Source organism: Argiope bruennichi, chromosome X1, assembly GCF_947563725.1.
Source record: "Argiope bruennichi chromosome X1, qqArgBrue1.1, whole genome shotgun sequence".
Lineage (NCBI taxonomy): Eukaryota > Metazoa > Arthropoda > Arachnida > Araneae > Araneidae > Argiope > Argiope bruennichi.
The window spans coordinates 21,230,575-21,302,663 of NC_079162.1; the positions used below are offsets into that span (position 1 = coordinate 21,230,575).

Genomic DNA, 72,089 nt, shown 5'->3' on the forward strand with positions numbered 1-72,089 from the left:
TAAATGCATTTCATTCAAACGAAAAAATGAATGCTTAACACTACATTAATAAAAATATTTTTACTTGATATATATATTTTTTATTTGTAGTACAATGTGACAAATTCAAATATCCCTCCAAAACTTTTTTGAGTTTTGTACAATATATGTAAAGCATTGGTCTGCGAGAAATTAAGCAGTCGTATTCTTTATGCCCAATATTTGCTTCATTCTACAAACACATTTAATCAAATAAAATAAGTTTTATCCAAGCGAAATCCCTCCATTAGCCCAAGAAAAATAACAAATGAGAATGAAAATAAAGTCACCTCCCAAAGCGTCGGTTTCTGCTTCCTCATTTGTTTTTCGGTTTGAAAGAACATCGGAACAAATTTCGGAAATACTAAAACACCGAAAGGAATCTCTTGCAGCCATAAATCTAAATGCAAAATAATCTCACAAGGCAGCGCTGCAGAATAAAATGGTAGAATGATTAGGTGGTTTAATTAACAAACAATTCAAGTGGAAGAAGATGCTTATATTAAAGAGTTTGCCAAGAGACAAGAAATCGTTTGGAATGAAAAGAAATGTTTTGAGATTCGAGAATTCTGAAGAAAAAAAGGGAAAAATAATTACCTGAAGTCAGATAAATTGCTTCAACTTATTCTTTATATTATTCATGCATGGTTCTTCAGTTCCATGGCAACTTCCATAACGCATAAATTGTTTCTAATAATTCCGTCAGGATTTTAATTTAATACATTAGCTTTTTATTTTAAAGGAAAATTAGGAAAAACACATCGCAATTTTAAGCCTTTCCGATATCATGAACAACTTGAATCCGAAATTTCATTCACCGAACTAAGCCACATCGACTCGATATTATGGCATTACATATAGTACGTCATTTTCACAAGATCGGGGATGAGATGGCAGAATATAGATATTCTGTTTTTGGAGTTGCACGGGAAACGTGTTTGGAATATTTTTATTTAATACTACAATAACTGATCCTACCACTTTAGTGAAAGTTTTGTTGTATTGGACAAACTTCTAATGGAACCAATTTAAAAAGCGCTATGCTTCCATTTGTGATGCGACTTGTGTTTCAAATTTAGATTTCTAGTTTTGAGCAGGGTCGTGGTTTCATTTCACTTACCATCTCGCCGTATTTAAATTTCCTCAAGTTCTATAAACATTGAGAATCTTCAGCGAAACCAGATCTTACAGTATGATTATCAGCAGTGGATATTACGTAGTAGGTTCACCACAATCCAAAAGTTACGAAGCTGAATTATTCACTGGAAAAAAAATACAGAAAGGAAGTCTCTGGTTAGTTTATAAGTTGAGGAATGAATTTGTTATGAAAGGTAAATTAGGGATGAGTACTTCCTCTGAGTATATTTATGAGGAAAGATCTATGAACAATTAAGTTACGCGAGAAAAATACCAGTAAGCAGACAATTAAATACCACACATTTATTAAAAAGCAAAGATTGGTTACTGGTTTGGTTTCAGTCTTATCTAAGTTCATTTAACAGTCTTGAACGCAGGAAACGTCCTTCGAATTCTCTTGAATGGGATTTTCTTGCAGATTTTAAATTAGTGATTTACGTTTCTGCATGATATGGATGATAATTCTAAATTTATATACATTTAATCCGCTTAAGGTACATTTACTTCTTAAGAATATTCATAGCATTGCTTTAAAAGGTATGTACATGAAAGCCGTGTAGCTACTCGCTTCTCTTTTAGATACCAATAAAACGAAATTCAGTAAAAAGATAAAATCAATTTTATTATAGTCATACTGCTATTTTCTATGGAATATTTGGAACATGAGAGATTGAATAAAAACATTACGTTATAAAAAAATCTCATTTTCTTAGTTTCTTCAAATTTTCTCTTTAAATATAATTTCCAAGACAATGTGCATGAAAAAATACATTAAAAGCACATGCTGGTGTTATTATTGCATTTTATTTAACAGGAAATATAACAAGTACCATGTTATTAAAATTTGTAATGCTTACTTAATAACACAAAACGGCTCAGCGTTTCTTTTTCACTGTCTCTTAAGAGTTACCTAGTAGCAATCACTGATCCTTTGAGGTCACTAGATCATTATCTAAACTTAAAAATAGGACAAAGTTCGTGTCGCTTATCTTTCAAGATCATAAATTATGAGCAAACAGTCTGCGCGATGAGACATGAAGGCTTCCTTTATTGGATGTCAAGAGAATCTCTTACAAGTCATTAACATTCACTAATTTTTTTTTATTTTCAAAATTCATTTCTTAATCAGTTTAAGAGTTGAATACAATCTCATCATTACATTGAGCTGCAATAAGTAGACATTTTGTATGAAATCCATGTAAGCTATGTAAAAATATTTTTAATAGGCATTTCTCTTTGTCTACCTTCCGATTTGATTCTATTTCAGTCTAAGTAAAACTCAAAAATATGAAGATATATCCAATTATTTTTAAACTGAAACGATATCATTCTGGTAATATCTTGCGCTTTTTTTTTCTTTACTAAATATTTCGAGTTCTTGTTGGATTATGAAGGGTAATTGGAGTTAGGAATAATTAGGAATGGTGACTACAGTACTCACTGGTTGAAACCGTTGCTAGCTGGGAATTATGTATCGTTTTTTAAAGTCAATAGAGGGAGATGAGCAACACTTTCCTGTTTTTTTCAGTGTAATTTTAAGGGAAATAAAAGCTGTCAAGTTTTTATTTCAAGTTTTTGTTGTAACCGTGTTCAAAGAAGTGAATCTCAAACTTCTCTAAATATCATTATTCATTTCGATTATTTGCAAGGTAATTTGCCAAATTATATATTTCTTGGATCTTTGGGATATAACATTTATGATTACGACTCAATTTTTATGTTTAGACTTTCTCTTGAGAAATAGGATACTGTTCTTAATTATCCCTGCCAATTTTCATGATGGTAATTAAGAAGTTTTTATAATAAACAAACTGTATTTTTCATTAATTAGAAATAATTTATTATATGATGATAAGCGAGATTAAATCTAAAAACGCTGTGTCTCATTCTAATAATGCTCATTATTTTATGTCCGATTAACAACTTGAATTTATTTTTTAAATTTGTTATGCGATCTGCATATATATTGCCTTTCACGTATAAAAATGTTATTGATAACTGTTGATGGTGCTAAAAGAATTGAGTTTATTCGAAAGAAAAGGCGAAAATTAGCATCGAAATAAAGAAAAAAAATTTGATGTTAAGATAAGAATCTGAAGATGATGGTTTTGATTTTTTTCAATAAGAAATTGAAGTTGTGTTAATGGAGAAAGTAAATTATATCGAAACACCCCTATGTGATGTTTCAACCAATATGTGTATTTTGATCGATTATGCTTGAAAGTACCAAAATGAAGACCCATTTTTCATAAGTCTGAAGGATTTATGGAGAAAATTTGAAAATGACGGGTTCGAAGAACATCCATTTGACTAAATATAAGTTTGCTTTGGTATTTCATGATAGTTTACAATTCCTGAGAGTCAGATTAAAGTTGTTTTACCAGATTCTATCTCATAATTATACTTTCCGTGGTATCGCAAATGTCAGACAAGAATGAGTTAAACAGGAGACTGAAAGTTTTGCTTGGTCTGAGGATGCATTCTACTATTTCTAAACTGAGTTACTAGTCCTTACTCATTTTAAAGTGAGTCTCTATCTATGTCTCAAATAGTTCTTTTTCGTGTACCTTATAAATTATAGACTTATTTTCTGTCTCATGCGGCCATTTCAAATTGAAAAAAAAAATGATGAAATCTCCAAAATTTGTTCTCAATTATTCTAACGGACCCTACATATTGCAAATATATTAATTGTTTTCTCTGTTAGAAAATTTTAAATCCCTTTATAGTTAAAATATTATATCATAATATATGTCCAATAAAATTTTAATCTCCGCATATTTTTATGAATATTTAAAGAAGAGTACAATATGATTAATACGAGAGAAAATTACCATTTATAATCGGCTTCCTGGAGATTTTCCCTTCTGGTATCTGGTAAGCTGAACGAATGCTTGGGGTAATCAATAAAACTCCACAGGTAGAACTAATATAAGCTTTCTTGTAGCTTCTGATGGATAAATTTCAGGAATTCCTTATATAATGCCTCCTATTTTTATTACTAGATTTTTATCTTTTGAGCATTCTGTCAAATTTTTCATTCCACAAATACTGCCATTATAGTTGATCATGGATTTTATTAAAAAATCGCATATGAAAGAAATTTTTTATATTCAAGTATATCCAGTATATAGAATTCACCTTCATGACTGAGATATAAAAGACATTTCTAACCTATTGTACCTGAATATAGTTTCAAAAAAACCGGTAAAAGCTTAAGAAAATGAAACTTTTTTTACATATCTGTACAATTTTCAACAACAGTTCAAATAGGAAAGTTCTAAATTTGGATGTCATTTGGAAAACCTTAAATGTCATCAGAAAACTCACTGTTCTTCAGTCTCTTTGTTCTGCTGATTTCTGAAATCCGGTTTCCATGACGATCAAGAATGGAATCTATTCCTTATATTTTAAACTTTATATCTCAAAAAGGTATATAACACGTGTCTTATTGGCTTTCTGAAAAAAATCATTGCCACTTGTTTTGTTATTTTTAGAGAAAGATGGGTGTATCTATCCCTTGTGTTCTTTCTCATTTATGATGTGGTTTTCAAGAACGATGAGGCTCAAATGTCACATCTTCAAATAAAATTCTGTTGAAAGTTCACATTTGATAGGAAATAAAATCTCACTTCCTGAATGATAATGGTTTGTCATAACTTCACTTATTTTTATTTCCCTGTGAAATTTTAATCAGCGATGTTGACTTTGTTGCTTCTTATAGCGAGATCCTTCTCTGAAATCTCATAACATAGCATCAGAAATTATATTGCTTATATCAAAGCATTATTATTGAGATATTTAACCCTTTAAAGGGCCATTTTTTTCTAGTCATATTATCTTAAAATATTTTTAGGCTTGAAATTAGAATAAGAAAAGGGATTCATTTAGCTTATTAGATAAATTTAATTTGATTAATCAATTAATTTGGTTAATTAATAATTAAGTAACAAATCAAGACACATCATTTTGTGTAAGATAAAAAACTGAAACATCCAAGTTTCAGTCTTTCTAAAAAAAATTGTCAGAACGTATGCCAACCTACATAATTTCATGCAAAGATTGATAAATTTGGTGGGAAGCATACTTCCCACGGCCCTAGAAAGGGTTAAAAGAATTGAGTTGACTTTTAGAGTTAGATTATTTTTTAGCTATAGTAAGTTTTTAATTCCACTTATTAATCTGATCTTTAGATTTCGAATTAATTAACCTTAATATCAGTTTTGACGAATTCTGATAAATTTATGAATATTATCTTTGCAGGTGGGGCACTACTTTAAGCTGAATAATGTGTTAGAATATTATATTTTTCATTACATTTTATATATATTTTTGTGTTTTTCTAAGTTTAATAGATTGATACTTCATTTTTTAAATTTTACTAAGTGACTTTTTAGTGTTTACTTTGATGCTAAGTAATTTGTTTTCGATATGAGTTTTGAGATTTATAATCACGTATCTTCTATGACTTAAAAATAGTGTGATATTTACTATTGCATTTATAAAAATCATGGAAATTGAAAAAGATTAAAATTAATTAAACTTAAAAAATATTACTCAGAACCAGGCAGATTTAGAAGTGGAACTCAATAAGCTTTAAAAATTAAAGTTTGGAATTCATGGCTTTAAAAATTCATAAAACGGGGAACTGAATAATCTATTTATAAACATAATTTTTGAGATAATTGAGATCTTCACATGGGGATCCAAATTGTCCTAGCAAATTATTTTTAAAAAGTAATGAAAGTCAATGATTAAAAAAAAAACTCCTTAAATAAATTTTAGTAAATTAATTATGAAGGATACATTAACATTCATTTAATAAGAATGCCTATTATCACGAAAATTTATCAATAATTAAAATAAAAATATTTTTGTTTACTTTTTGTATTCTATAAAATGGATAGCTTTTTTTTGTCGCAGTATTAATAAGAATTGAAATTTTGAAGAATATATATTGTAATTTTCCTTTTAAGAGAAAAAATAAGGCACCACATAATTTAATGTATTCTAAAATTCATTATTTACAGTTTCGGAAAACAAAGAATTGTCATTAAGATTTGAGGTTCAACTAAGTAATTACAGTTAATTTTCTTCAAATTAAATTTGATTTTACTCTTGATTTTTACCTAATGTAATGTACTAAGTGTAATTTAGTATTTAAATCTTTTAAAAATTAATTCCTTTTTCTATAAATTAATGCGCATTCTTGCCATGTTTCATTTGATATGAAAATTATATCGTTATTTTTTGTATCAGAAGTATTAAACATTCATTATATTAATAATTGATATAATTTGAAAGACGGATGTAAACGGCATTTAATTTGAAAATATATTTATGTAATAATAATTTATGAGCTGAGATTACTGTTGTCAGAAAGCAGATTGATAAAAGGCATACAATTGCAATTCTTTTTTTATATAGTAAATCAGTTACGTTAAATTAATTTTTCTCATTTTATTGAAAAGTTTAAGCGAATAACTGATTCGGTACTTTTTAAAATGTTCCATGCATGATCAATAAATACTTTTCTCAAACATTTTACAGCCGAACGTATTTGTATATACCTCACTCAGATGAAATGTCTCAGATTTTCCTTTTGAAATTTTAAGAAATGCTTGGACGTAAAATAGAAAATTTAATAGTTTATGGAATTTTGTTGCATGATATGGCCATTCGTGAACAGAATTTAGAATATTTGACGAAATTTTACTTTCGGTGACTTGTAATACTATTAAAATTTTATTATAGTTTGAAAAGTTTCATTGCATAAAAATTATTCGTAGCTTTAGATGAAATTCTGAATCTCATTTTATAAAAAAAAAGTTTTTACCTTGATTTTAAAGTCGAGCCAAATTTTGTAGACATTTAATATTCTTCCCTTCCACCGCATATAAAATATATTCACTAGAAACTTGATTACAGAATATTTTATATGTATCTTAATGCCCTTCTGCGGCACTTTTTATCTCTATAAAAGAAACAAAACAATAATAAAATTAAAAATTTCTTCTAAAGTGCATGCGCTTGCTGTAAAATAAATATATCTTTTAAATATATTTTAAAGGAACCTTACAAAAATTGCGCAGAAAATCAAAATTGGAAAACTTAAATTGCTCCGATAATAATCAGTATTCTACATTATCTGAGTAATCTCATATAATGAGAATTAAAGAAACGTCTCGATGATAAATTGGAGTTTTTTAATAAACCGAGTCTTCTCGGTTATTGACCTAGTGAATACGTTACCACTCCAGTAGCTTTAGTGAGATATGCACATGCAGAATTGGTGGTGCCTTGAGCATGGAATACTGACGGTATTATAAACAGATCTCTGCACTTTAGAGAATTCACTTTAAATTCACTCTGATATTCCAGTATCCTTTTAGATAAAAACAATCATTTCCTTCTTAAACGAATTCTGATGTAATTTTTCACTTTTATTCGTTGGTGGCACAAGTGATAAACAATAGATTTGTTTGCCTCTGATTTACATATAAGTACATATGCTGTATATTTCAGCTATTAGAGTATTACTACATCCAAAAACTAATTTGTTGGGTAATTTTATAATCACCTTGTAGACTCAAGAATATTTAACTTCATTAGTAGTGTGATTGGATAATAGATCATATCTTTCATTAATTCAAAAAAAGGGAAGAAAACATTTTTCTCATTCCTCCATTAGCATTTTCTATATTGAGCGGATATACTGGATTTCGTTTTATCATAAAATAAGCATTAAAAGTATTTAGGCCGATACAGGTTAAATTGCTTTCGACAGCTTGCATCAACCGGAATTTTTATTAAAGTGTGACTCGAATAAGTGGATTTCTCGTTCAAGAACATGTCTGGTTCTGGCATGTTCTTGAGCTTTTTCAACTTTTCTCTATTCGTACATTACCTATCGTTTACTGTAATACAAATGCAATTATAGTAAATAGAAAGCAGTATCAACAATTCTTTCGAATACATAAAGTAAGTACTCAAAGTACTTGATGTCTGAAGCAATACATGCTTCGCCTGTTATTCATCCAGTGAAATCATTTTATTGTAATTTTTATATTCCATTAAATCTGCGTGTATATTTTATCTAGGGCATCATTTTCTTTCTTTAATTTATTAGAACAACAGCTCTCCTTTACATTTCCGACAACATGTGCTATTGCACCTATGATTTGTTTTTTGATCCTTGAGCTATCTGAAAATAAAATCTTTCGGGACACTTTGTATACGGGACATTAAAGGAGATGCTTATATTTTTAAAAGAGGCATTAATCTGACATATGGTCCTCCAACCAATTTATATTATCTCTTTCTTCGAATGTAACTAAATTTTAAATTGGTCGTTTTGACTGAGATCTTCATATTTTGTTATAAGGAATCATTCATTTGAACTTTTTTGCAGTCTACAATTATAAGTTTCTCATTTGCCCTTTCAATTATTCTTTGATCATTTTTCTCATTTTCTGCATGTCAAAAACTTTTGCTGATTGGAAATATTTTATTATCAATAGATTCAAATATTTTTTTTTCTTTTTTAATATTCCTGTTTAGCTCACGAATACGAGGTTTTTTCTAAAACCTTGATCTATTTATCAAAGAAAAGTTGTTCCATTTTTACTCTAAGAAATATAATGAATATACCTTTTTAAGTTAAAGCAAATAGTTATTTTTTTGCTGATTGATTCATAAGAACTATATTTTAATTCTTTTTGACATTCTTTGTCCGTAATTAAAATAGTTATTTTTATTAAGTACATCATATTGATTGTACCTTTTTTATTGATGTGTACATAAACAATGCATCTTACAACTTTCTTCAAATTTATATTACTGAATTGTTACAATTTTTGCAGAAAAATTTACTTATTTTCCATGAATTACAAGTCTAATGACTACAACAATTTTTGGACAAAAAACTGAATTTAAAGATGCTTCGCCATATATATAATATACACTCTAATTTACAGAAGAGTGTTTGGTTCTAAAGAGTTGGTACTTCCTTTTCAAAAAAAAAGTGAAAGAAGAAATGCATTTTCCCCACAGCATTTACAATTTATTTTTAGCTAGTTTGCTCATATTTCAACCAAAGTTTTGATAAACGACAAAATTCTTTCTTTCCGGTACTTACATATAATTTATGAATAAAAAATTTAAAAATTAAATATTTTAAACTTAATTGCTTGTATGAGACTGCACTTAAGAAAACAAATCTTAAAAGTATACTAGAAAAAAAAACGTCTAAAAGAAAAGAAGTATTTAAGCCGAGGACGGAAACTTTTCAAAGGTGGCACTGATTTAAGATTTCTGATCATGAAAAGAATTTTTTTTTAATGTAATGTACTTAGAGAAAATCTTGCTATGTGTTCCCCTTTGAATTTTTTGATACTTTGAATATTTATCAACCACGGGAATGAATTAGGTGTAATAAAATCTCACTTCATTTAGCTAAAATTGGGGTGTAAAAAATTTATAAATCGTCAAAGAGAATGAATCTTTTAATTCGTATATTTTGCTAATTTTCTGTCTTTTTCATCTGCAAGAGAAACCGGCGAAAGTAAAATAATTTTTATGGAAACCATATTATGCCTGAATGATAAATATTGGCATTCAACGAAATACGGAAAATGATAAATACGCTTATTTTCCGTTCACATTTATTTAATAGTAACCAATGGAGTAAATATTTAACATTTTTTATTATAAATCAGATTTTCAATTATCTTTTTCGGAATTTTTAATGACCCAGCAGTATTATTCCCTTTTTGTATTCAAAAATCCAATCCCAAGGAGGGATTCACGCAGTAAGTGATGTGTCATGTAACCATGTATATATTTTATAAATTATACATATAAAAATACGCTTTCAAAATTATTAAGAATAGAGGAGAAAAACTTTTACTTAACTTAGCATTTGGGATGTTGCTATGAAATATAGATATCCAATTTTCTCTAAGAACATTTAGTAATACAATTCCGAGATACTCTAGGTCTAACGTCAATTAGTCTTGATTATTTTAAGCTAGCGGGTAGATTCGTTGAAATGCATTAGCTAACCGCTAACATTTGTTGAGAGAAACAAATGTGAAGACTCGTCAATTAGTAATTGTAATTAGCTTTTCTTTGTTCATGCCATTTTTAATACAAAAGCAATCTCTCCAAAGCAGAGACAAATAAAATTTTAAAAAAAAATTAGCTTACTACAGTTTGGCGAAATAGGTACATAAATACACATATATACGAGCGAAAATGAAAGTGGTCTAATAGCATAAGTTCAAACTAATTTATTTTGAACCAGAAGTTAGTCGACTCAAACCTGTCAAACCTTCACATTAAGCTCCTTCTATTAAAACAAAATATACTATTCCGAGCTTTGAGGTGGTTGAATGGAAATCCGCCTTGTGTTACTGTCTCGTATAACAATGGTATTATCTTGGCGCAAAGGGACATTTACTTTATTCCAATACCCAAATCTTTTAAAAACTAAATTAAAAAAAAAGACCCAAACACAGTTTCGGAGGATTACTCCACTGTTTACGTTCTCTTTGAGAAACACTTGTCTAGGGCGCTTACGGAAATGGTCATTAGCTTTTAATCGGGACATTGTTTCCTGAGCGATCGAATTCTCGTTGAAATCGAGATTTTTAAAGGAAACCTCGAGAGAAATTTTGTTTCTTTACGTATTGGAACCATTTGAACTTGCATGAAAGGCGTCCAATAAAGCCATGACTGTTTCCGTTAGGAATTCTTAATGGAAGCCGAAAAGTTGGTAGATTGTTAATGACTTGGCTCCCGAGTAATGTCTTTATGCAATCTGGATATTTTGTTAAGATCAAAAAGTGATTTAGAATAATATCTAGTATTTCGGAAAATATTTTACCTGCACTATGGAAGAATTCTGATATTAGAAAGCTTTTGTACTGATGGGGTCATTTTAAGTTTCGTAGAACATTTCTGTTTCGGTCATCACAGTTAGAACTTTTTGATCATTATGTGCCAACAATTGTTAGTCCTGTTATAGTATTAAAAAAAAACTTAATTTTTGTGCATTATGAATGTATAGATGGGCATTACTGGAAGCAAAATCATTCCTAAAAGTCACTTAAACTATTAAGATGGGAAGTCAACGATTCAGTGCTAACTCACTAAACCACATTTGAAAATACATTCTTATATAATTGGCTCTTTCCTTATTACATGTTATTACACCATACAATTCTCTTCGAACAAATAGTAAAAGATGCGACTTAACTTGTTTACGAGTGGTAAAGGTCCAGATTTTACGAATCTCTATGGCTAGTCAATGGGAATCTGGAAATCTTAAAAAAGGGAAGGTATACAAATTTGCATCTAGATAACCAACTGAACGTAGAACGATTGTATATCAAATATTTATTTCCAGTTATCTTTAATGGTCAGTGATTTAAAAAACCGCTTGCAGACTAAATGAAATTGAGTTGTGTTCGAAATGCAACTCAAATACGATAAGATCCCTCTTCGGCCTTTCTGTTTCAAAAAGCTGTTATTTATTTTTAAAAGATTGTATCTCTTTCTTTGCATTTAGGATAGTTTTTAATCGGATGTTTTGAAAGATACATTTAACATACAAATGAAATTTTATTGAATCCAGTTACTTTACAAAACTTAGATTTTTATTCTTTATAATTCCATTAAAAATCCTTTTCATTGATAGAAGAGTTAAATTCGTTGAAAACTATAATTTAAACACGAGAGTATATTACATGCTTTATAATTTTAAATTCATAATCTTCTTTTTTGACGCTTATATCGATTTTGAAATCATTTCAAAAGATTTATGCTTTTAAATAAACAAAATATTTCACTGGAATGAAAATTTAAAGCTATTTTAAAGAATAATACCGAATTTTAGTTTTTTTCCAATCTAACGTTATATTTTCTTCCTATTATTATTGTGCATATGAAATCTCTCATTTTATAATCATTTTATGCTTCAATTATAGTACTCTCCCTTTCATCTATAAGCATGTTTATAAATGCACTCAAAGACTAAACGTGGAGCCAAAAAAAATTTTTTTGGTAACTTATTTTCATTCAGTATAACAAAAACTTTGTCTTACATTCTCAAAAGCACGAAAAAAAAATTCTTTAAATTTTACCATCATAAAAATGAAAAAAAAAAAAAAAATCAGTTTTTCAATAGCTACATGGGGAAAAAATTTTCTGATTCAGAAGTTTTTACAAAAACATCATTATGTCGCCTTTTAAATATTTGAAACGACGAACTCTGTCTGGGTTCTTGTTATAATTTAAATAAAAAGATAAAGGCTCATTGTAAATTCCTCGCCACAGGGATTAAGTGTCTGTTAACTATGGTGTATATTTGAGCTGTTTGGCAAGCTTTCATTAATATCGCAATGCCGCTACTAAAATTATTGATTTTTTTCATACTCTTTTTCCATCGTTTTAGTAGCGAATTTCTTCCAAGAAGTTCAGTCCCACTATTTGACGTTCAGTAGTTATCGAAGTTTTCCCTTTAATTTGCATTTTTTTAGCCTCCAAGTAAAATACTGCACTCATAAAGAAGAAATGGTTTTCTGGAAAGTAAGATAGGATTATTTTTTTATCAAAAAGTATTTCTTTTTGTACTATGTGGTATTTTATGAGAAAAGTGATAAAACGAAAAAATGAAGCTTATAAATGATTTTGGAGTTTCTGTGGTCGTTACATTTAGTTAACTAATATATAAATTTTAATATCCACATAGTCGTTGGATGTAAAAAAAGCCAGCATCTGTAGATATAATGAATGAAATAAAAAAATAAAAATTCTATACTTTGCCAGTTTTATTAATGTGATTGTTTGACAGAGTTTCTGCTACGAAACAAAGGGTCATGAGTTCGTAATCCTACTTTACAGGCAATCCGCTTTTCATCCTTTAAAAATTTATGGTTTCAAGCAAAAGTATTTTCATTGGTGTGGAGATAATTGTTTGAGTAGATATATCTTCATTTAACCACGGCTCAGGATTATCTGTTGCGTCCGAAATAATCCTTCATGTAGTTCTAAAATGGAAAATCAATCAAAACTAAACTGAAATAATTTATTCTTTGATATCATTTCTTAACATTTTATACTTTCTCTACATGTACATGTTTAATTAAATTAATATTCTTTTCAATGAAATATGATTAATTTTATATGGTTACTCTTCTTAACCATATATATTTTCATACAAAAATCTTACTTTTCAATTATGGAATAAAACATTTTGCACTTTATTAAAAATACCTCATTTGACTGAGTTAATTCATTTGAAAATATTAAATCGCTTCATTTTTATAAAGAATAAAAACATATTGACAAAATAAAAATTTATAATTATAAATTATTTTGATGGAATTTTGATTATCAATAACATTGTTAAAAGAAAATAATCGTGGAAAGAATTATTAGACTATTAGTATCAGTTTTTCATTTATCCATATAAGTTAAATTATGCTATTTAATATTTGAGATTTTGAAATTATTGGAAAATATTATAGTATAATATTAAAAATGTTTCACAAATTTCAAAATAATTACAATATTCGAATAATAGTTATATCTTGTTGAAAATCAAAAGAAAATTTCAGAACTTAGCCAGTTATGGAGATAAGTTTACTTATTTGCGGAAGCTAGAGTTCGATCTAAAGCATATCGTAATAAGATTATTTAAACCAAGATGAAATTAAATATTTAATGTTTCATATTTATTTCTTTTAAAAATCTGGAAAACTTCAAATTATTAAACTCGGTAGGAGTTAGGTTCTAAATTTTCAATTAAATGCTTTCTATCATTAAATTAAGCAATGTATTTAATGAAGCAGTGATGATCCTTATAGATTTTCAAATAAACTTTTTAATACAATTCAGTAAATTGAAGCTCGTTTATTTCTTGTCTGCGGTCACTTTCTTCATGAAATAAATGCTGTTAATATTGTTACAAACCTTAATTTTTGCTTCCCATCACGAATAGTGTTATCGTAAAAAAAAAGACCGTTTTCTGATGCCACGTCAATAATCTCAGAGCTTGACGACAAAATAGATAATGCTGGAAACTTCGAGAATTTTAACGATCCATCCAATAAGAACTGAGATACGGCCGAGACATCTTTGTGGGGGAAGCTCAAGTGCTGAACTGAGCAGTGTGCCGAGTCCTTGTGTTTATTGTGAAAGCAGCATAGTCCTCTGAGGAGTAGCCAAGTCGTATAGTAGTGTGTCGGCAACTGGATACAGCTAAAGCGAGGAGACAGTGGAGAATTTCAGCCGTTTGGAGAGACCTACGTGAGCGTAGAGTGAATCTACGAAGATTTCCTCTCCTGCTGAATTCTGTCTGGCCACTTTATGTGCTGTGGCAGTTATTACTATCGTTTACGACTTGTAGGCTACTGTTTTCTGTAGTGTCCTGCTGTATGTTGTCCTGTGTTTGTCTCAGCTGTATATATTTGTCATCTGTGTATTCGCCGTCTCTGTGTTAGTGTCTTCATGTTTAATAAACGTCGTCGTCGTTTTCTACTAAAGGACTGTTTATTTCAGCATCGACCATCAAATCTTAAAAGAACCCCAACGGAAGTAGTAGTAAGTCCGTAATAATATACACCGATAGATTCTAATTTGTAGAAGTTCAAATTGCATACTTTTGAACTGTAGAGTTTGAATATGCTTTAGTGAGAAAACTGTGATTTTCTGTAGCAATGAATTAACAGAAAAATGTTTTACTTACAGTAACATGAATTATTTCAGTCCTTAATATTTACATACTAATTTTCTGTTTAATAATTAAAAATTGAATGAAGATGTTAAATTAAAATTTTCTTAACAGAAATTAAATAGTGAAGATTCCTGAAAATTTACTTACATTTAAAATTTACTTACATTTACAAATTTACTTTCATTTTACATTTACAAAAAATAATGAAATATCGTTATAATATACCTTTACTGTAAATTAATTATACTGATTGCTAAATTAGTTTACATTTAAACATGAATAAAAATTTTATTTGAAATACAAAAATCATTGCATTTCTGAGAGTCAAAATTGCATACGGGTAATTCTGAAATTCCATTTTAGTTTAAAGCAAAGCAATCGTCTTAAAACATCTCACAAAATGTTACAGAAAATAAAAATATGCGTTTTCCGGTGTGATATTTTTATTCTATCCGCTTATATGAAATGCCAGGAATTCCCACGAGAAGTTTATTTCACTGTTTCTTTTGTTTTCTCTTTGAAATATACTCAAATACTCTTTTTACATACTGAAATGGATATTTTTTCACCCTTTGACAAAAATAGAAGAGCATTTTCTGAAACGATGGCTTATGCATTATTTTGGAGGGAGTGCATGTATGTATATCTTAGTATATAAATGAATTAATTCATTTAATATAATTCTATTAAATAACATTTCTATCCCATAATTCCGTACTTTTATAAATCGATGACGTTTTCATTATTAATTATTAAGTATTTTATTCCGGAATTAGAGAAACTTTTCTGCTATTCTGTAGCATATGTAAAACTGTAAATTCCTTTAATTTTCAAAGACAATATGAACAAAATATGAACCTCAAAAGTAATTTAACGTAACCTTACGCATAAATTAACTTTAAAAAAAAACATCCATTTCTTTTCATATTCGGTTCGGCATGGGTGATAAAAAAGTGGAAAATTAATAGATTATAATTTTGTCATTATATCGCCTTCATAATATAAAAATTATTTTGAATTCATTGTAATCTATAAATAATTAGTGATTTTTATTATTTATGCAATTTTCGTGTGTTATATGAGGATGTTCCAAAAATCAAATGTTTAGTATTGTAATTATTGCACCTAGACCTATATTCCCAATTACAAAGTTTTGTTAATTAAATTTTTTTATATGGCCCCCATTATTTAACACTGTCAGTAAAATGTTTTTTAATTCATCCGTACACACACAAAGATGCTCATTAACAAAGATACTCATCAACAGTATCTGTGAATTAACACTTATATACTGCTTTTACATACTGTCTTCATGCTTGTATTGACAGAATTTGCAGGGGTGTATTTACTTCGAAATTTGGAGGGTCTTATCACAGATTTAGAAATAAACTTTTAATTCAGATATGTTAATTTATTCAACTTTCAAAAGCAAGTATTTCTCTAGTGCTAAATAATTTAATCATCAGGATTTAAAAGAAACTTTACACTCAAGCATACTGTTATTGAGTGATCGATTGTTACAACTTAGATTTAATAGAGAAGACTAGAGAATCATGCGGAATTTAGCAGAAGTATTGCATTTCAGAACAAGAAAAAACATTATTTACCCGCAATTGGGTGCATGGTATTAAGCTTTTCTAAGGATTATGTAATTCAGTAACTAGGAAAATTTTTCAGTAATATGGAATTTTGATGATCTATGCCGCATGTAATCGTAATGCAACTGCATGAATGAAATTCATCTTAGAACAATGCTTTGTATTTATATCGAAAATGCTAATTTTGAACAAGATTTGAAACATTTCAATATATTATTCGATACTCTTTGAAATGTAATAAAAATTAATAAATACTTTATTCTTTGACTCTGCCCCCTTAATAATCTATTACCATATATGTATTGTCTCTCAAATTAAAAAGAAATACTGTTTCAAACGTCATGCAGAAGTATGAAAAAGTGGTTTAAGTCAATAAATTTACCTTTTAGTATCTTTGTAAGTTTTATAGATCGAGGCATGTGGATAGATAGAAGCATAACATTCTTATACTACGGGACCTGAATATAAAAATTGATTTTTTAAAAACTTTTATTATGAATCTCTTCATAATTTAAAGTGTATCTATACAAAAGTCTACCATGTTGAACGAAAGTTTATTATTAGAAGTATGGTGGAATATTACGGAAATTGAAAGTATTTTTCGGTGTAATATTTTAGGAAATAAATGAGTGTTCTCTTTTTAGGGAAACAGCCTATATAGTAAGTTCCATAACATCTTCAGATTGTAAGTCTTTTGTTATTTTAAGGATAGGTACTAAAACTTTTGTTTTCTAATGCGGAAAGGTTATCCTACCGTTGATATAAAGATTTCATTTATATTGAATCTAATTGGTCTTTTATTTTGTTTCAAGATAGCTTACACATTCTGAGAGAATTTTATTTCTCTAATAAATCGAAAAATATAGAAGATTGAGATTAATTCATATTGATTTTTCCATTTTAAACTTCACTTCAAATTTCTTCAAAGATTGGATTTCCTGTTTCTTAATTATGGATACAAATGCATACAGTTTTAATCCTAGAAATTCATTAAGTTCATAATGATTTTAATTATACTCTTCTTTTATACTACCCTAACACTTCAATATTGTATTAGGCAATAAACCGGCAATTAGGCAAAATAAAATTCAAAAATTCTCTATGCTAGAAGTAAATACTAGCAAGGAATGTATACAGAAAGATAAAAGAATTCATTTATATTTCATTGGGTTCGGAAATTGAATACATAATGTAGTTTTAAATAGTTCAAAGATAGCATTCCTTCAATTTCTTGAACCCGGATAGAAATGCAAGTCTTTTCGGTGCCAGAAATGTTATCAGAATTTAAATCTATCTCGGTTCTCCGTTTCTTCTTTTCCCTATCGTTTCTGGCTTTCTCGCATGCGGGTGAAACTGTCAAATGCATCTTCGGTTTCTTCCCTTTTCCTCTTTTTTAGTTTCGTTCTCCCGTTTCTGTTATCAGTATTCTTGGTTTTCCAAAGCGTTTCCATCTTAAAACGAAAAAAAGATTATGTCTAAAACAAACATTCTGAAGATAAATATGAACCGGAAATCTAACAAATCAGAACAATATTTCTTGAGACAGCGTGACAAATATTTCACGTCACGTCGAGTGACAGTGAAAGACAGATCTGTCAGTGAAAAATGACTCTTTCTACTTTTGTGCAGTAAATCTAGAACTGATTGATAACGCAACAACTGCTTCTCAAGGTGAAATGATATTCTTTGAACGTGATTTATTGCTAAAAATTATGAAACCTCAAAATTTCAAAGAGTTAGACTCAATACACCGTTGAAATGCTCTCGGTTTATCAATATTTCATGTGCATCATCTACTAGGTCTCAATGAAGCTAAAAATTCTCTCTAGTTGTTTATAATAATAAATTCACGAAACAGCAGAAAGAAAAAAGCTATTCCCTAAATTATTTTTTCGTTTATCTGATAAATATGCTGTTATTACCTCCCAAATTCTTTATTTATTCATGCACATGTTATTGGATGCATTCGGATATGTGGATAAACAAACCTAGAATACTTAAAATAGAAAATTGATTTTCATTTTGAATATTCTAAGGAGCTCGAACTGTTACTTCTAATTTAATCAATCTGCAACAGTTTGGGGAAATCTTGTACTATAATAATACTAAACTATGTGTTTAAAGCGGGGAAAATAAATATGGTGGTCTGAATTTACATGGAGCTGAGAAGAAATAGAATATCAATTTTGACAGAAAAGTTTGTTTTAAAAGTCGTTGTATAAAAAATTAGGAACAGTTTTAAAGTAAATGTATTTACTGACACTTGACAGCTTTTGTTGCCGTCTTTCCTACTAAGGGGGAAATCTTTTTGCGGGAATTCTTTTAAAAACATAATACTTATGTTACATTTTGGAAACTGGATCTAAACTACTAACTTTTTGTTAATTTTTATATGTTTATATATGCTTTATACCAATCCATAATTTGATATAAATATGCTCTTAAATTAGTATTTGCCTTGGTTAGCATTTTAGGACCTTATTACCAAAGTACTAAATGAATTACAAGAAATGTTTTACTCAAGTTATTATTTTGAAATGAGCACGTTCCACTGCTAAATTATAAAAAAAGGTCGTGCAAATAATTATAAATTTCCTTTGTCTTTTAAAACATTTAATTTCAGTGTTACGCTAATATTTCGCTTGAACCACTTTTTTCTTCTTTTATTTGAAATCAGATTTGCGTGCATGAGTTAAATTGATACGAATCTGGACATGATATTTTATCTTCTAAATGCTCTAATATCTTATTTTGACACGAGTCATATTTTATTTCGCTGGAAAAGAAGTTCGGGCTCATTAGATAGAACCGTATTTTCCCTTCTTATGAAACGTTTTGAAAATGCTTTTGTATTTCAGCTTTTTTCTACGTTTAATTTATTCTTTAATTGAAAAATTAATCTATGAAAGAATTGGATTCATTAATAACGGAATCCATAAAATGTTTCGCGAAACATTTGTGGGTTTATTTAAAACTAGGAAAAAATATTATTAACATGAGAGCACAAATGTTTCTATATGTTCTTTAAAATTCGCAATTTAAACGATAAATTTCATATTTAATTGGATAAGTGAATAAACTTTTATTTTAAAAATCTTGAATTTCAAATATCTTAATGAACTATAAATTAAGAACTGTTACTATATCTTAAAATTCAAATGGAATTAACATACAATTAAAGATAAATGTAATCTTTTTCTATACCAGATTGGATTTAAAGTGCTTGGAAACTATCACACATCTATAGTTGTATGTACTACTTTATCAGTCTTTTCAATTTAAATAATAAATCTCCCACTTTTAATAATTTTAATCATATTCTTATTGATAAACAATATGAATTATAACTGTTTTTTATTAAAATTGAAACTTTTCCATTATGAATAATACTTGCACGCGTTCATTATTACGTGTCGAATCTAAAAGTTAGCAGATATATAAAAAAAAGCTTTCATAAAAAGCTGTTTATACAAATTAGGAGAATAACTGCCTTATCACATAATCTTTTTATCTTCGAAACATAATGAGTTAAAGGGAGATGACGTTTTCACCTCTCACCAACATTTCTTTCCTCTTTTTGCTAGATGACCCATCTAAGAATCCATTCGAGATTTTCACCCTCCCTGCAACATATCTGAAAGTCTCAAATACAATCAAAATTACTCTTTATCATATTCATTAGACAATACGGGCAAAAAGTGTTATTATCAGCTTGATACTAGTGAAGCATCTAAACCATCTTTTGAAAAAGTTAAAAATTCATTCGAAATAATATCAAACCTCAACAAATCTAAAATCAATGTGCAGACAGCGGAAATTCATTTTGTTCAATTTATCTACACTCATTTGATTTGGCAGGATGGTTCTTCTATTATCATATTTATCTTTCAGCTTAAACTTTCACAACTGAATTCTGAAATTTCTTCCATTTCATGTACGTTGTACAAAAGAATGAAATGGTGTCAACTGCCGAGCTGAAAAGTTTTTGGATCGTCCTATACTTTTCTACCACGCAGCTGATAAGTTAATTTCCCTTTTCTTCAGCGAAAGATTTTATATTGATTCTTCTTTTTTTCCCTCATTGCAAAAGTGGATGATACTCCGGTGCTAAAAACTCTCGCTAAGAATTCTGTAGCAATTCGTCACTTATCGGAAGAATATTTCTCATCTCACCTGAACTTTTCACATTACTCACTGTAGCATTGTTGCTAAGCGAAGGTAATTCTGAATTGGTGCCTTCTTTTCCATCGATTTTATAAAAATTTTTTGAAGCTGGTTGATGGAATGGGGAAAATGGAGCTGTCAATAAAATACTAAAGGCCATAAATTTAATCAGAAATAAATGTTATTATCACTGAAAATATTTTAGAAAGTATCTTAGAAAATGAGAACTATAGGGATACAAAGATTCTTGGGTAATGGCAATTTTGTAGTATGAACATAGATTTGTAATAGTCATGACTCCTAAGTTGTCTCAAATATGTAAATCATTGTAAGATATTGTTTTGATCATCAGTGTAATTTTCAGAAAATAAAATGTAAAATATACCAGTGGAAATTCAAACTCGTAAATAAGTAGATATGGTGGTAAAATTCAATTTGGATAATTAATTATCGGTGTTCGAAACATGCCTATAATATATCAAAAAGGCAATTGAAAAAATACATTAATTATAAAGAAAAATGATAATAAATAAACTTTACACCTAAAAAAAATAAACCAGATTCTATATATGTTTTTATGAAACTCTTTAAACCAGGACTTTTTAAAATCATAGACAATTCAAACTTGACATTATTTGCCAAATATTTCATTTTAATGTGATGGCATTGGCATGTTCAAATTTTACTGCGTTTAAAAATGTATAGATTATAATGAACTTCGAAATTGAATAATTTAAATTGAACAGAACTTTTTATTGCATTTAAATGTATCCATCAGTAGTTAACTAGACTATTTTTAACCATATAATGCGTCTGTCAAGTAGATTGGATCTTCAAGAATATGATTTCGTTACCTTCTGTATTAAATGTTTTTAATACTACATGATAGATGATGTTAAAAATAGTTGATTTATAAAGAATATTTCAGTTTATTTATAATATCCAATTCACTTTATTCTTAATATCCAAAAAAAGGGCAAAAATAATTTTTTAAGTTTTTAGCTTCATTTTCATCTGATTACATGTCTCAGAAGCAGGTGATCCTATTGTGCGCATAAGCTACATAAGTGCTGTTTCTAATCTGGTCTTATAACTGAGATGACAAGGATGATGACTGATCTGGGATTACTTGTGAAATATTCTTTATAGCATCAGCAAAATGACATCCGTTACGAACACTATTTCGCATATATCTAGATCCCACGATCTTTTAATTGCTATACGTAGATTCTGGCTTCAGAAAAATTTTATGATATATTTAAAATATATAAAAATAACTTATTTTATTTCATATGAATGTTTGCAGTTTTTATTGACATTGAATTATTAAAGAATTAATCTTTCATGCTTAAAAACTTCGAAAGAGAGATGATCGAATTCTCGAATTCTTTATTTGCTCGTGTACTTGGAAATTGCATATAAGTCAAAAACTCGAGATGATCCAAACTTTTTCGAATAATCCATGACGCACACTTGAAAATCTGATGAGAAACAAATGTTAAAATTCTCTTATATCTTTAAGAGTGTAGATTTTTTAAACGACTCTAGAATGGCAAAAGACATGAGTACACATCAACCGAAATATTCATTTTTCCACGGTCGATGTGTAATTTTTATTTAATAAAAATGTCATCTTATTCGCTTTATTATACTTTTTTTTTGCAAAATTTACTATGCAGTCAATTGCATTGCTTTCGACGTGTATATGTAACATAGCTTGACTTTGAAAAGGGATTCTCGAGGGACTTTGAAAAATAAATTCCACAGTTAACTGATTAAGTGCCGTTATTTTATATTAAATTAAGAAATTGTGTTTTTAACAAAAAATCAAAGGATTCTAATTTTTCACTTTTATTATTCAGCAATTATAAACAGCATATCTTTCGTCTAGCTAACAAAAGTATTTTTCACAAATATTTTCCTGCTAGTTATTTTACATGTCCGTTCAAAAAGTAATGAAGTTATTTCCATTTTTAAATCGTACATTCTGTAGTTTTCCGAGCTATTTATCAATCTCTTTGGCATTAAATAATTCTTTAGTCACTCTAATTGGTAACTACAAAATACTTTTGTAACAACTCTTATCGTTACGTTAAAATATCAAGTAACTAACTGCTCCTATCGACGATAAGTCAAAACCGCCAGAGAATTCATGAATTTATGAGAAAATTAATTATTAGCATACACTTCTCGGTTGGAATTAATTGCTTTCTGTTGCACTTTCTCATATTCCAAGTGTCAACCTGGAGATTCTCGTTATGCGAATAAGGAACATTAGAGTATTGGTAGACTGTACAATGACTGCTGGAATTGCACTTTAAAACTGAAATATAGAATGCATTTTTAAAGGAAAGTCACGTTCCAATATAATAACAGGCACTCATAAATAAACTTAGCGTCAAACATAAAATATAGATTTCTTAGAAATTTCCATTGCTACAAAAGATAATAGATTTTATTTGATTTAATCTGCAAAAGATCTTTAGACTGCGTATGCTAAAACTACAAAATATATTTTTTAAAACTTAGAGTCTGGTAGAGTAATAGAGAAAGTATCTAGTAATTTGACCATCTATTTGTCCTTTTCGATCTTTAAAACTTTGCCATTTTTGACGGACCAGTGGAATAGAATTCTTGTCTTTGATCATTAACAATGAATTAGTTGTTCTGTATAGGCAGATAAAATAAAACGAAGGAATAGAAATATCAACCAGATGATAAAATGGCAAACCTCAGAGGAACAACAGTCAACTTTCATAGGCCACTAGATTAGTGTCCCATTTCAAAACTTCAGAAATTACATACAGGCAACCCTCTCGATTCAATGAATAGACTAGAAAAATTAAATATATTTGCCTCTGCATGGATTTAAGTGTATGCGATGAATATTAGACACATGCTGCATGCAAAAATCTGCCCGATTTCCAAGTATATGATGTAATAAATGTTTGCTTAAAGGTTTTTTTATTGCTGTACTGGAAAATAATTTTTATTAGAAAAAGTTTAAAATTAAAATAATTTGAAATCATCATTCATCAGTTTCAGTTGTAGCAATAAAAGTGAGAAATATTCATTGAACATAAACTAGCTTCCGCGAAACATTAAAAAAAAATGTCCCAGGTGTACAGCTGTATATTCATGTAATGAATAAATGACATATTCTATTGGAAACTCAATCTTTCTAACAAATATGAAATTATATAGCTGAAGAAAGACCATTTTACTTTTTGATTATTCAGAAACCAAATACAATTTCAGTTATTACACCAACAAATAGCTGTGTAAATGAGAAAAGTAATCACCAATTTATTATTTACAAATGATATCATTTCAACATTCTTTTTTTAACAAATGTGTAACATGAGATCAATAAATCAGAATTCCTCAAAAATGTACTTTTGTTTCTGCTAGTGTTATCTTTAAAATAATTGGGCAAAATCGAGCCAGTTGAATAACCATCAAAAATGGCAATTGATTAAGCGATTATCATCGATTGATTAATCTTTTGAGAGGGCAATTATTTTTGTATTATAGTTTTCTGGTTAGAAAAATTAGTTTTTAAAATGAATGAACCGGGCTTTCTTTTATTTAATCACATCTCTCAAGTTTTAGGAGTGTATTTAAGAAAATATTAAGTACGAATGATCCGATTTTGAACTTAAATGCCAATTCTGTGTTCGTAATAAAAAATATAATTTTTGTTCTCCAAATGTAGTCTCTAACGAATTTTTTTTAAATCATAGAACAAAAATATCTATAATTCTTCGTAATGTTAATAAATTGATCTATAAAGTCTAAGTAACAACCATCTGTGAAAAATCTGGATTATTTTTAATACGGTCCAGAAAAAAAAATATTGTTACTCGTAATTTTAGAAGAATCAATTGTGTTTTGAGATTTTATCTTAAAATATTTCTTTGGTTGCTTTAATTAGAAATCCTGTCCATATTCTTTGAATTGCATTTTCTTATGATAAGCAATATTTATATTTTTCCATAAATTTTCAGTGAACATTTTCTCAGAGAACGCTTAACATGTGAAGTAAGGAAACAATTGAATGTTCCAAATCCTGAAATGACACAAATCAAAGATTTTTTACCAGTCCAAAAACAATTTCAAAAAATTTTTTTTGAGAAATATAGTCCTAAAATATCTTATGAACTGACTGCTTGAAAAATATATAAATGCTATTCATTTTTTTCATATTTTTCTTGTGTATATTAATAAAACATTCGTTTTGCTCCAATTAGCTGCTGATAAATTTCTAAATTACATCAATCGCAAACAACCAATGTCAATTTATCATGCAAGTTCCAATTATCACCAGGTGGTTTCATTTTTTATGTACTTTATAACCACAAATTCAATCATGAGTTTCCGAGCTTTCTTATGTTTCACTGAATTAACATAAATACTAGTCATACATTTGAAAGATATATTTTATTGGTATTAATTTACTTTAAATTGTAGGTTTTAAACTTTTTTTCATTCATGATTTGTTCAGAGGCCAAAAATATTTTAACGATTCGTATTTCAACCAGCCAAATTTATCTGTTACCTCAAGCGTGAAAAATAAACAATAAAATGACTTAAAAATGAAAGAAAAACAATTATTTCGAAAATTTGAAGAAACCGTCGAATTTGACATTTTTCTAAATATTACTGTCAAAGAATCTGGGAGAAGGTGGCTCTATCATGAAAACTTTTATCCCTGGTTGTTGCCACCCACAATTTAAGAAATTATGTTGTAAACGAATTTCTATTCCATGAAAAGTAAAAGCAATGTAATTGTATTTGTTTCATTCTTCAAGAATCTTTAATTTTTTTTAATTTTGTATTTCTATCACGTTTCTTTTATTTACCATTCTAGACTTGAATATTGCATGCGTCTATGTCTGGCTGAAAAAAACTATGCATATTATAAAAAATATGCTTTTTTTTATAAATATTTATATTGTTCTACTATTTCATTTATTTCCAAGATCTATTAAGTAAAAACAATCAAAATCTATTCCATTTGTATCGTTCCAAGAATCAGTTTCTAGCATATAGTTTCATTTCCATTAAACTCTTTTTATTCACAAATTCTGTCCTGGGTTACTGCAAGTTTGTGCTTTCAATAAATCCTTCTTACATTTTATACCAACTTATTTAAGAAAGAAACACCAATGAAAAATATTAATGTTCTTTACTGAACATCATCGACGTCAGAGAAGATTTTCTTCGTGTAATTCCCTTTGAGTCAAAACCATTTCTCTTCTTCAATGTGGATTGGCAGCATTTAGTTTATTTAAGAACACTGTGTATCTTACTTTTAATCTAGGTAAGTCATGCAAAATATTTTTATGGTGAAAACTCAATCTTTTTTAAAATTAATGTATTTCGTGAAAAAATTTGTCATCTTAAATAAGAAATCGTTGCATCTCAAAATTTATTGTCTTATTTTTAGCAAATCTCATCAGAATATAGCGCAATAATGAAAATTTATTCAAACTGTTTTCGAAATTTTAATCTTAAAAGCATCTTCAAAAGATTTCGTCTGTATAAATATGTTTGCAAAAGTAATTGTTGTGTTTAAAATACTGAAATCGCTATCGTTTCGTAGATATCCAATGCAATAATTAAATTTTTATTAGTTGACCGAAAAAACTGATTAATATACATGAGCATTGCAGAGTGAGTAGACCAATTTAAAGGGACATGTGTGCATTGTATCACTCGAATAAATACCCTTGACATTGTTTATAAGTTCTATGTTCAAACACATAAGTGGAGAAAGAATTTAGTCTTAGCTATCAGCTGAACTGTCAACTTTAGATAATATAAGGTTGGAGTGTATGATTACTTCATTAAGGCTGTTGTCTTAGAATTAGGATTAATTTTATCTTCCTGATTGTAAGAAACCATCAGAATGCAATGTTAAAATATTGATTTTGACAAGTAGAATATAAGCATTTTTTAGTGAATTTATGGATGTTGCATTAGCTGTTATAACTTTTCATTCGTTATATTTAGCGAAATTATATCCATTATATGAGCATATTATGTAAAAATTACTGGACATATTGAATTATAAATGTATATGTCGCTCATTCATAATCTTTCAATGCAAATATAGATTCCATAATTTCATTCTTAATATGCTTATTGAAAACGTCATTATGGTTCATTTATTATATATTAGTTTCATTTCCAAGTAAAAGATAACGCGAAAAAAAACCTGGATTCAAATGTTTTCGGAAAACAATTCTAATTTTATGAAAGAAAAAAAAACGATCAAACAATGGGATAAAACTACATTTTATGGAGTTCTATTATCATATGAAATATATCATGTATAGAAACATCTCCAAGAAATATTTGCGATCTTTAAGATACCCTTATGAATCTACAAAATCCTATTATCTTAGTTACTCTGCTTTAAGAGTTATAAAAATAAATATTTGTTTTATTTGAAGAAAAGAAATTACTCATACAGATTAACTTTAGAATTAATGAAAATTTAATTTTTTTTCTTCAGTTCCTTGCATAATAATTATAATTTAAGATTAAATTTATAAAATACTCAATTAAGTCTAAGTAAATAAATGAAATTTTTAATTGTTTTACAGAAATTAATGATCAACATAAAGAGTTACTTAATGTGCAATTTCTATCCTTATTGGTTGACAAAATTATCATAAGCTTATTTATGCAAACATTAAATATACACCAGTTATTTCTCATTTGGTAATATTATTAATAGTCCTGGAGATAATGCTGTACAAGAGAAACATTTAAAATTCCGAGTATAATGAATGGGCTTAACAATACTTTTCAAGAGCCGTATCATCTTTTTATGCTTCTAGAATAATATACTTGAAATAATTTTTAATTTATAAGCATTTAATTTAAAGGCCTATCTAAAATTTCAATGCTATCATGGGAATTATTTAATTTGTTATGAAATATAACTCTCAAAAATTATTAGTGAAAAATAATAGTATTTAACAAATGTTATATTAATGTTTTCTGAAACCTTGACTCTTATCTGGCTCCGAATCTCAAATTCTGATGAAGTATTTCGTATGTAATGTTTAAACTTATTTTTGTTATATAATAATACAACATTTATTTTTGTTTGACTGCATTCTGTAAGTGATAAAACTAATCATAAGAACTCCTGAGAGAGATAGAATGGAAATGCGTGCGTGTGTCTAAAATATCTACACTTTATTTAAAAATAATCCATAATCTCTCTCACTTCCAAATTTTAAATCTCCAATCTGTTTCGCTTTCATACGCGTTAGAATCACTTTCCAGAGAAGAGAAAAATCTCGCATTAAAACTTTAAAGTTCTTGAGAAAAAAAAAAGGCTTTCTCTTATGGCTTTTCTGTTGCCTATTTTTTCAGCCTCGAACTAAAACTACTTCCATTATTCAAAAAAGAAAAGCCCTAAAAGAAAATCCGCGAATAGGAAAAGTCCTTGCATAGGTGAAGAAAAAGCAGAGACTTAAACCGAGAAGCTCAGAGCGATTTTTAAGAGTTTACTTTATGCAATAGGCCGATGTTCCTCTCGTTGAATGTTTCGTTTACAGATCTCATTTATTCAAAGTGACAGTTCGTTTGAAAAGTCATCTCTCTCAATGCCCCTAAGCTTTGATATACGACACTGATACTCCCCGAGAAGAAAACTCCTTTTCTATAGAGGCCTGCTTCCTTCGTTCGGACACATAGAAACCAAGGCGTCAAGGGAAACTGCTTATTCATAAGATTAAAAGCACTCAACCCTATTCCAGTATTCGATGTTATGCGAATGGGTTCTGTCATATTTTGAAACCCAAGACCTTAGAAAATAGAGGATTTGGTATGTTTCCTTTATCCATTCACTGCGCTCAAACTGTTTTGCACTCTTTCAACCAAAAGCTACGTATCATGATTTTGTATTAATTCTCATAATGTATCAATTTTTAGTCATTATTTAAAATTGCTATAAAAAAAGAAACTTCAAAGTGTTATTTAAATACCAGAAATCTTCATAACATTGAGAAATATTTGAAGGGCTACACATTCTGTAGTAGATTTTTTGCATAGTAATTATCCTGTTTGAACTTATGCATCTGGATTCAGCAATCCAAAATTTTAGAAAAAAATTTTGGATTGCTGAAACCAATAGGATGGGTGTTTTCAACCTCTATTCACCGAGCTTAAAACTGTCTTCTGCTCTTTCAACTATATACATCTATCCTGTCTTGATATTAAAGTGCTTATTTTTTTAAAATAAAATGTTAAATATTTGTTAAAAACTGTCAAAAATTAGAACTCAAAGTACACTTTAGATTTCAGAATTCATGCAATAATGAATTAAAAAACTTTTTTTTTATCAAAATTGTAGCATATTGGATGTGCAATGAATTCTTGTGAATAATAAATTCATCTTGAATGTCGAAACAAATTTCTGACTGAATAAGCTGTAGAATTTGAACTTAAATTATTTCATTTCCACATTTTATAAAGTGCTTTAAGGTTACTATTGTCATTATACTTTTGTAAATAAAAGGTAAAACTAAAAACATTTAAGTTAGCATATAGTAATATTGTTTATATTAGAACAAATATTAAAACATTCAATTTTAAATCTTTAAATTTTAGACGAAAGGACTTAATTTTACACCTTGTGCTGAGTAAATTTCTGATTTCCTTTATTTCATTCTTCTTGGTGCCTTTATTATTATTTCCTCGGCCTTTAGGTTGCTTTGTTGTCAGAAACTATGGGTATCACCTCCATTAATCTTATTAAGGCATTTTAGAAAGCAAATCTAGAACTAAGTTTAATAATTCCATAATAAATATATAATTATAAAATTTCAAATGTGCACATTTTTAATTCAAATAGTCTGTTTTATAAACGACAATGATGATAGTATTTTCGTAAGCATTCCAAAATTATTACAGTCTTATAATACTGCTGACTGTTCATGTATATCTAAAGTAATTCATCATTATTATCAGCAGATAACATACAGTTTGATTAGAAATAAGAATTTTTGCAAGTTAAGATTTTAAAATGGATTTAGGCAATAAGAATTATCCGTAATTCAAGAAACAGAAAATTTCCTGTAAAATGCCATTGCAGTGAGATTATAAACGAACTCAATAAAACTTTTGTATCTCAATGCAAACTTCAAAGAGAGAAAACTATGTAATATTCTAAGATTACCCTAAAAACATCACGTATATTAAATTGTGCTTAAAACTCTTTAAAAATCTAATTTACTTTTTTGATTTTGCTGGAGAAGTATCAAAATAATTTTAATTTCTTGGAACGTTAAATTTTAATTGTAGATATCCATAGAAATACTTTAAAGATTATGAAGAGCTGTTTTTTACGGATTCTAATGAGTATATGATACGATTGTCTTTATTAGTAGAAAGAACACAGTTTTTTGTTTAAATATTCAGTAAAACGTTTTAAAAATTTTAAGTAATTGTTTTTCAAAATTTTTTCACCTTTATGCTTTCATCAAGCATTATTGTTTAAAAAAAGTCCAAATGAAAATTTTGAAAACAATATTAAGAATTGACTGAAAATTTGATTAATTTTCAAGATTGAACGATTCTATAAAGTGCAAATACAACTCATTAACCGCACAAATGTTGGTGTGCACAAATCATTAATGATTAATGTCTTTTCAAAAATTTAAAAATGAAATAGTTTTAATGCAAAGAAATATAAATTCGTATACTTATAAATCCAATCCATTTTATTGTAAAAGTATCGGCTGTATTCAAATTTTTCAAAATTTTTGGTTTTATGCACATTTTTATTAATATTTAATAAAAAATCCGATAATTAGATGAGGATTTCTTTTCTACAATGTAGTAACTATAAGTAATAAAGGTAAATAAAGATTTACCTTTAGACTTTTCAAATTAAAATTTTTGTACAATTAATTTTCAGAAACATTGCATTCTTTCATCAAAATGATAGAATGATTTTTTTTTATATCTGTCTCAAGCAATCTGTTTTTGAAGTAATACTCAAAATTTAGTTCTTTTAGTATTTAGTTTTTCATGCCATTTATAGCTTTTTCCGTACAATGATATCATGACTGTATAACTGCATAAAACAATGATATAATAATTTTGAAGTTCTATTTTTGGAATAATTTTGATTAAATAATTCGTATGATTGAAAGCGGAAATACATTTAAGAAATCTTAAAAGGAAATAAACAACAAAAGCACTCATTTAAAAATTAAAAAAAATCAAAGGACAAGCAATAATGAAATTGTCACTGTTAGAATAGATATTAAATTGTTAATGAAATTCAAAATTATGAATTGTTAAAATAGATGATAAACTGTTAATGATTGAAAATAATGAGAACGACGCATTTGACGAATAAATCGATCGCTTTAAAATAGATATTTATTTTGATTTATTATCTTAACTCATTTTTTTTCTCATGAGATAACAGAATAATAATTTGGGTTTTATATTAGCATTTTTAAAATCAGCACTACTTTTCTTAGCATTTACTTATTAGTATTTAATCCCCAGAGCAGTAATTCATGAAAAAGTATTACTATTTTAACTCTATTATTAATAGTTTTAACGAGTCGCTTGATTAGTTATAATATATTTACATAATAATGCGAAAAGGGATTTTTAACAAATACATTCCTTTCATTATGATAAATCTGCACATTTAAATAAATAGAAAAATTCCAGTGGAAAGAAAAGTTATTTAAGACAAAATATGGTAATGAAACTTCATTTGAGCAATGATTTACGTTTGATTTCTGGAAAATGAATTTTTATACAACCTCTCTTGGAGCTTCGCTCAGCGCTTTTTATTTCTTAGCATCCATTCTCTGCATAACATTCATTTGAGAAATGTTTGAAGAATTCTTTAGTTTTTACCTCTAACGCACAATCAATTCCTTGCAGAATATAATTTATCTTATAAGGTAAATAAAGTCAAACAGTCCTTTTTATTTCGAACTCGTCATCTCACTAGGGAATTCAATTAATTAATTATTTGCTCAGAAATTAAGTTTTTAGATTTTGACATAAGTCTATTATCATCAATAAAATCTCAATATAAGACTGGGTCTCCGAAATCAAATAGCTATGATGTTCTTTAATCAAATTTATCGCTCATGAAAATGGTTTCGTGTATTCATAAAGCCAATTATTAATAACTTCATTGGCATGTCTTTTTCCATGCATAATATATAAACAATCTGATGAACTAAGAGTGAAAGATCTCAAATATTTGTAGAACAACGAATGTAAATAATAAAATCTTTTTAATTTTTAGGAGGATACGTCAATAAATAATTGTTCCATTGTTCTAATAATTTATAGACTGGTAATACGGTTTTGTGCATTCACTAGCTACTAGATCATACTGTTTTCTTTTTCATTTATAGTAAGTTTTAGCATTATCTTTTCTCTTTACGTTGGGTTATTTTGGAGCAACACGTCTGTGTCCCTCTTTATTTAGACCAAAGATAATAAAGTATTCTATGGATTTCAGCTCTTGAAGTACAGTTCAGGAGCAATGATTTAACACAACAGAAAAATTACTTGGGGATTTAATGGTTAAAAAGCGGTCGAATGAAAAAGCGGTGAAGAATAAGAAAAGAGCACATACGTCCCAGCACATCCATTATTGATAATAACCTTGGATAAGCCTGTATCCTCATTTTGAATAACCGAAGAGAGACTCTTGACAAAATAGCAAACCATATACATATTAATTGTGGTCTACTTATAAAATGACGTGTAACAACTTAAAATTCTATAGAGTTTTATGAATTGGCTCCTAAAGCATTTCAGTAAAAAAGCAAGAGTCCATTCTTATGAAAATCTGTCAGCAGGTACTGGGCCGTCAAACAAAGAGGAAAATTTTAAAACAAAACAATAATGGTTATGACACAGATTCATAACTTCGAAGCAGAGAGGGGATACTGGGACACAAGTTAGAAATTCCTCGAATCTCCTGTCGAAAAGGAATTCTAGAATCACTACTCTTCTAGAAAAGGCATGCATATAGCAATTGGGACAAACCTATGCCAATTCTGCAGCATTTAACAATGAATGTTGACACTTGTAATTGCGAATGTTGGAAGCCATTCTTTGATTGCATTATATGCGTCTCCACATGTCGCAACACACGCTGTTGAAACTCTTTAGAATCTGCATTTCAAGATGTTTCAGCATCTTACATTCAGTTTATCGTTCTCAGCTGGTGAAATTACCATTTGTTTGGTCCATTTTAAAAAAGTTTTAAAACGTCATCGATTCAACAGATGGAGGAAAGGTTACAAACATGTTTTGCTGCTCAATCAAAAACCATTTTTAGTATATCGGAATGCTTGTGCAACCATAAATCTAATGCAATTGAAAACTGTCATTGTAATTTTTAATGACGGTGTCTTGATACTTATTGATTTACCATTTTAAATATGGTTTGGAGGTAAAATAGATATTAGTAATATAGAAGGACGCTTTCGGTTTAATAATAATGTACAGTTCATTAAAAATGTACATTGAATGAAGTTCAGCTCAATAATTGAAAACAAGGGCTACATTTTTCGAATCAGTCTTAAGATTATTGTTAAATCATATTAATTTCCTTTAAACATTTAAATTTTAGTATAAAAAATTCATTTTTGCTTTTAAAATCTCAATCTTACAAGGGCTTAGAATTTAAAAATTTTTTTAGACATTATCCCATTTATGTAATTTTTTTGTTATCAGCCATATTCGAATTTAAAATTGTTTTTTTTATAATCATATGAAAAATTTCAAAATTATTTAAAGTACTATTTAGAATATGTGAAAGATGGAGATCTTCAAATTTTCAACCTATTCCTTAAACTTTTTTTTCCAAATTTATTTAAGAGATAATTCATACATCAAAAAATCGTAACTAATGAATGTTTTAATACTGGTTTCACACTTATGTATTTCGTTATATTAAAAGAGTGTAACGAAAATCGATTTCAATTTTTACAGTCAAAATTAAAATTTTTATGTGTTTGAAAAAAAGAAAACTGAACAAAAATATTTCCTTTTCCCAATAAGGTTTGCATCTATTGTTTTTTGCCGGAGTCCTTGCATAGGGGTAGCGCATCTTGCCCCCCTGTAAAAAGGGGTTGTGCAAGCGAATGTGTGTGTTTCATCTTCATATAAGCTAGAAGTCAGACTTCTGCCCTCGGGTGCTCAGGGGTCCCTACCCTCAGAAGCTACTGCACCCCCTTTCCGTGGTAACGTGGACACGACATCATCATCATCATCTATTGTTTTTAAATTCGTTGTCAATGCTAATATATATAATTTTCGAATAAAGTATAATAAATCACCATGCCATTTAATTCATTAAAATTCTTTTATCAAAAATTTCGAGCTTCTTTTCTTCCATAATCAGATTTTACAGCAAAAGAACTTCACAAATAGTATTTATTAATAGAATTTGAAAATATTTAATGAGTTACAAATTCGTGCTATAATGCCTAATTCATTTGGAAATATTCTTATTTCTTTAAACAATTAAAGTAAATCATAAATGCATTATCTTTTTTTCTCAAATAAAAAGTACTGAAAATACATGCTATCAACAATAAGAAAATTTCCCTCTCATCTATAGATTAAAAATTATACTAATATTGCATATTGTTCGAAAAGGATTCCATTTAAGCTATCCCTTTTCTTTACACTCCCGGCTTGTATAATCCAACCAAGCCTAATATGCTCAGTAAATGCACTGAGTAAGTAAATTTTAGCAATATAAAATTTTAACTAAGCTTAATTCAGTCAACTGGTTGAAATTATTCAGAATTCTTAAAATAGGACTGCAATTTCTCAATATTGAGAACATAAGGCTGATAGAACAGATCTTAAAGCCCCAGCATATACCACAACCATAATATGACCCATGTTAAATTTGATTCAAGCTTCGTTTCAGTGACATGATGCAGTCATTTGGAAAAGGCAGGAGTGGAACGGGAAAATAGATTCAGGTATCAACTTAGTAGTTTGACCTCGATTTAAAATTTGGTGACTTCAAAATAAGACGTTAATCTTGTGAATTAATTTATGTGAAACAGCAATTGATAAAACTTTTTAAAGAATGGCAGATTGCTACTTCGACTCATTTACAGATATCTAAAATTCTGTCATTCGATGCACAAATCGGATATTTTTGGATGCGAAATGCTGCTATGAAATTCTCAGCTTCAGAGATGAAAGTCAGTGAGAAATGACGTATGTAATATGTAGAAACGTAAGAGCGATTGCATAATAGGATATAGAGTACAGAAAGTAATAAGATCCATAGTTGCCATGGAATCATGTTACTTTCGTTTTATAGTATGTAGAAATTCATTATACAGAATTTTAATAGCGGGGACGGAAAATGATAAGAAAATTATTTATGATTTTCGGAATAGTTTCTACAGTTTGAAAAAAAATAATATTAAGTATAGCAGTTTTTATATAATTGTAAAGATTTACAAGAATTATCATTTCTTTGTTTAAGACCACGAAGAAAATATCATTTAAGCTGACAATGAACTTACACCCCTAATTTGTGCTTCAAACGATATCCGATTTAGTCCAGCAGAAATACATTGTATGTTTTCCTTTGTGAAAATGCAATGATAAATACAAATTTACTTAATTATAAAAAATGAGCACTTGGTGTATATATATTCTGTCCTGAAGGTTCACATAATATACCCGCATATGCAACTGTTTAGATTGTACAATTAAATAAAATGGAACTTTTTGGAATTTTTGATGAAGAATTCCGCTATTCTCAGATTTCAGAATTGTTCTTATTTTTACTGCATAAGCAAAAGGAACTTTTTCTTACGAGCCAATAAAAACGTAACTCGAAGAGAACGCACATGTGGCTTTCATAAACCGCCTTTACAAGAAATGCGCATTATTCACTTGTCCAAAATTCCATCGTTAATAAATTTTAATAAAAAAACATCAATATTTTTTCTATCCCCTTGTTAATTTTAAACTTCAAAGAGCTTCCCTCATCTTATATTAAACCTATACAGATAAAAATATTTATAAAGTTTCTAGCAAAAGACGCAGTAATGAAGTTCTTTCAAAAATGAATCGGCGAACGATAAACACATTAAATTTCTTTTTTGCGATTTGGGAAAACTGTAAGTTATATCTTTGTGGCTTCGTGGTTAAATAAACTAGTCAGTAGGGTAGTTACTTACCAAAATAATCATCAACTTCGGAGATTTTTCTGTTTTGACATCTTTCACGTGCAGACGTTTATTCATCACTTAAATGCATCCATGCAGAATGAAAAGTTGCAAAACATTTCGTTATACAAGCCAAACTCCTTTTATTATATTATTGGTAATTTTCAAGTATATTTGGTGATATATATATTTTTTAATTTAAACTTAGTGTATATATACTAAAAATACCTAATCTTGCTTTGTGGAGTCTATTATTAAATTCACCATCTTCCAATCATTTGCAGATTGGAAGCCACATGATATCGTGAAAGGTCGCGCCATCCGGTTGGTTAGAGGCGGTTTTAGTAGCAATTGTTGAAGTGCTGACAATAGAGAATTTCACGCTCTTGTAATTATCGTCGTTTGTGCACTATGCTTCTATCGAGGCACAAGAGCTTAATCGTGATTATGATTCACATTTCTGTCTCTCATCAAACCAACAAGGATCATCAAAGTCGGTGATGAAACGCTGGGCGAATGTGGTATGAAGTAAATAATTACACTATATGATGGCGACGAATAAATTAGATTTTGATTACATGATAGGTCAGAAATACAAATATTTTAAATGTCTTTGTTTAGAGTAAATGCAGTGTAACAGCTTGTTAAATAGGGGTGAGTGAGTATGTTCCAATAATACGATGGAAGAGAACAACACGAACAGCTTGAATTTAATGACTCAATTCGTAAATTGAGAGAAAGTGAAATAGCACAGTAATTTGAAAAATATAATATTTTGATTTTAATTTGTATTATCTGTTTCTAATGAACGTTTTATATTTCATTAATTATAAATATTGTATTGTTAATACTATAAATATTAAAGTCTTTATAATTAAATGAGTGAGCAACTGATTTGAGAGTTCAAATGTTTATAAACACAGATTAATTTTACTCCTAGAATTATTTAATAATAATTCTAGTAATAAAAATAATTGTTCTACTTCTAGGGAAGTCGGACGGAGAAGTTTAGTCACTCTAAAAGGGCTTATACCATATTATTGTCTACAACTTCAGATCTAGATTTCAAATTTTGTCTAAATTATTTGGCATTTGTAACAGCAGCTTTATAACTTTTGGGTTTTTTTCTAATAATGATGAAGTTTAAAAATTTGGTAATTCTTAATTTATAACATATTTCTTCTAAGTTGTAGATAAAATATGAAAAATTATTTAATCCTTCCACTTATATGTACTTGCAAATCTTATATCTGTGCTTTTTTCAAATAAATTTTTGACTGATTAATAAAAAAAATATTTATTTCTTTTTAGATATTTTATTACAAGACTTAAATTGTATATTTTTCTGTATTTTTTATATCATTTGTACCGATTTTAATTGTTGTGGTTAAAAATAATCGAGTAGTGCAAAACTCAATATTTTTAGTGAGAGTTATCACTCTTTGAATTATAAAAATATATTTTATAATTCAAAGAGAATATAATTCAGAGATATATTTTATAATTTCAGAAACTTTGGAATACAAGTTTGAATAATTGTGAAAAATTTCTTGTTGGAGGTATATCTTTGAGATTTTTAATAATGCTTCCAACAGTTATTATATGCGTTTAAATATGAAGTGAAAAGGTTTGACAAACCGTTTTATATTTTTTATTTTAAAATGCATTATAAACTTTCTTATTCTCCAGAATACTGTGAAATAATCGAAATCTGGTTGTAATATTAAAATAATAAATAAAAAGTTATTAAAATAATAAATAACAATGAAGTGGATACTTCGGCAGAAAGGGAATATATAAAGCTTGTGTATAAATATATAAGCCATGTTATTGTATATAAAAATAAAATTTAAATGAAATTAATAAAAATTGTTGATTTGTACGCGTAACCGAAATAGGATGTATTTTCATTTTCATAATAATAAAATCCTAAAAACAATGAGACAATCTTAAGAATTCTTTGCAAAAATGGGATGACAAATCAAGTCGAAAGTAGGAAGGAAAAAGAGTCAATTGAAATAATAAAACGCCTTAAATGTGATGATTTCGATGAAAAAAAAGGATTAAACAAATTGAGGATTAAATATTTTTGAAATAAATCTAAGAGTTCTATTGGTTCTTTCGTGATTTTTAAAAAATATTATTTAGCTAAAAAATGAGAGTTATCCTTAAATATGAGAGCATATAATCTTTCTTAAAGCATTTACAATATTTTAATTCCTCTGAGTAATAGCGTAATTCATTTCCTAAGAATTTAAATGAAATTTACATTCATTATCGAAGATCAAAGCAATGTGATTTTCATTTTCTTAAATCAATACATACAAAAAACACCGGGCTCTTTTCCTCCAATAAATCATTTTGGCTATTAATTAACTTACATTTTGAGATTCATATGCTAACTAACAACAGATAAGTTTTTCAAAAATAAAACACAATGGATAATATATACGTATAAGGCTGAAAACATAACAATTTTCAAAAGCTGTTACGAATTTTAATCATTATGATTTTTTTCTTCGGGGGTAATCGTCCTTTGTCGAAATATGTCATGCGATGATTTATTATTCTATTTGTCGCGTTACTTGATTAATGCATTTTAGTTTTGCTTTAAGGAGAGCAGTTACTTTCTTGTAACATCACATTCTCTAGCTTAAATGTCACCATTACGAATCGATTGAGAAGGAAAAAAAAGAGATAAATGATGCATCATTTAAAGGAGGAACGATCCATTATTTTACGTTAAGAAATATAATGTAAAACATTCTAATTTTTGCAGCAGTCATTTTTATTCTGCATCACAGATTAATGCTTTAATATACAAAATATATTGCAAAGATACGCGCATAGTTAAAAGCCATAAAGAATTCTTCATTATTTGCTAAAACATTTGCGATATCTCTCAAAATTTGGATATTTTGTGTTATTTATTTCTCACTAAGTTTCCTCCATTGTAAGAATTATATTAAAAAACCGTTGCTGCTTTTTCTATAATGAAAGCTATAAATTTACGAATACAATCTTCCATGCAAAAGAGATAAATTAAACATTTCAGTTGTCAAATATTTTTTGAAATAAATTATTTGTGTAAAAACTACATAATTAGCACTTAAAGTTAAAATTAATTTTAATTTTCAGTTATTTGGGAAAATTTTAAAATTAAATTCGTAATTATTTGAATTTTAAAATTTATTGAGCCTGATTTTTTCTATTGTGAACAGTAATGCCATTCATATTATGATTGTCGTCTATATCTATCATTGATCTTTTTAATCCTACAATGAATTGTTAAAAACAGCTCAGTCCTGAATAATTACAATTTTCATTAAAACGCGTTTTGAAAACAAGTCATAAATCCTTATATTAAATCATATCAAATTCCTTATACCTTTTTTCTATATAAAAAGTTTGAGAGAAAAAGAGAAGAAATCAAACGTAAAGAAATTTTTGGCGATAGTTAAATTGTCTAAAAACCGAAAATTTGGTTAAAAAAACTTTTTTGCTAAAAATAAACAAAGTGTATAAACTGTCATTTGCAAATTTTAAGTTTTCTAGTTCCTCTTTAATGCCATAAAGCCGACTGTGTAGACTGGATCAGGGTGGATCTTGCAATAGAGCTTTAGGTGTTCTTTCTTAAGATCATGATGAACAAACTTTACATTGTAAGTTGTGTCCCAAAACAAAACTGTTTAGTGCTACAAGTAGGTGACTGATATGCAAGAAAAAGAAAATCTGTAGCATTACTAACATGGCTTTATTAACAAAAGCAAACTTAATTACGCATACAAAGGAAAACTCATGGTTGCATCACCGAAGATATCCAACATTACTTAGATATCAAATCGATATAATGAAGGCTTCACAACATTGGCGCATTGATTCTCCCTCCCTTTCAAATTAGAAACATGTGCCGTGAATACATGTAGCCGCTTCTACTAATCTGGGGACAAACTGATGGTACATTGTTAAGGGTGTATCATAATGAGCATGAATTTCATGCAAAATGTCCGTAAATGGGAGGCAGAAGGCTCATAGTACTCAAATAATGAATTAACCACTGTTCTATTGATATAACCCTACGCATTACTACTAAAAAGTACATTTGCCCAGTTTGATGGCATCCGAAAATCCACGAAACTTGCATTATGGAAGTAATTTTTAACATTTTTTCTAATGCAGCCATGAGTTTTTCTTTCATAGGCACAATTGAATTTATTTTTGTTTATAAAGTGATGTTAACACTGCTTTCCATTTCTTTTATGTCAATCACATTGCTGTAGCGCAGCACATTTCAGTTTTCAATTAGTTCTGTTGGTTAAGGCGTAATAGACAGGTAAGCGACTTTTAGAACTTTCTATATTTGAAGTACACTTTAATACTTTATCTTTCATTAAAACTTAGCTACAGTTTATATTAAGATTTAGATAATCCCATTCAATCCAATTTAATTTAATTTAAATGATTCATTGTAATAAAATTAAATGAATGATTAGATTTTACTTATAGCATTGAAACGCTGGTATGTTTTGAATACATTTTAAATTGTTTCGCTTTCATATTTATTTACTTTGACAAATGACTTAATAAATTTTGAGAAACTTGTATTGAAGTAAAGATTATGTAAATATTAAAATACAAACACTTTATTCACTCTTTGAGAGTTTCTTATCTACAGGCGAAACTTTTAATAATGGGAAAAATGTTTATAATAACATTGAATATTTGAAAATTATTATATTTTTGATTTTTAAATCAAAGCTTTTTAAAAAAATTGTCTTCAGAAAATTCAGCTAGATATTTTTATTTTATTTTATGGGGTTAACTTGTAGAAGACACTTTCATAAAAGTTGAAAAGTATCTTTGAAAGTTTCTGAAGCTAGTGTTGAGTTTAAAAAATATTATTCTTTATCTTTGAGCAGTTAGAAAATTTAAAAAGAACTTGCAAATGGAAAATTTTTACATAGAAACTAGGTCATGGGAAAGATATATATAATTCTATATATATTATTTTATATTAAAATTATATATAAATATAATTTTTCTTTTTCTTCAAAGAAATTAACTTCGTTTTTGTACCGAAATTTTAACCAGAAAAATATGTTCTTTACCGCTTTATTAAATGTAAAGTACTCTATTGGCTAACAATAGATATAATCAAAACTTAACAATGATTATTTTATAAATAGAATGAAATCTTCTGCACTTTCGATTCTAATTATAAATCCTTTAATGTTTAGTGACATTCTACATAATAATTGTAAATTTGCCATTTTAGCTTTACGAATTATTTTCATTGCAGTTTTTTATTTTGCCATAATTTCTGTCTTTTCATTAATTCTCTTTCACGAACAGTCAAAATATTAGAGCTAAATAGGCCAACATGAATGAAATATTATAGTTCTATTCATTATTAGACAGATAGTAAATCGACAAAATTCTTTTCAAAAATATATTATTCAAAGATGAATAATGATAAAAATCACGAATAAAACCCTTCTACAAAAGTATTATAACTGATTTCGCTCTTGACATCAATAAAGAGATTATGAAAATGCATATTTGAAACATCAGCTCGTGAAATTGAATTTAGTGATTACCGCAAATGAAAAATGTTTTTTTTATTTTATTCAACATTTAAAAAAATCCTATTCATCTCTTTATATGCAAAGGTCACCTTGCACCCTTGAAGCGATAGCTTAGATTCTTGTATTTCCTTGAATCCTTGCATTTCCTTTTTACTTAATTTATTAATGTTAACTTTTTCAGTATTTATCTTATCCTTCAGGATTATTTTGCATTGTTTCATAATTATTTTGAAATATTTTTCCAAAATTAAAGCTGGACCTCCCTTATAAATCGTTAAAAAAAATCTCCCGGTATATCAGGAAGAAAGTCTGAAGACCTATTATCGAAATGTCGCACTGATTTCAACAAAATTTGCTTTCAATCAGGCTTTCTCTTCTTCCTCATTCATTTACACTAAAAGTTTCAGTGAAGAGGTCGGTTAAGTACAGGTAAACGAGGACAGAAAAGATCAATTGTATTAAATTTTTCGATACTCATTTTCTAAAAATGAAAATGACTGAAATTATATATACAGATTATTACTTTATTTCAACTTAATGCATCTTTTCTTATTTGACCGACAGTTTTAAATTTATGTTTGAAGATAATGTATCTTGCGGCAAATTGGGGTTTCAGACTTTGAACAGCTTTATAGTCATACAAAGTAAAAATTTGCATTTATTAAATTGAAAGCAAATTGTTTTAGTTCTTCATTTATTATAACAGATAGTAAAAATGACTTGACTGTATTGTTGACTGAGTTGTATTATGAAGTTCCTGTTTTCCTATGAAACTCTTTCAACTTTTCCTTATTTCTGCCGTTTCAAGTAACATAACTAACAGGCAAACCATGTTTCTTCCCATTTCGATAAGTAAAAAGTACTTTCATTAGATAAATGGAATCATTAGTATGACAGCCAGTCTTGGGTATGTGGATGAATCCCCCCCCCCATGAATCTTTTTGCAAACGTAATGCAAATATATGCATTTCATTCCCAAAGCAAATGCAAAAAAAAAGCAAATAAGTAAGAAAACCTTTTTCCTTTATTCTTCGTGAAATGCTCTTCGAACAGTAATACTAAAAACCTACTTATCAGGAATACTAAATAGAACTGGAGTGAGGATTCCTGATCTTTAGACCGACCAACATCGCAAAAAAAGTTTCTTCATCTTCGAAGAAATAGAGCGAATTCCTCGAAGCGGGGGATTTCAATATATTCATGATAAGAAGGAAGGATCCCCAAGGAAATGCTTAAATTCAATAATTGAGCATTTTTTTATAAGGAGAAGTCTCGGAAGATATCTTATTTTCTGTTTATCATAGCCTCTAGTTTAAGTAAATAATATTATTATACATATTTTTAAAAAGAAATCGGAAAGTTTTGTCCACTTTTGTTTCTACCATTTTTGTTTGTTTCGGTGAATTTAATCTTTCTCTCCTCATTCCTCTTTTCCTCCCAAATGCGCTGTATTATGTTCATAAGTTAATAAATCAATTTTGGTGTTTAACTAATAAAATTTACGTTGTTTATTAATTTCATAGTTTTCTGACTCCAGTCAGAGTTAATTTTATTTAAATTACATATTATGGCTAGACGAAATCTAAAATATCCTTCTCAGACAGAGATTTTAAACTAGAACTTAGTTTTTTGGCTTTTATAGTAATTGGAAAATAACACATGTTGCCCCTTTCGCCAGCTTTTAAGGTACATTCTCATATTCCGCGGTCAACAATTAGGATAATCTTTTTCCGCGTTATAATATAAAAGGGCAAAGGGGAGAAATTGTCTATAGGGGAAAGGAATAAATACCTTGGCGTTCGAAGTGCAACATTTATACGCAACGAATTGCTTAATCGCGGTCGGGTTGGTGTTCCTGTTTGACAAAAGGTGGTCAATGTCATTTAATGTCAAGATTGGCAAACATTTTCAATATGTAAGGACTCGAACGTTTGCTAGTGATAATTAAAATTTCGAATAACTCGAAGCATTTATTAATTTGTATTGAAGACATGAATGCTCCAGATAACTTAAAAAAAATAACATGTTAAACTCCCAAATTTGTTAAGTATTTCCCCAGAAGGCAATTAAAGGCTTCGCTATTATTCTCAGCTTTAGCAATACCTGGAGACTAAGCTTCGCTCGGTAGTTTTGTAAAATAGTAAATAAAATCCTGTCACATGGCTCGTTTAAAGTTATAAGCGAAATCTAATTGAATTGCATACGCGGAATCACGCATGAGAAAAATGCAAGGGAGTCCGAAGTCCTAACCACTACTCCATCTCTGATACGCTCATGCAAGTCATGTATAATCTCATGTCAATATTTCGTTATAAAAAATATTTTTTAGTGTAAAATCGCGCTTTTTTTTTCAGGAAAGACACCTAAATAGATAAACTTAAAAAGCAAAACCTTATCTAAATATAAAATTTGATCCAAATTGCTAAACCGTTTCGTAGATATACGAAATAAATGTATACCTATATACAAGAATTGCTCGTTTTAAGTCATAAGATTGCATATATCTGTTCATTATCTGTTGATTTGAAAATAACTTTCACTTTAATTAAATTCATTAACTCTCCCAACATTAATTAATTTGCAATGAATTGAAAACGATTCGATTGTGAATTTCTCTTGAACTGAAGTATACGATGAAACATTTATTTATTATTTTTTACTATGAATTCAAAAATAAATAGATATTGAACACTCAGTTAAATTATAGTTCTCATAAATCAAATTGCAAATCTAAGAACAGAATAGCATTACCAGACTATTTCAGGTAATTAATTTTCAAGTAACTAAAAACGTATTTTCATGAAAAATGCGGTTTAAAGAATTGAGAGTTTTGTCTATTTAAAGGATAATTTTTGGTCATCTAAATGTCAATTTCCAGTCTAATAAAACATTGAATGTATCTTTCTAATTCACATAGGGGGAAAGGTTTTATAAAGTGATATATGAATATAAACCGGCAATTCAAATGTAGAAAAATAAGGAATCAAATTTTTGGGTCAAAATTGACATTCAAACGTATTCACATACCTTAAAAAATTTCGGGTTCGAAATACGATTTCACTGAGCATCCATTATGTGGATAAGTCTAAATTTGTTCTGCCGTGAGCCAATCTTTCCAACGGTGGTATAGCTTGGGAGTTCCGAATTCGATACGATACTCCTATCTTAAAACTTGGCTAAATCTACTTGGTCAGCATTTCAAACGACCGTCTATCGTGTATAGCATATGTAGTATAGCATCGCGTTTGTAGATCTGACTGTATTTAGCACCATAGTCCAAATTTTCTAACTGTTGTGTAGCATGAAAGTTCCGCATTAAGTATTATTCTTGTCATTAAATCATATTTGAGTATGACCAATCCACATAATCCGACTCAAATAAGTATAACGAAATTCACTGAAGAATTTATTTTAAAACTTTTAATCTGATAGACGGAACCACAAGTATCTAATCATGATCATTAAGAAATCTACCGTAACTCGCAAATTAATTTTTATAAAAAACATGTAATTATCTTTTTTTTCAGTTTTTTAATAAATATTCTTAACTTTCTCTCGAAACATTTAATTACGCGCTTTTATTTAATTTGCCTTGTTTTATGTTTGTAAAGTTGGTTTTTGGTATAGATTTTTTATTCCATTTTTAATAAGCTGGATTTTTGAAATTTTGTTCTGTTCTTTCGGTTAAAGACATTATTTAATTATTTTCGAGACATTTTCGTCAGATAAACGAATGAATTAATTCATTTTTGCTTGTGTAAAAGAAGCATCACCTGGTAGTTTAGTTAATTTGAGAAATATTTATTTATTAATTCTACAGTACGATAAATACTGATTATAGTACTGTTATAAATAGTAATGATATATTGATAAATTATAAATCAAAGATACTAATGACTTACTCAAATTGACTGACGTCAACTCGCTGTTTTTTGCTTATCAACATTTAATCCAATCCGTAAGCATGCTCAAAAATATTCTACACCAAATTGTTACCCTAAACAAAGAATACATTAAATTAAATGATTTGCTATTAATCGTTTAAACTAGGATGTAGTTGACAATTTGAATATAGTTACATTTAATAAAAGTTCCTAGATCATATCCATTAAATGAAAAAAAGCAAAGCAGTTGCATTTCTAACAGTCTCTATTAACCCGCAGTGATAAAATAAAGAACAGCAAGGCTTCTGCAGCTGCCGGCTTTCATTGCGTTGAAAGTTCGAGTGGGTTTTCTGATCTTCAATCAATTCTTTTGAAAATCATCGGACTTTCACATTAAGAAAAGTGTTATGTTCCCAAGTGTTCTTTATCAGTGCATTACTTGTTTCGTAAATGCTTCGTCAGAAATAAAAACAAGATTTCAAATCATAAAAATGCCTATCTGGGGAATCAGAAGGGATCGAAAAATTTACATTTATGCGTTTCTTCAAGTTCTTTCGCATTCTTGCATACTTAATACTACATATAATGAGAAGAAATAAAAAGTAACAGATATGATTCACTTTTTTTATGTTATTCGATTATATGCATCACAAAGGACTGATGCTTTGTGCAACAAAATTATTTGAAACTAAGCTCATTTCAAATGACATACGAATCGGAGGCTGATAAGCATATCATTAAAAATAGATTATTTACGAGTAAATATAGTTTCTTATTTTATTTCTTCATGATTTTTTTTGTAATACAAAAGAATAGTTTCTATTCTAATTGATAGAAAATCCCAAAAGCTGAAAAATCTAATGTTTCGGCAATATAATTGTTTGTAGAAATTGATAATGAAATTAATACAAGTGATAGATGAAAGAAAACAATAGAAATTTTCTTCTCCTTTTACTAATTACTTAGAATTTAAATAAATAGAAAGTTTTTAAAAGCTGCTAATTTGATTATTATAATGTTTCTGTTTAATAATATATATCTGACGCATTAAATCGACGTTGATTTTCATTTATTTAGATAAATATCTGAATCGTCTTCCACTGCCTTCATTTTAGATTTAATAGGTCTGTCCCAAAATGACCTTCGTGAGGCTTCAAAACCGGATTTAAATGTAACTAAACGAATCCAATTTTTGAATTTTGCCATTGTTATACCACATAAAATTGATTAAATAAATATATTTTTATTTGATTCTAGTAATGTAAAATATATATTGAACGAATTCATAAATTACATATTTGAAATATCCCTTTTCAACGATTTCTAAGGTATTACCAAAAAGTGCGGAAAGCTATGTTTTCGATATACTCGTACATTTGGAATCCATCTATTTGAATTCAACTATAGATATATTTTTTCGTAAATGTCAATAATTAGAATTTCACTTTAAATAACAGAATGGATCATTTGATAATCACTTTTTAGCTTCTTCCTCCTCCTTACATTCTTCCATGTTTCCTAACTCGGATTGATTTGACTAACATTTAATAGAAAATATAGATACAACTATATTGGAAATATTTCTACTAAAAAATATAAATAATAAATTCGTGTAGTCATCATAATATTCGAAGCTAGGTAGATCATCGATTCGTATTAAGGAATCATTATTCTCTTTGAAGTATAGTATTTTGCGAACAGTAACATTTGTTGTGATGATGGTTAATGCCGATCTGACAAATACTAGATTAGAAGTGGACACTAGACTCGAGCTAGTTTAGAGAGCATAACTAGTATCCGCCTAATGCTTTCTCAGCCTTATTACTAATCATAAAAATCGAATGTAATACAAAAAATTCATCTGAACTCTAGTAATCAAGGGGGGGGGGGGGGTTCGTGATATTTTCATAAAATGCTTAAGAAATTCCAAAAATTTTATTTTTCTTATCCGGGTTAATTACAATATTGGAGATGATTACCACTTATTGGAAGGCCATTCATAGGGTATTAGTAATTTTTAGTTTTTTTCCGAAGCCAAGGCTGTTATAACCTACTTACATTTGTTAACTAATGAATATCCAAAATACTGATGGAGAAAAATAGACAAAAAAAAATGTTTGAAACGATGAAAATGTATAACATAAAGCTAATTTCATGCCAGAATTTAGACACCTTATTAATATAGATTCGTCCAAAAAATGCGTTAAAAACTCGTTTTAATCATGCAGAAAAAGGAAATAAAAAAAAAGTAAAAGTGAGCGGAAATTATTTCCATTAGCTTAATTTGTACAGTTAGTTAATAGGCGGAAGTTCAGTGCAAGGAAATGGCAGAGACTGGATATTTTTTTCCCTCTGCTTCGATACAATAATTGATTCGAGTAAAACTTAAGTTATTTGATCATTTTATAAGCAGTCAACTCGTTCCTATTCTAGCAAAAATTCTATATATAAGCTAGAAACTTTGTGATGCTTTTGTTTTAATAAATTGTGAGCGACTCTAAGAATAATTTTCTTTTCAATTTTCAATAAAACTTCATGGAAGGAATATTTAGGGTTATTATATCAGCTTTTCACGAATAAAATAAAAACTCATTATTTCAATCAATGTAATTTTTTTTAAACTTTAAATAGACATTTTATTATTATTCCTTCGTAGTTGAGTAAGTCACTTATACATTGTCCTCAAAGTGATAAATTTAACAGTTTTGGAATCAAAAATGTACATAGAATATTTTTTCATTAAAGATTAAGGAAATTAATATTGTATCATTGCCAAAATGCTTCAATCGTTTTAAATATAACTATTCAAGATACATTCTATTCAGTTCTAGTAAATTTGATTAAAGTCAGACATTCACTTTTATGAAATTTTAATTGATTTCTAGTCAAAGTAGTTAAGTAATCCTATAGTTAAATATTTACGTAGTCTGTCTCTAGAAATGGAAGAAATTGCTATTGATTGGCGACACATTTATAATGCGAACAATGTCTGCACTTGTCAATTGATCAAGTAAAAAGTATGTTCAAGAAACGTCGAAAGGAGTGTTTTTTTTTCGACCTTTGCTTTGATTTCATTTTAATATTCTTCCTTTTCACTAGATTTATAAAATGTGAAATTAATCAGTTACTCCAAGAAATTTCAATATATTAATACATATATAATATAAAGAAATTTGGTTGTCATTGAATATTTGGAAGTATAATTCGGTATATCTTGGTGATGCGAAAGATATGAATTTTTAAACTGCATTTGCAAGCAAGAGTCGGAAAATGTATTAAGTACTTGGGTGATTTTTTAGTTTTTTTAATCAAAATCATCGGCATTTCGATTTTTTTTTTCTGTATTCTCCTAAATTTATTATAAGAATATTATAATGTTGTTTGTCAATCAAATTCATGTTCATTCGTTCTAAGTCAAAGTTTAAAATAAAAAAAAAATTAAAATAAAACATTTTATCACTGAGTTTTTTTATTGATTAAATACGTATTTCCTCAAAGATTGTAAATGAATAATTTTAAATACTTAATTCACTTTATAATTTAACTGTTGTGTAATGCATTCAGTAAAAAATACCATTAAAAATTCTTACTTTTTAAATATTTTTAACAATTAAAAATAAATTGTACTGTTTAGTTCAACATTTAATTTCAAAATAGTGAATAGTGTCTTTCATTGATTAAATACGTATTTCCTCAAAGATCGTAATTTTAATTATTTATTAAAATTATAATTTTTAAGAAGTTTTCAAGAGTTAACATTATTTCTATATATTTAAAAATTACTATTTGTTTTTAATAATGCAATATTTTTCAAAAGATTTAATTGTTAAAAGGGTAGTACAGATAGTTTAATTATTAATTATCGTTGCTACACTTTTTAACTTGAAAATTTCCGATTCCGTTTCCTGTGAACATTTTTAGAGACTTTCTTTAATTCATATTTTGATTCAATTAAATCGAATATTTTTTGTGGTACTGATATCTTTGAATTAGTCTTGATACTTCTTTTATAATTATATAATATCAGATATCCAGGAACACATAATGATTGTTTAGAGAATGTAGTGAATGATTGATTTTCAAATGAACATGGTTTTGTTAGCATTAAGGTTTATTTTTGCTTAAAATAAAACAATATCTTCCCTAAAAAATTACTTAGAATTACTTGTTTGCAATTACTTAGCCAATACTTGTTAATAATATTTTAACTATGATAAATGAAAATATTCATAGATTAACTAAATTTGATGCACTGTTCTATCCATCACTGTTTCTAGCCATTAATAATCAGTTCCACTCAACAAATCAAAACCACCGGTAATATTGAGTTTACTTTATTCTCAACTGAGCCATTGCAAGTATAAACTCAGTTGTACTGGTGTTGCTGTACTCAAAGATGATGGATGAAGGAGAGTCATATAAATAAATCTGAAAATGTTTTTAATTTTTAAAGAATGAGAAGAGCCGCCACCGAGTTACCAATGACCACCCGATCATTGCTCAACAGTAATTCTCAAGAAAATTTTCCCAGCATTCACTTAACAATTTTCATTGTTTTAAAATTCGTTGGCAACAATAACATATTTATTAAAAAGACAATGTTGTTCTGAATTTGAACAAGTAAATATTTGTCAAGTGTTCATTCTGTGGCAGATGTATTTTTGATCCATCTGATAATTCGGTATCACTGAGTATATTTATTCAAGAAAGAAATATATTTTTTTTAATTCTAAAACTATTATTGTTGCTCAATGTTTGGCAGTTCTTCTTTTATACATGTATTACGATTAAAAAGTTAATCATAACATGTATAATAAGAAACAGATTAGCCTTACTATTACACAATAATATAATGCTATGAATGAATGAGTCTTAATTTATGCAAATTAAATTTAGTTTGATTGATGAATGAATGCTGTGCCTTAACTATTTATTGCCGCTTTTCTATAAGACACTATTTTTAATATACCTCAAAGTATTTGGAGAGCGAGTCCAAAAATAGTGAAGCAAGCGTTTATTTCCTTAAATATTCCACTTAATAATGTACTTTTGGATACGGTGTTTCATTAATTAAGATGAGTAATTATGTAAAAAACGATGGTTTTCTTGGCGATTTTTGATCAAAAATTTTTTAAAAAATGAAAATTACCCTTTCATTGTAAAATTGGCAATCAATAAAATTTTTACCTTACACTCATCTATGAACACACAAATTTTCACTGGCTTGTCAGCAAAATTTACTGAAATATGTCTATTTCTAAATTTAAAAGAGATAATTACGAATCTAACCGGAGAGAGTTATTGTAGAAATGCAATTTATTCAATGCATTAATTCAATGAAAAAAAAACCCTGCGGAATGCAAATATTTGTCTGATGATACATCATCCAATCGTCATGACCCTTCAAAAAAACTTGTTAATCACAGAACTGTTGTTCAAGCTGCCAGGTCGATCGCCTTCATAAACAAGAATAGAAATACTTAATGAAGTGAAATTGTAAGACATGTCAAAGAAATAGAAAAGCATGATTAAATAATTTTATATTCTTATTTAATAGTATTACTCTTAAAATTAAACCTTACTTGGAATTTTCATTTTGCACTATCTGTATAAAAAAGCCTATTATCTTTCTGAAAAATTCATTAATTTTTTATTATCTGTTTCTCGGTGCATTCTTTTTTCTTTTTATTCCTCCAGATTTCTGAGAATTTTTTTTTTATTCTGTTCAGTTTAAATAAAAAATATTAGGTCGCGAATCTCTCAAATAACCAAGAACTTAATATCATGGTAAACGATATATTATATATACACCAGTTTATTATGCGTTGTATATATATATAATATAATATACAAATATGTAGAGTTAAGTTTTAAGAAGTTAATATTTTAATGCTTTCTGAAAATTCAAGATATTCAGATTCCAATAAAATTCCAATAATAGCTTCTAATAAGAAAATTATAATTAAGATGGCGCAAGTTGCTTTTCATTTTACTGGAAGTTATTGTTATAGTATAGCTACTAATGCTTAAAGACCCATTATATATTCAGGTATGATCCATTAACTATTTGTATTGAAAGATACCACAAGGCTAGAGTAAATATAGATAAAAGCGTTCAATTTTGTGCATGTTCAAGTGTAAATATTTGAATTCAAAATAAAGGTTGTGTTGCACTGTGGAATTCTTTTGTTTCATTTCCGTGGATATATATTGAATATTTTCACATTTATATTCAATTTAAAAAACTATTTCCCTTATATTCTAAAATCTTATTCAATATTTTTCTGTCACACATTTTACTGAGCATTTAAATCTTTAGGCATCATTTACATCATTATGAAACGAAATAATGAATAGTATTCACGTTTCTAAAACGATATATTCGGTAATAATTTGTACTTTCGTCCTGATTTGACTATTATGGGAAAATATGACAGATGAAATGTTGATTTTTAATTTTTAAATAATCAGGTTTGAAAAATAATTATATTTCCGAATTCAGTATTATAATTATTGGGACACATTTCTGACAAATTACTTTATGTACAGCATCTCCGTCAATAAAATTACTTTAATAGTTTCTGTTCCGAGTTTAGGGATGGAGATATTATGAGATCTTCTAACTTTGGTACATGCTTTGAAAGGAAACATTCAATTTTCTATCATATTTTAGTGTTTGGAAGGGATATATTCCTAAATCTTTTAAATATTATATTTTCTAAGAAACTGAAGCATATGGATGCAAGTTAATGCACAACCAAACATAGCCAATACGTATTCACATTTAATATAACTTCAAAATAATTTCTATTGTATGTAAGGAATTATGTAAACACCATAGAATCGCTTTTTATAACTTTTTAATTAATCATCAGTTAGATATAATTAAATTTTTAATTTTCAAAAATCTTATACCAAAATATCATGATTCTATAACTTAAAAATAAGAATTGCTGGCTTTGCTCACTATATATAAAAATGATATGGGGTCCAACTATTTTGATGCGAGCAAATATGTTAATGTAAAATTAATAAAAAACAAAAAAAACAAAGGATGACTGAAAGTTTTTGATGTTTTTTTATCTATAACTGCCATTAAAGTAAACAAAGGAAATGAATTATATATAAACTATCCAAATCTATGTTTTTGTTTATTTTTAACTGTATTTCAAATTAAATGTTTTTTTATTCCTTCTTTAATTTATTTAATAGCCAATAAGACATCTCTGTTTAGAATGAATGGTTTATAGAATGCACAATTTCAAATTACACTTCCTTAATACATAATACCATAATATCAGTCTGTGATTTCAAGACGTTCTGAAATACAAATAGTGAACATTATCAGGATATGCATCAAACGGTTTTCATTATGTAATTAGATGAAATTTTACTTTTCCAGAATAGATAAGTATATACAATCAAAAAAGTTCTTTTTATATATAAACATTTATAAAATTAGTATGTAGTTAAAACTGCTTAGCTTGAATGAATAAAATGTTTATCAGCAGTGCACGAAACTATGATTTAACTAGCAAAATAATAGTGAAATTCGACTTTCTTAAGTCTGATTTTTGAAATCTTGATGTAAAGAACATAACGCAACAAAATTCTGCAACTCTGCAAAGTTCTATTTTATTTCTAATCGTTTTAGTACCGTCAGAAACTAATTCAAACATCAATTACCTAGAGACGCAAATCCAATCCTAACTTAGATCAGCAATCAATCGATATCAGGAATCCCTGCGTTTGTGAGAAAGAAGAAGGATTACCTTATTTCTCAAAGATGAAGTTCCATTCTAAGCACGTCGTAGTTAAGCCATCGGGAATAGGCACCTGTCGATCAAGTGTGACGCCGCACAGAACGAATCCATCACTTTTCAGTTGGCAACATCTGCTCCATTGACACTCTTGAGAGAATAATTGAACTATTCCATCAATAACAAAGTTTTTCTAAACAATTCTGTTTGACTGAATTATTCTTCTTCGAGGAATAATCCGAATCGTCTCACGATGTCATATTCATTCGCAAGTTTTAATTGGTATCCTCATCCTTTTTTGGAATTATTCCAAACTCCTTGTCAGTTATTTTATAATAATTAAGTGCCAAATTTAATGTTTTCAAACGGGGGTAATAATAAATAAAACGTCGTATGTGAGAAATAATTTCTTTATTTGATACATATTTCTTGGACTTAGACGATCAAAATGCTATATTTAGCAGGGAAATGAGTAGTTGAAACCTCTGTATTGATGCTTTTTTTGTCCTTTCCTTACCCTTTTAAAAATAATGTTTGATAAAAGCATAAATTTTCCGTTTCTGCAATTTTCTTTTTGAGAAGAATCTTCACTTAAATAAGTCTTTCCTCAGAAAATACTCATATTGTTCTTTATCAAACAAAAATGAAAAAAATTATAATGAAAGACTAACTTTATAAAATAGTTCTAATACATAATTTTTCTTCTAAGTACTTCATTAATTTTTTATTTAAATAACAATTTTCTGATCTCAATTAAGGGCTGAAAATGTATCAAAAACTAATTTAAACATACTTATATGAAACATTCTAATAGATAAACGAACTACCAGGAAGATTTTCAATAAAGAATTAATGCTTACAGAAAATGATAAATATAGATAATATACAGGGTGATCAAGAAATAACAGGAGGTATTCGGAGCCCTGTAGCGTGTTATGTACTGTACGAAATATAACAAAATTGGTCACCGTACACATTAAATTATGCGGTTTCGATTTATCAAGAAAAAAATTAGAAACAAAACACGCCTATAAGGGAAATTTTGGAGCTGCGATCGAAAACTTTATTATATAATTTGCTTATACGGGTACTGTGTGGCATGACATAGAAGATAAAAGACAGGGTTGTGGGAATTTAAGTCATTCTGCGTTGTCACTAAGTGGACGCGCCTTATTAATCAAACTGTTTTATCAGCGAGATGAAAATGCCAGTGCTGCTCTTCGTGAATACCGATAGTTAAAACAGTTACGTAGAGGACCGATGACCATAACTAACTTTCGAAGAATAATTGAAAAATTTGAAACAACAGGAATTCTTGGTGTGCGAGAATTCAAGGCCGAGGACGTAAAGGTAGCAAGCAGGGACAAGTTGAAAAAGTTGCAACTGCCGTTATGGATCAGACAATAACAGGGTACCAGCAGTGCACATTCAATGTCCCGACAAACAGATATCCCGTTCTCGACGGTGAAGAAAATATTGCATAAGATCCTGAAATTTTATCCGTGTAAGATAACACCCATTAACTGATGACACTGATCCGAATCTTCGCAATTTCTGGTTCACATGAAATGCGTTGTGTATCAAGGACATGTTCCTGACATTCCTACTTTAAACGATCAAATATCGTTACACGCCAGACTAATAAATGCCGATATGCTGCGACCCACCGTCGAAAACCTCATGTACCGCATGCAATTATTGAATCAGGCTGGTGGTCACCTTGATCCAAATTTGTAAGTTGTTATAATAAACGTTTTTCATTGGCATTTGGTGTGTTGTTATTTACTGTTTCCATTGGCAGTTATGAATTCTTTCTTCACACATTATGCGCTGCAGGTGCATAATGTGTCTGATATACTTTGTTATATTTCGTCCAGTGCATAACATGCTACAGGGCTCCGAACACATCCTGTTATTTCTTGATCACCCTGTATAATACGAGTGGATTTGAAAGATTTTATTATTCTGAATAAAATTCATAAATGAAAGCATTTAATTTAATTGCTCATAAATTATCCTTAAACTCTCTCTAAAACTTAGCATTACATTATTGGGTAATTGAATTACTCTGGATTGTGGTAAATATTATTCTTTCTTTCCTCACTTTTGGTTCGTGAAAATAGTTAAACCTTTCATTTCAGTATAAAGAATTAAATTAACATTTTGATATAATAAAATTTAGCTTAATGAATTAATGTGCTTGAAGTTACTTCGTAACCTGTAGCAGCTGTGCAATATAATTCGGAATAAATGAAGAAAAGGAAGATGCAGTGGTTTCCCGATCCCACTAACCCGAAATTTTTCAGTCTACACCTGTAAGAAATGCATTCATATCTATATTTACGAAGGTAAAATAATAACAAAAGACACATATTTCAGAAAAGAAATTTACCAGATGGATTTATTTCCTTTTTCCACTTCAGTAGATACCTCATAAATAAAGATTCCATATTCCAGTCTAGTGGAATTCAAATATCAACGCCTTTTGAACAAACGCATTTTCTTGATACTCGAGAGAGACACAATTTAACTAAATCCCGCTGCGTACCTACAACTTTCTTTATAAAAAAAAATAAAGCTATGACTATGACTTTTAAACTAGTTTCATAGAAGTAAAGGAAGTTTTCTTGAAACTTCTTTGCAAATAAAGGAAGATGTAGCGACTGTTCAACTTAAAAATGAGTTGTTCACGAAAGGCAAAACTACTTGAAGCTCGACTTAGAACTCCGATTCCATGTTGATATTCAAAACACTCAATTCCCAAAAATATGAGAGTCCAGGGACCCATACCTCGATTCCAGGGAAGACGAAATGTTGTTTGGTCCTTGAGCATGGTATACGCAGGGTGGGAGAGTGTTAGGGGTTGTCATTCAAACGCCGAAAGATGGATATTGGTAGAGAAAATATGCGCCAATAAAGGCGTCAAAAGAGCCGACTGCCGCCGATATTGCTTTTCAGATATGGAGGGAGAGCTGAGAAGAATGCTGCTACCGTTCTGTGAAAATAAGAATAAGGTAGATATCTTGGACAACTATCGTTAATACACATTTTCAGAGAAATGCTCTGTATAACAGGTGGGAAAAGTCATGCGTGCAGATGGGGCGTATCGAATTTCGTCTTTTCTTTTGAGGAGTGCGGATAGGATTAAGGTTCTTTCAAGTGAAGATTCATGAATATTCAAATATTGAATGTTGTGCTCGGAGTTTGAACACCTGTTCATCAATAACATTGACAAATTAATGAGAATAAGAAAACCGTGTATCCTTTTAAAACAGAAAATGAAATACAAATAAGAATATGATTGATCCTTCGGACAGATATGGTTAATGCTTATTTTCAGAGAAATTTTCTGTATTGAAGAGTGAAAGTTCAGGTGTCCAAATGAGATGGATCATTATCTTACGAAGTAGGATTATGATTGAAGAGTTTTTTTGTAAATTCGCTGATATTCTAATTTTAAGTAGGATGCTGATGTTTAAACCCTGTTTGTCACTGACACTTTCAAATTAGTGAGAATAAGAACTTTATTCATTTTTATTTTATGTTTTAACCCTTTGCACTCGGATAGTGACTCTCATCCACCACTCAAGACTGTACATCGTTATGACGTTTTATTTGTTTATTTTTTAATTTTAATTGTTGAAAATACCTACAAAATGTTAAGAAGATGTGAAAAATAATTCGGGGAATATAAATTAAAACAATTATATATATATATATATATATATATATATATATATATATATATATATATATATATATATATATATATATATATATATATATATATATATATATATATATATATTTCGGAGCAATGAACAAGTCCTTGTCTTAAGTGAATAAATATGCATCGAATTACTTTACCGAGTGCAAAGGGTTAAATCAAAATTTGATATACTAATGAATAATTAGAAAATTCTACGCCTATTTCCCAAAACGAAAAAAGTTATATTTTTAATTAATTAAATAATTAATAATTCAATACAAATAATTTAATTTATAATTAATAATTTAACCCTTCGTGGCTGGAAGATATTTCTATATCGTTTTAAAATTAATTTTTGCTTAAAAATTAATTTTTAGTTATTTTATAAGTAATTAAAAATTATTTCTTTTTTTACATTTTAGAAATGAAGTAGATAATATAGAATTTAATTAGATGTTTATAGTACTTTAACCTTTTTACTTTATTTTCTTAATAAACATTCTTATAGAATACAAGCCCGACGGGTCCCAAAATAAAAACCGTGCAAAGCATAGTTAAAACATAGTAATTTATGGTGTCGTAATTTGATTAAAAAAATGCTTCATGATGATGAGGATAATTTTTGGTTTTTAAAAACTGTTACTTTATTTCGGATCTCTCTTGAACAAAGTTAATTTTGTAGCAATAACCTTTCAAGTTATATAAATCAAACTTTATTGCTAAAAGTAATTAACTTTAAAGTAAAGTAAATTAACTCTTCTCATAACCGAGATAATTTCTCAAAATTGAAGAATTTCTCCCTGTTTCTTTAAATATTGCAGCTAGCCGTTAAAAGAGAGAACAGACTGATTTTGAGTAATTTTGAGAAACAAATCAAAGCTTTGATTTTATTGGTTTTGTAGATTTTTTACAAAGATTGTTTGATATGATTTTATTGTCCGATAAATCTCAGTATATGAAAATGAGCAGGTAGACCTAACTGCTAAATCAATTTCGTATTTTCCTAAATACATCAATCCACTCATGTGATGGGGGGGGGATTAAAGAAAATTCCAATGCAATTTTCATTCACATAAATGAAAACAGTGAATCTTCAAATACAAAACAAACAAACAAAAAATCTTTTAAATTTCTCATAAAATCTTACTTTCTTAAAGTAACTGAAGGTATGAAATCGTTCTTTTATTGGTATTCACTGATATTATTGCATGGTCTTTGTCATCATCAATAAGATGTTATAGGGCATGCACACTTAATGTTTATCGTGTAATTATGTACCACTAACTCCATTAAGCTCTATTTATTTATGTAACTCTAATGTTCCTTTATTCCTCTGATGTTCCTCTTTGACATTCCTTTAACTTTGAGGTTTCCCTTATACTAATATGAATTAAAAATTTTCGTTGATTTTTGACAATATCAACTTTATATAATTTTTGATGGAGCTGTTTTTTTATATTTGTTTCCTTTAGATAGTATATTGGCTCTTGTATATAAAATAAAATCACACAAGCTTATTTTTGAAAATGTTCCTGCATCATGCCTTATCACTTTAACGCTTATTCGAAAAAATAATTTTTTATAATAATAAACGTCAAGTACAATAAATGAAAGAAATGAATTGCAGAGATTATAACGAGCAATATTATTTCATTCTGTAAAAAACATATCTAAATTCAATTTTAATCATAAAAACACTTCACTTTTTGTTTACAAATAGTTTCGAAGTTATTTAATAACACACTCTCAATTCCTTTTCTAAAAAATAAATATGTATAAATAAATAAAAAGAGCAATACGCAACTTTCCGCTTCTTTATAAGATAAAAGAATTTACAGTTTTTGATGGCAGTTTTGAGAGTGCGCAACTAGTGAAGAGAAGAAAGCGGAAAGATTTTTCCCTCGTTAGTCAAGATTGCCGTATTTCATGAGTTTCTGAAAGATAAAACTTTATGTTGGTCCTTTAAACTGATAAAAGCTATAAAAGAGGGTTTCGGAAGAGTGGGATAAGTTCGATTCTACCTGTTTTGAAATTCTTGAGTACATGTAAAAGTTTTCGATTATGGAAGGATTTAAAATTTTGGTCATGTGTCATACCAAGGCGGATATCATTGATTAAAGATCCATTTTTTAAAAAAAATCGCGAAAAGAATTGTGTATTGAATTTTGAATTTTCTCCCTTAGTTCTTGAAGTTCTGAGGCAATCTTCTAAATAACATTGCATTGGTAAATGGAACACAGGGTATAATTTTTTCCCACTATGTTTGGATTTGAAAAGTCAGATTTAATAAAAATAATTTTTAAAAACACACTTCTATTAGCGTATTAAAAAGCGATAATTATTTCTATTTTAATTGTTTTTCACTATTTAATTTTTAATTTCTTAGGAATATTAATGAATTCTGAAATCTTTTTTTTTCTAATAGTTGTTGCATGTATATGGAATCAATGTTGGATAAAATTAACCTATTTTCTGATAATAAACTTCTAACAATATTAAAAGTGTGTATTTTCATCGAAAACACGCTAGTGTATAAAACTTCAAAGCAGTAATTCATAAGCAAGTGATTAAAAAATCGATTACAAAATTTCATCTTTAAAAGCATGAAACAAGTTAAATTAAATAAAGGGTTTTAAAAAACAGATTAATAGCTTGTCTTCACTTTTCTTCCTGCGTAAGTCTGATACCCGGGGAGTTCAAACTCCATTTGTTCTTCAATTGAGAAACCAATGATTGATAAGGAAAAATATTTTGCATTATTCGATGGATAATGCGGGATATCTAAGTGAGCTTTAGGACTAGAAGATCTCTGGTTGGAAATTAAAATTTCTGAAACTTAGCTAAACATTATAAAGAAAATAATAATAACGTCGTCACATAGATACGGAGTGCCTGTTTGGGTGTCATCCACGCCGTCTCATGAGGATTGAAAATTAAAAGTGCATTCCATAATAATCCCAACTTAGACTTAACTGGGAACCATACATTTTAAAAAAAAACATTAAGCTGAGGCATCTGGAGTGACTAAATGATGCCATCGCTGCTAATAATATAACGGAAACTATGAATGACACAATATAAATCCCATTACGAATGTTATTCATGCTTCAAATTCTCATAAAGAGGTACATCCCAGCACCTATGATGAAGAGCTTAATTGTTTAACTGTTTTACCCGAGTGCCATACGTGCATCAATTTATCGAATTTTGATAATTGCAAACAAAAAATAAACCAATCATAAGGATTATAATTTAATATCAAAATTACTTCGAATACATAGATAAGCCAAGTATTCAATGGATTTCCATTTGAATCAAAATACGAAAATATTCCCAAAGTAGATGGTGTCATCTTATTAGATAATAAAGAAAATGAAATAGTTAAGTGGTTGAAAAGTCTCACTACCATTTACGCATCTCCAGAGAAACCGAAAAATTATTTACTCAATTCCTATTGGCCTGCGGAAGGGTGTTAAAATGGATATGTAATTCTTGGTATTATTTTTTTTTATTATTATTACACAGAATTAGAAAGGATGGAGATCTAGAGCAAGTAAAATATATGACTGTAATAAAAAAAAACACCTCAAAACATATCAGAAGATTTTTTTTTTTCAATTCATGGATTATCCCAAAAATATAAAGAGAATCCTGACACACGATATTGATAATCTTGAACCTCCTCTGACTTTGAGGGCAGCTAAAATTATTCTAGATAGGTTGCTAAAACCATTAAAGAAAAATAGTATCTCATATAAACAAAACGACAACTCTTGATTCCCTTAGATTAGAAATAGGTTTTTCGGAGTTGTGTAAACAGATCTTCCCATTTCATTCCTCAAAAAACTACCATCAGCAAGATACAGAAGACATCTGGACTGTGAAACTAGCCAACATGCTTCCACTCATCTATTGTTCAATACCGTTTAGCTCATTAAATAGAAAATACCGAAATCAAAAGTTTTTTTTAATTGGTTGCCAGTCATTAAAACCAATTCGTTCCAATATCAGTCTTTTATAAAGCAAATATGATGATTCTTAGTTTTTTTGCACAGATATTTGTTGCATTGTAACAGTAACTTGCAGTTGCACAGTTGCTGTACACAATTCCGGACAGTCATTTGTTTACTCTTAAATTCAAAGACAATTTTCACATACTGTTATACTTTTTACTCGTAGTTTTTTGGCTTAACTGCTATCCTTTCAAGACAGAATTTAATGTTATACTAAAAAAGCCACAAAGTTTAGCAATTCTAAAAGAATTTAATCCACCCTTCTGGCGTTCACAATTATTCCGTGCCTTAAGTCGCTTAAATGTTGTTCTTCTTCAGGAAAAATACAAAGTGTTAGGGCTTCTGTTTAGGAGAAAGAATAATCATCCTTCATTTAATATTTTTATTCAGGCGAATTGCAACATTTATTAATGCTTCTGATTAGGTGAAGGAATTTCGATAGTGAATTCGATTTATAATATCGGCACATGTGCCACACAAACGAGTCGGTTTTGAGCTTTCCAGTATTTTTGTTACCCTGTACTTAGTAAATATATAATATTTTTCCTCATTTGAGTAAATCAGAACTGATTTACAGTACAGTAAATACATAATTTAAACAGGATTCTGCGATTACTACATGTTAAATAATGCTAAACATGCTTTTAGCAAGAAGAAAATAAACAGAATTCCTTACTTCATTTCAAGAGTATTTTAACATTTTATTCATTTCATTAGTTTAATGTATATGAATATAATTTTTTTCAAAGTTTCATGCAATTCATTGATTAAACTTTTGCTGTATAGAATTTAAAAGGACTTTTAATATATAATTATTTGATAATGCTATTTTAGAAGATAAAGGCGAAGCAAGCACTTATAGATTTTCTATTCGGAGTTTTTTTTCTTTCTTGTGAGTAATCCTTATGTTAAATAAAATTATAAAAAAAATCTTATGATTAAATTTTTGTCAATTAATAACCACTGTTACTATGAAACGACTACTCAATGAGTAATTAAAAAGCTCTTTTTTTAAATGTATAAATGCATCACTGACACTAGCACTGATTTTATAATGTATAGCTAAAATATGTAAAAAAAATACTTTATGCAATTTTATCAATTATTCATAATTGTTTGTATATAAGTGATTAATTAGAGCGCCTTTCAAATGAGAATTGTTTCATTTTGTAAATTAAGGCTTTTACTTCATAGTTTAACAAAGCCGAATCATTTTTAAAGACTCCTTTATTTACTTACTCATTGTATTTTAGTCAGTAGATGTCACATAAATACAAAAAAAAACATGGTATAAGTCTTACACTGGGTTTTTATATCCTAATTAAATCCAACCTCAAGATACAAAAACATTAATTATGAGTCTTTTTATGTAAGTTCCAAAACAATGAAAAGTAATTTCAGCTAACGGATCAATAGAAAAGTTTTCATTTAATTAATAAAAATCATTCTCTTGTTCTACTTGCAGGATATTTTTTTTTCAATTTTAATCAGAACATTTCTTAAATTAATTATATTTCTGCTGTGAATTTTTATGAAAAGCTAATATACGCTGAAGTATATTTTATAGTTTAATTTTGAGGTTTTTTCATGAAACTTATGACTAACTAAAAGGAATAAGTATATATTCATATGTTTGTCATTTTAAATCAAAATGAGTGAATTAGTATTATTTTGTTAGAATTAAAACTATTAACGCAAAACTGCTCACAGATGATATTATATATAACGTTTAGACTTTGCCGAAAACTAAATGACCCCCCCCCCCGGTATTGCCATCACATAATAACAGGAATATAGCACTTGACAGTTAACATGCAACTAAAATTTTTCTCAATTTGTGCTGCAACATTGTGCAAATTTCCTTCAAACATAATACTTAAAAAGAAATTGACACCACTCATATGATATTTACCAGAAAGTATCAACTGACTTCTTAAGAAATACTAAAAAATTCATAAGTTTAGTCAGAAATTTGAGCAAAGAATAACTCGTGAACATCTGAAATTATACTTATAGAGAAGTTTCTACTAATGTTTTCAGACACGTCGTGTATTAATAGTTGGATATGAGGTTAGAAAATTACGTATCATTGATGTTTATAAGTTGCTTTAAAGATAACATTGAAAACAATAAAAAATACGAGTAGTATAATAATTTTACTGTTTAAAGTTTTTTAAATATATCATGCCCAAGTTGCAGATATCATTTTTAGATATTACAGAACTTTTAGATTTTAATATTACCATCATGCTTTGCATTATATGTCAAATGTAGACAAAATGTCCGAGTGTTCAAAAGTGGGAAATATGTTGCTAAAAACAATCCCACTAAACCGAGCTGTTTAATCTTCATAGCGCAAAGAATCTGTTCAACTGGTTTCGTTTTTATCTTTGAGCACACACTAGGGTGAGTAATCACTATTTAACGTGAATTTTAATAAGTTTTAGTTAAAGTACAAAATTAGTGATACTAAATGAAAATCATATATTGGATTGGAAAAAAATTGGTAAGAGCCAAAATCGCAAACATTTTCTATTTGTGTATTTCTCATACTAATTAATAACCAGTGATAATAATTTGCCGTTTGAAACTGTTATGAAAATACGAGTTGGTTGTTATAGCACTCTTTTAAACTTGTCTTATTTGTAATAATTTTTTATGTCTTTAAAAATACTTTTAATTGCTACTGTAAAATCTATTAAGCTGTACCATCTCAGAACTTTGGGAATGACCGAGTTATATCAAATATGGAGAAAAGGTTTATAATATGAAAAAAAATATAATTACAAACTATATTCGTCCCTTCTGTTTCAAGAAAATCCCTATTATCTTTATCACTTTTGGTTAAGTTGGAAAATTCCTTTAATTTATTTTGTATTTCACCGATACTCATTAGGTGTATGTTTTTCATGTATACTGCAGTTTAAAAAAATTCTTAATAACTAACTAAGCACTGAAAAAATTTTAAATTTTTGAATAAGAAAAAAAAAAAATATTTTTATATCAAGCGCAGAACTACTTAATCACTTTCTTTCTTTCTGTTTGAAAACGCCCACTCGTCTTTCAGATATGGGAGGCAACGCTGTTTCCTGGCAATACTTAAAATGCCAAAACTTCGAATTCTTTTAACATGTTCTTTCATTTCTTTTAATAAATAACATAGGAACATACGTTCATTATAGATTAGGATGCATTAATTATACGAGATTTCTTTTAATGCTGCTTTTGGTCCAAGAAGACAGTTTTTATTTAAAAAGTTGATATTTTGATTGAGGAAAATTGGTAAAATATAAGGTAGGCTATATATGTTTTATTATTATTCGATAAAAAAAATTGGCGTAAATCAAAGCAGTATTCTATTTCATCATTAATTTAATTAGTTATCTTATACAAATTTTATTGAAAATCCATTATTTTACAATTGATAAAGTATTTTAGAAATAGTATTATAATATATATATATATATATATATGTATGTATTGTTCGAGGATAAATAAACTTATCATAAAAGCGCAATAAGGATTGTTTTTTTAGGGGGGAGGGGCAACAGCAGTTGTACGTATGCCGTGAATTTTAAGTCTCGCGTTATGCACTTTTGGAATGTATACAAAGTGTTCCTGAATTAATGGGTCAAACTTTAAGAATAAGTAAAATAAGTATAAAGAAGCATTTTTATACGGCAATATGGGGTCTGAAATGAAAATTGGAAGCAGAAAAAAGTAAGTGTAAGTACAAGCAAGTCGGGGAAATTCAGAGACTACTCGGATGAGGAATTCTTTGCAAAACTGTCACTTGCTGCTACAATTGTTCGTGAAACATCAGGCATCTTCGAAAGAGCATGCCAATCACTTGCTATACGTTATTAGGCCTGTATAAATGTAGGTTTTGGCCCATTTGTGCACTTAGTATTATATTATGTAAGTAAAGACCTTTCTTTTCATTTTCTCTGCATTCTTGTTTTTTCCGCCAAAACTTTTCATTTCCGATTTTACATCGCTATATAAAAAATTGCTTCTTTACACTTATTTTACCTACTATTACATTTTAGCCCATAACTTCAGGGACATTCTGTATATAAAATAGAATCTTATATTATCTAGAGCTTCCTTTGCCATTTTCATCAGCAATTAATCTTATGTTATTTTTAGTTAACTCTGTTTCTTTAAATATCATTATGTTTATTTAAGTTATATTTTGTTGATAAAAATGAATTGAGTCTTTCGAAGTCGATTGAACACGCAGTACACAAAAACATCTCGTAGGTAACTTTCAATGTTGTGAACTTTACTCTTAATTGTAGTATGTATAGTGATATGCAGATATATATATATATATATATATATATATATATATATATATATATATATATATATATATATATATTCTCCACAATTTTCAAATGTTTTAAATTATACCTCAGCCTATACCTCTTTCTTCATATTTGAATGTCAAAATGGCGTGAGGTAATTTGGATTACAAAAAGAGATTTTATAAAGGTGAGATCAAAACCTATGTTAGCGATCTCGTGATCTTATCATGATTTGAAGCGTCGAAATCCACTTTGTTTAACATAACCATCCTAGTCAAGGACTCTTGATAAGAATTACAATTTCTGTTGGTGAATATCTCTTGAAAACCTACGCATTACTTGAGAGAGAAGTTTGACCGTATCTCCGTAATATGGCTTTAAAGGTAGGTTTTCTTGACGGAATTTCAAGAGAAAGTGACCTTCATTTGTGCCACGCATAGAGATAAATCAGGGAAGCCTCAGGCAACCAACCAGACATAAGCGAAAGTACACCATCTGTCTAACAGTATTTTAATGATGCTGATTAAGAATACAGCCTGAAAATTAATAATATATTGGATTTATTACATACAATATATTTTCAATCATGAAATAGAGAAACTGTCCATTTATTAGAACAGAAGCATATGGGCAAAATATATCTAAGAACTAAGTATTATTAAAACAAAAACAAGGCTACATGCTACAATAAATATGAATAAATGTCGTAGTGAAATTCTTGTAATATTATAAATTAAAAAAATTAATTTTCTGCTGTTGGTAGATTTTCATGAGCATTGAAGTTAATGACATTGAATAAAGTACTAGATGATAGTATTTGGATAATTAAATGTACTAATATATTATGTAATTAAAATGAAAAAAATAAAGAGCATCGTTATATTACGGACTAAATGAATGAACAAATTTCTAAAATTTATAAGGTAAAGTTATTTGCTTTGTTTAAAAAAATGTGATAAGATTTAATTGTAAAGATTTAAGAAAAGTGTTGCTTAAAAAATACTTCGCACTTAGTGGACGCTTAACATGATACTAAACAACACTTTTAAAATGAATTTAAGAAGGTAGGGACTTAAAAGGAAAGGTTAATGAAAATCAGTTATGTAAACACCTATAAAAAGTTATCTTTTAAAAAGCCATCGTTGGAAACTAATTACATAGAAAATTAAAGTGAAATCATTATTACTATTTAGTTACATGGTCATTAAACTTTTATCGTGTTTAAGCACAAAGTAACAAGTCTTCTGGTTGGAAAGCCTTGCATTTTGTTTTTTGATATTTTCATTGAAAGAGAATTAATGCTTTCAAAACTTAACATTACATCAGTTTGCTAAAAACAACTGATCAGCAAAGAATATAATCCTAAACTAAATTATATCAAAGATCAAAAAGAGATGAACTGATTTCTCTTGCATAACGCTGGAGCTGGAAACAAGGAGTCAATGTCTACGTTTTTTATTGCAAACGGGAAATGAATGGACTCGTAGCTTTTTGAAAATTACCTGGTGAACTAAAGACGTGAGATACAAAATAAACGGTCTTCAGCTATCTCAAAATTTTTGGTTAGTATGGATGGAAAGTGGTTCCCACTCTTCCAGAATCGACCAGACATTAGAGTGAAAGATGGTGTTAAAATGATTCTACTTTACCAATCCAGGATATGTTAAATGTATTAAGCTAGATTTGCAGTGATACGCTTTCAATCCTTTTCTAATATTTTAATATCATTTTTAATTTGGTATTTTCGATAATTTAATTATATTTTGACCTGATATGTAATCCCATATCTTGGACCAAATTTTATTCTTCATTTTGACTTATACTACTCTAGTTCAAAAGAAAATTTTTCTCACACATATTATGATTACTAGCATTCTTTGTTTTTATGTACTTCAATTTATCAAAGAGGTGAAAATGAAAGAACTAAATTACGACAACATAAAAATCCAGGCTCCTTTTTCCAATGAACAGCTTTGCTTTATGAACAGTTTAAATAACTCTCCTAAAGTTCTGAAAAAAAGTTATTTTTTATTTCATACTTTCTGTAATCCCCAAGCATTGTCGTAATATTTTAAGAATATTCAAAAGTTGGTATCGTCTGTATCTTTTTACTGTTACGGAGTTAAATTGTCTTTAAAAATTACTAAGCCTTGCTGTTTCAAAGAAAAAAATTCTATAAATGAGGAATTTGAATGAGATTTTTGTTCGTTTTGTTTCTTTTCATTCCCACACAAATTGAAAATTCTTCATATGAAAAGAAACTAGTTCACGAATTAATAGATAAAAGGAAAATCTCTTCGTTTTTTAAATAAAATAACAACCATTTAATTTCTGTATTAGGGTATGGGTTTTTAAAAATAGAATATCTCTTATTCATAGTTTAACTTTATATGCTTCGATGTCATATTATGTAGAGGGTAACAGATTAAAAATAAAATGTTTTGTTAAAATTTTTCAAATCGAGAGGTTTTAAATTTCGGTAAACGATTGTACTCTTAGTAATTTTCAATGTTTCAGGAAATAAAAATGTAAAAGATTTTTATATGAAAAAAATCAAATAATTTAATTACATATGCTAAATACTTTTTATGAGACTAGAAATTTGCAATCCCTTTTTTATAAGATTCAAAAGTTTAACTTAAGATTAAATAAAGGATTAAGCATACTAAAGTTGCATATTATTTGATAAAGCCTTGCAGTAGTCTTTTGAGAGTCCAGTTATTGTTGTTGTGTTCTTATTCTAGCTGAATAATCCTAAACAATCTTTATTGAAATTCAGAACTTCTAAGAATGCACTTTGCAATTACAAATATCACCATTAAACAGAGTAAAAAGGGATTTACTGAAATTTTAACATGCACAAAAAAAAATTCATAAAAGAATTTGTTTTTACTAAAATTTGTTCTGTTGGGAAAAAGAATTTTATCAACTTATTCTTATCTTATTTTATAAAGAATGTGCCAATACATTCCTCACATTTGAATAAACCTATTGACTAAAAAGAAAGGAATTACTTAATTTTCATCATTAGAATGAACATAACAACGGTTGAACTGAAATGCTACTTCCCGAATTTCTTCATTCCTGGTATTTGATAACATTTACCCAAAATAATAATAAAAATTCTCTGAAGTTATTATGTTTCAATTTTAAAAATATTTCTTCATAACAAACGAATGAAAATAGTGTAATATTGTTTTCTATTATATTCTATTTGAATATGATTATTTAATATTTAACTTTCTAAAACCATAAACTAGATTAAATAACTCGTTGGACCATATTTGCCACCTAAAATAACACAACAATCGCAAATGATTTTTGTTAAACTACATCAAATTCCCCCCAATCTCAACACTCGCTGTTATTTTAATTAAATGGATTTTCATTTTAAAATATAAAGAAAGAATACATTTTGTAAGCATTTTGTCTTTTTCTTACCTCTATATCAGTAAATCGGTCGCCTTTTCAATTCACATATTCCTTGTATTACTTTCATTTGTATTTTTCTAAACCTCTTATTCGTTAGAAATTTTAAACATAACAGTGAATGATAGTCAAAATAATAACAGTAGAATATTGCGTGCAACTGTATGGTATCGCGTTGAGTAATGCAATTTAGAAAGAAAAAAAAATATTTACTGTACACACATAATTAGACACACTATAGATTTCGAAAGAATTTTAAAGACACATGGAGGGGATTTCATATCCTATGTTTAGTGTTTCATATCCTATGTTTGTTAGCAATGTTAGACTCCAAATCAGAAGTGACGTTATTGTCTGAACATCTGGTTTCAGTTTAGTGTAGTGACAACCAATAGCGGCTTACACAGGAAGAAGTAACTCTTAAGTTATACAGTTAAGACAGCTATGAATCCCAACAGCTTTATATATCTTTAATTTTACTCGGAAAAATGCCAATTTATTCATGATATATTCATTAAAAAATGCAGAATTATCTGAGTTTATAATTTCTTTCTTCTAGTCTAAATTTAATTGTGTACAAAATAGATCTAACAACCTTAACTTCATTCGTACATAATCTGTATATTTAATATTCCACTAGAGAATTAAATACTCTACTTCGCATTAATAATCTTCTTATTCTAAGAATAAATATTTCAATTTTTATCTTCTTAGAATATTTTAAATTACTTCATTTTTTCTTTTTTAAAAATATGAATGTTAAAATAAGACTAAAATAATGAGATTCCGCTAAGAAATACTTCAAGTAAAATGGAATTTCAATCACTTTTATTTATATTTAACTTTTAACGAAAGTCCTGCATTTCTTTCCCTTATTTTAACTGTCTATTTATATTATATATATATATATATATATATATATATATATATATATATATATATATATATATATATAATTGCGAAAATTCCTACTTTTTACAATATTTATATAAGCGGGTTTAAAGATTTATTTTTATTATTTTCTACTTTTGAGTTTTTAATGTTTTCTAATTTATGATTATAAGTATGGTGGAACCTAAAAATTATTTATCAAATTGATTTCTAGATGGCACAACTTTTGTGAAATCTTTAACTAAATAGATATATTTATTTTTGAATAAGAGTTCTAAAATTTTAAAAGTATTTCAGTGTCATCAAGAGCCATACTTATTCAAAAATCCAGAAATCTAATACATGAGGAAGTGGATAAAAATTCGTTTACGGTATTCCATCCTTGCAAAAAATGAAACATGCGAAATAAAGTAGCAGCTCATAAAAATGAAGCGATTTTCTTTTTCAGTCCAAATATTAATAATATATTAAGTCAGAGAAAACGACGTATACAAAAACAACAACTGATAAACTTCTTATTTTGCAGCACAAGCATGCTTACAATATTACATAATTTTGTATTATAATGAGTTAAAGTATTAATATAATGAAAAATTCCCTTTAAATATTCGAAAAAAATTAAAATGAATATGACTGTTCGTAAATATTGTTATATATATATATATATATATATATATATATATATATATTGTATGGTTAACCAGATATACCAAATTCAATTGCTTGCTTTCTCAATTTTTACTTTTTCATAATTATTTTATTCGTATAGCGTAGCATAATTCTTTTTTTTTTTCTTAAAATGAAAAATAAATATGATATACTTAAGAATATTTTCTCGCTAAAAATTAAACATTATTAGTCATTTCAGTTGCGATGTTAAAACTTTAGAAAGCAAATTATTGAATAATTAGGAACGGTAACTACTCTTGAGTTTTCCAAACAGTATAAATCCCTTCAAATTTCTTTTTGCAAAAAAAAAATGAAAGAATTTATATACTGTATAAAAACCATTGTACGCTTTCTTGGCATTCAGAAAGTAGAAAGTCCCGTTTTAAAGCAACATTAGGACCATTTTTGGATTGACCTCGTCATTTTGAACAGCGGTTTGATGACTAGGATGGCATCTGAGATGGCATTCCCCTCTTCAAGCTTCCACAACACACCAGCGGGAGGACGCTTGGCTCCGACGGATTTAACGCGCACCAGATCCTCTTACACGACGGTTCTTCATTGGAGTCGGGTCTCCGGCTCCGGTTCCGGTTCCGAGACCTTATCACCTGGCCACCGCGGCTCCAAATCGCTGTGTAAGCTGGCGTGGGAGTTTAGAGTGTGGGTGCCTGCTCAGGAGTAGTCCTCATCATCTGATTGTGGTTCAAAAATAACCCCAGTGTTGCTTTAAAACGGTATTTTAATATAACTAAACTTTGATATGCCTTTATGTATCATAAATGTTTTAATAAAGGATTTTTTTAATTTCAAAATTGTAGAAAATAATCAAAAATTCGTTAATGTTTTTTTTTTATTCCTAAACTAATAGAATCTAATTTCATGGTTATAACGTTTTAACGTTCGTGTAGTGTGTCATTTCGAGTATCAGGTTCATCTCTGCCATATTTTAACATATGATAAAATACAGCATAATTATAATAAATTTTATTTTACGCATCTGACCACGGTTTAGAAGTAAAAGGCGTGTATTTGTAAATTCTTTTTAACTCAAAATAATTACTTTTATATAAGTGCCCACCTTGACTTTATTATTTAATAATCAATATAAATATTAAACATGATGAAATTAAATTTTTACAGTTTTGTATTTGATTATTTTTTAAATCATTTTTAATTTTGTCAAATATTTTTAATAATCCAATATTTTCCATAATAAGATATATTTTAAATTATTCATTAAATGTTCAAACACATCCACGCAGAATTTATACAATGATATGTTGGTATAAGACAAGATTTTTGAGATTTTAACATCATACCAGATCAATGATACACATTTAATAAAATTTACATCGCCTCCTGTGATAACACACGTCTTGATGTTTTTTCAGTTAGGATAGTGCATTCCTCTAGAGATAAGTTATTCCTTCGCTGCAAAGTCAATGTTATTTTTGCTCAAAGAATCTATGGAGAATATCGCATATCCCAATATTCTTGATATAAAGTCTCCTCTCAAGTTTTGAAGAAATATAAGAAATCCTTTATACTTTGTCAATAACTCATCGGCTTAAGTGAAAGAGGTGAACGTTTAGCAATTTTTCCACCACTGAATAAAATTTGGAAGATATCGAGAATCGAATAGAGCGTGTTATCTTTAACGCGCATTAAAATATGATTTGCTATAAAGAGTCTGAAGGATTAGATAGCAATTAACATTTATCTGTTCGTTAGATGTTTAATCTGCTAATATGTTGACATTATACTATTTTATCATTAAATTATCTTTACAATCATTAATTACAAATTTTATTCAAATACATAGAATCCGATACCATCGCAACATACCTTAATCGTAAAATTACTGAATTTTACTGCTAATGATTTTAATATTACACATGGCTGCTTCATTGTTTTCAAATAACGAAAATGATCTTCTGCCTAAATGAATAAATGTTAGTAGTTG

The 72,089-nt window shown here is 28.2% G+C and overlaps 1 long non-coding RNA gene across 1 annotated transcript; it reads right to left on the bottom strand.

Moving 5' to 3' along the window:
- Window positions 1–17,798: 17,798 nt before the first annotated feature.
- On the bottom strand, window positions 17,799–53,117 carry LOC129959447 (uncharacterized). The gene is made up of 3 exons (XR_008783431.1): window positions 53,032–53,117; window positions 45,364–45,458; window positions 17,799–17,942 (listed from the first exon to the last, which is right to left on the bottom strand). It is a non-coding gene; the product is annotated as an uncharacterized LOC129959447 (long non-coding RNA).
- Window positions 53,118–72,089: the final 18,972 nt, after the last annotated feature.